Source organism: Coregonus lavaretus (assembly GCF_964263955.1).
Source record: "Coregonus lavaretus genome assembly, chromosome: 12".
Classification (NCBI taxonomy): domain Eukaryota; kingdom Metazoa; phylum Chordata; class Actinopteri; order Salmoniformes; family Salmonidae; genus Coregonus; species Coregonus lavaretus.
In genome coordinates this window covers 59,694,905-59,766,993 of record NC_139999.1, presented here as the reverse complement: position 1 = coordinate 59,766,993, position 72,089 = coordinate 59,694,905, and the positions used below count along the sequence as shown (strand labels likewise).

At 43.2% G+C, this 72,089-nt stretch overlaps 1 protein-coding gene across 3 annotated transcripts; it reads right to left on the bottom strand.

Moving 5' to 3' along the window:
• Positions 1-14,019: 14,019 nt before the first annotated feature.
• On the bottom strand, positions 14,020-58,324 carry LOC311138092 (CMP-N-acetylneuraminate-beta-galactosamide-alpha-2,3-sialyltransferase 2-like). Of its 3 annotated transcripts, none has more exons than XM_084172752.1 (7): positions 58,264-58,324; positions 23,122-24,067; positions 19,937-20,130; positions 18,035-18,214; positions 16,747-16,792; positions 16,543-16,662; positions 14,020-15,737 (listed from the first exon to the last, which is right to left on the bottom strand). In XM_084172752.1, the coding sequence occupies exons 2-7, from the start codon at positions 23,623-23,625 to the stop codon at positions 15,567-15,569; spliced, it is 1,215 nt and encodes a 404-aa protein (XP_084028878.1). In that variant the 5' UTR covers positions 23,626-24,067; positions 58,264-58,324; the 3' UTR covers positions 14,020-15,566. The 3 variants fall into 3 exon arrangements, with proteins under 3 accessions (XP_084028878.1, XP_084028879.1, XP_084028880.1); XM_084172753.1 differs by having other exon boundaries at positions 58,260-58,298; XM_084172754.1 differs by lacking the exon at positions 58,264-58,324 and adding an exon at positions 35,049-35,072.
• Positions 58,325-72,089: the final 13,765 nt, after the last annotated feature.

Here is a 72,089-nt window from a genome sequence, read left to right as displayed (position 1 = left end):
TGAGTACAACAGAACAAATAAGGTTGTGCATCACCTCAAGATCAGCTGTTGATCTGTAAAAAAAAATATTTTAAAAAAGAACACAGAGAAGTCATAATTAATGCGTCATGAAATCAACTAAATTGTAATCCTCCTTTGACTGTGTGCATGTCAAACATCACCCTAATGCTGGGTTTCCCAACCATCTCCTCTGTGACCAATATAAAAATAAAAAAAATGTCTGGTGGTTCCCGAGGACAGTACTGCAGTAATGCATAATGGACCATTATCTGTAACCAATTGCTAAATAGGGGGGAAGGATTCTTGAGAAAATATTTAACCCACCTGAAGTTCAGGTATTTATGAAGATCCTTCAGCCACCTTGTGTTGAGGACGATGTCTGTGAGAGCCTGATGTGCTGGAGAGCCTTTTTTGATCCATTCCTTGGTGTGGTTGTCCCCCAGGCAGTCATGTTCACCATATTATTATTATGTTCACAATGTCCCAGTGTCCATGTGTGTTCATTCACCACATGGTGAATAACACCTCTCCACAGGTCCTGAAACATACAATCGCAATGCATGAATTCTTTCAAAAATCTGTGTCATTATCCACTTTGCCTATTGCAGATGTGATTTCAGCAACTCAGGGACGAGTGCTAGCTCACAGCTAAGCACAGTACATAATCACTCAAACATAACACATACAGTGGGGAAAAAAAGTATTTAGTCAGCCACCAATTGTGCAAGTTCTCCCACTTAAATTTCTTTCCAGAAAATCACATTGTAGGATTTTTAATGAATTTATTTGCAAATTATGGTGGAAAATAAGTATTTGGTCAATAACAAAAGTTTCTCAATACTTTGTTATATACCCTTTGTTGGCAATGACACAGGTCAAACGTTTTCTGTAAGTCTTCACAAGGTTTTCACACACTGTTGCTGGTATTTTGGCCCAGTCCTCCATGCAGATCTCCTCTAGAGCAGTGATGTTTTGGGGCTGTCGCTGGGCAACACGGACTTTCAACTCCCTCCAAAGATTTTCTATGGGGTTGAGATCTGGAGACTCGCTAGGCCACTCCAGGACCTTGAAATGCTTCTTACGAAGCCACTCCTTCGTTGCCCGGGCGGTGTGTTTGGGATCATTGTCATGCTGAAAGACCCAGCCACGATTCATCTTCAATGCCCTTGCTGATGGAAGGAGGTTTTCACTCAAAATCTCACGATACATGGCCCCATTCATTTTTTCCTTTACACGGATCAGTCGTCCTGGTCCCTTTGCAGAAAAACAGCCCCAAAGCATGATGTTTCCACCCTCATGCTTCACAGTAGGTATGGTGTTCTTTGGATGCAACTCAGCATTCTTTGTCCTCCAAACACGACGAGTTGAGTTTTTACCAAAAAGTTATATTTTGGTTTCATCTGACCATATGACAGTCTCCCAATCCTCTTCTGGATCATCCAAATGCACTCTAGCAAACTTCAGACGGGCCTGGACATGTACTGGCTTAAGCAGGGGTATACGTCTGGCACTGCAGGATTTGAGTCCCTGGCGGCGTAGTGTGTTACTGATGGTAGGCTTTGTTACTTTGGTCCCAGCTCTCTGCAGGTCATTCACTAGGTCCCCCCGTGTGGTTCTGGGATTTTTGCTCACCGTTCTTTGATCATTTTGACCCCACGGGGTGAGATCTTGCGTGGAGCCCCAGATCGAGGGAGATTATCAGTGGTCTTGTATGTCTTCCATTTCCTAATAATTGCTCCCACAGTTGATTTCTTCAAACCAAGCTGCTTACCTATTGCAGATTCAGTCTTCCCAGCCTGGTGCAGGTCTACAATTTTGTTTCTGGTGTCCTTTGACAGCTCTTTGGTCTTGGCCATAGTGGAGTTTGGAGTGTGACTGTTTGAGGTTGTGGACAGGTGTCTTTTATACTGATAACAAGTTCAAACAGGTGCCATTAATACAGGTAACGAGTGGAGGACAGAGGAGCCTCTTAAAGAAAAAGTTATAGGTCTGTGAGAGCCAGAAATCTTGCTTGTTTGTAGGTGACCAAATACTTATTTTCCACCATAATTTGCAAATAAATTCATAAAAAATCCTACAATGTGATTTTCTGGAGCAAAAAAATCTCAATTTGTCTGTCATAGTTGACGTGTACCTATGATGAAAATTACAGGCCTCTCTCATCTTTTTAAGTGGGAGAACTTGCACAATTGGTGGCTGACTATATACTTTTTTCCCCCACTGTAAATGAGAGTAATAAATAAGACAAGATAAATATGACTTACAATAAACTCCTCGTATGGCATTCTCAACCAGTTTAACCTGGAATGCTTTTCCAACAGTCTTGACAATAGTCCCACTAAGCGAAAACCAGATGGGATCGCGTATCGCTGCAGAATGCTGTGGTAGCCATGCTGGTTAGGTGTGCCTTGAATTCTAAATAAATCACAGTGTCACCAGCAAAGCACCCCCACAACATCACACCTCCTCCTCCATGCTTCACGGTGGGAACCACACATGCGGAGATCATCCGTTCACCTACTCTGCGTCTCACAAAAACATGGCGGTTGGAACCAAAAATCTCACATTTGGACTCATCAGACCAAAATACATATTTCCACCAGTCTAGTGTCCATTGCACATGTTTCTTGGCCCAAGCAAATCTCTTAGTAGTGATTCATGCAGTCTCCTCTGAACAGTTGATGTTGAGATGTGTCTGTTACTTGAACTCTGTGAAGCATTTATATGGGCTGCAATCTGAGGTGCAGTTAACTCTAATGAACTTATCCTCTGCAGCAGAGGTAACTCTGGGTCATCCTTTCCTGTGGCGGTCCTCATGAGAGCTAGTTTCATCATAGCGCTTGATGGTTTTTGCAACTGCACTTGAAGAAACGTTCAAAGTTCTTTAAACTTTCCGGATTGACTAACCTTCATGTCTTAAAGTAATAATGGACTGTCGTTTCTCTTTGCTTATTTGAGCTGTTCTTGCCATAATATGGACTTGGTCTAAATAGGGCTATCTTCTGGGATACCACCCCCCTATCTTGTCACAACACAACTGATTGGCTCAAACACATTAAGGGGGAAAACAAATTCCACAAACGTACTTTTAAGAAGGCACACCTGTTAATTTAAATGCATTCCAGGTGACTACCTCATGAATCTGGTTGAGAGAATGCCAAGAGTGTGCAAAGCTGTCATCAAGGCAAAGGGTGGCTATTTGAAGAATTTCAAATACAAAATATAATTTTATTTGTTTGACACTTTTTTGGTTACTACATGATTCCATATGTGTTATTTAATAGTTTTGATATCTTCACTATTATTCTACAATGTAGGAAATAGTAAAAATAAAGAAAAACCCTTGAATGAGTGGGTGTGTCTAAACTTTTGACTGGTACTGTGTATTTCTAAAACGATTCAATCTTGCAAAATAAACATTTTAGATGTGCATGGTCATAACCAAACTTACTCAGAGCAGAAATCTGAACATGTGCATCTGTACAGATTTATTTTAGCGGGATCTCCGTAATCAGCTGATCCATGGTCCTAATGAACACCTTCTCCATGATGACAGAGTTTCTCTGGGTCTCCCTCTTGTCAATGTTCACTACGGAGATGTCGTCTCTGGAATCATTTTCCAATGTAGTGTAGGTGCAATACTCTGCACAGTAGCCTGGCGGGTCCATACGCACTACAGAGGGTAGTGCGTACGGCCCAGTACATCACTGGGGCCAAGCTTCCTGCCATCCAGGACCTCTATACCAGGCGGTGTCAGAGGAAGGCCCTCAAAATTGTCAAAGACTCCAGCCACCCTAGTCATAGACTGTTCTCTCTGCTACCGCACGGCAAGCGGTACCGGGGCGCCAAGTCTAGGTCCAAAAGGCTTCTCAACAGCTTCTACCCCCAAGCCATAAGACTCCTGAACAGCTAATCATGGCTACCCAGACTATTTGCACCCCCACCCCATCTTTTGACGCTGCTGCTACTCTGTTAATTATTTATGCATAGTCACTTTAACTCTACCCACATGTAAGAATGCTTGAGCAAATGTAATCTGTGCAGTACAGCCTCTTTCCACCAGGTGTAGCGCTTCTCTCGCAGATTAAAAACAAGAAATGATCAATGGTGAGGGTTAAGTTAATTACTTGAGAGTTCATCAATAGTTAATTCAATAAATTGTTAATTTTTCCCCTAATCACTGCGAGCCCTCATGACTCTCAAAAACCACAGTTTAATTTTAAATTTAGCGCCGCCCTAAAAACCCTATTCAAATTCGGCACAAACCTTAAAATAGGTATGTAATGAGACATTCTATAAAACTCTATAGTGTTTTATTTACATTTTAGAGGTGATAAGTTGGACAAATCGGGTAAAAAAAGCAGATTCCTCACACGACATATCTCCCCCTTTCACTATGACGCAGTAGCTTTCGCTTCCCTACCCGCCATTTTTAAAAAGACCCTGCGGAGCTCCATTGCTTTCTTCAATCTAGCAGAGACGGGCAGCATGAAGGTCTCATCATGGACTGTTGGAAGGGGGAGAAATTGTGCTTTACAATGGTATTCATATTACAGTTGACCTGGAAGTATTACGTTTTTGGGGTCAAATGTACGGAACAGCGCGATGTACAAAAGTGCGTTAACTACCATTAATGTTCTGTAATAACGTTAGTTACTTGGAAGTCTCAGAAAGGCGAGGTAACTATACTGCCGAGCACCATTACAGCTGCTAACGTTACAGCCGAGCACCATTACAGTTCTATCACTCTCAAACAGAGAAATGCACATGAAACGTTAGCTAGCCCCCAAAAATAAAAAACAGCAAGGCAAAATTTTACATTTTAGTCATTTAGCAGACGCTCTTATCCAGAGCGACTTACAGTTAGTGCATACATTATTATTAATATATATATATATATATATATATATATATATATATATATATTTTCATACTGGCCCCCAGTGGGAATCGAACCCACAACCCTGGCGTTGCAAACGCCTTGCTCTACCAACTGAGCTACATCCCTGCCGGCCATTCCCTCCCCTACCCTGGACGACACTGGGCCAATTGTGCGCCGCCCCATGGGTGTAAGTAGGTTCTAAATGATCATGACTCTCAAACACACATACTTTTGTTAGTATCCTGACTGGTTTTAGATTGTAAATACCATGTACACCTTAGTTATTTATCAAGACAGCCATATAATTTAGATAACATAAAGCTAACCTGGGTTCTCCATTCTCCATTCAGCTAGCTACTGCTGGCGCAACGTCTTGTTAACGTTACCTGTCAAGTAGAAAACAGGCCATCTCTGCATCAGACTTCAGCCCTTTTAGGGACATAACTTCTCTCCAGCGATTCAAATTGTTACCTATATTTACTCTGGTTTTTCCCCGAGCCTTCATTTAGTCTCTTGGCTAAACTTCTCATTTTTTGGCACCTGTATCTGCAACCAGTGGGGCTGGATGCTTGCCTAAGAAATCTGCCATTGTTGATTGCGCTCGGAAGAAGATGACGAAGGTGCAGCCCTCCAATTCGAAAATAAGATACTTTTGTTGACCAATAGGAAAACTTGACTACAGCTGGCTTTCATTCTCTCACAGCTACACTGTTCTAGGACTGGGCACTTAAAGTAATTAACTAAACCAATTCACTTGTCATTCATAGCCGGCAGCACCTCCTTGTCAATATATTTTTTTTGCTCCTGAGTCTGTGGACACCAAACTAAGCAGATTTAACTTTGTATTGATAAATAGATTTCCATAGCGTATACAAAAAATGAATAGTGCTCAGTGCAGAAGCGGTGAAGGTTTCAGTCCCAGTTCATGCTATCACCAATTTGATATATAGTATGCAGTGGCTGTGTTTCTATATGATGATTGACGTACTGAAATTCTCCTGTCGGATGTTGTGTACCAGATCAACCAGTCCCAGAGTAACCAGTTCAACATGCACGTGGAGTACGAGTGGTGGCTGCATCAGTATGATCTATAAGAGAGTGACGACGACCTGGACAACAAGGTCAGCAGCATTATGCTACATCTCGCTCGTGTTCATTAGGCTCCAAATGGAAGAAAACAGATTAAACAGGGAGGAACTATTTGGACTTGTCCAATAAGAAACACTTAAAAAAATTAATAATCTGTTGCATGCCCTACTAATCAACACAACCCAGTCATTCACAACTCTATGTTGTCTGCTGCGATCCTGATTTGGAGGTGTTTGTTGATCAGCAATAGATTGTTTGTAACAGTCTATTATGACCGTTTGCTATGACTGCTGAGTATAGAGAGTGTGTTTGTTTGTGACTCTCTTTAGACGGGCCCAGTGAAGAAGGACCAATCCTCTCGGCCCTTCAGTCTGTACCAGCTCCTCCCACCCTGGACCGATGAGGAGATGGACTCTTCAGTGTTGGTCACAGGCTGGCCCTGGTCCGCGATCACAAGCGGGAGGTATACGCCATTCCCAGCTCTCACACATGCAGCCTGGACTCAGAGCCCACCCTTTAGATGCCCTAAAGCCACCATTCCTCCCAACAGAGCCATGCAGATATGTCACATCATAGTAGCAGCTTCCATCTTGTGTAAACAGTATGCCCACTTCTGAATGATAGAAGCAGTTTATTTGCACATGATAATTGGTAAAAAGCCTGCACTCACTGGAAATAGTCTTGAAATATTTTGTTTTAGGCAGCAACATGTCCATTGACCTCAGTTTGTTTTGTATCTCTGGGGCAGGGATCTGTGGGGACCGAACGGTGGTCTCTGACTTAGTGTTGACTGTGACCTGTTAATCGTCTGTGTAGATTATGGGGTACCATCAAATTCAAGAGTCTATGGTGGTCCAGAGTCATCTTTCAGAAGTGTGTGTGAGTATGCCAACTTCATTTAGGTATTTCTTCTATGACAAATTCATTTCGGTATACTTAGTAAGACTGACCTCGTTTGGTTAAAGGATCAACTACCTGAAATTGGTTTTGAAGGGAGTTTCCAATTAATATTATATGAATTATGGGTATTACAATACATGACCCGGCAGTGATGTTTCAATCACTAGATCTGATATGTAGTACTATCACCCGATAAATCAATGTATTCTGTCATAACACTGTGCCAACTCTATATTGGCCTAGATTCAATCCGGATCGATTCAAAAGTTCTGCGCTATAGAGCAATTGAAATTTAAAGGCAATGTTCCCATGTTCGCAGAGACTGCATTCACCGTAAACGCTGCATATGTCAGCTCAATCAGAAATTACCTTTACATTTCAATTGCGCTATAATGTGGATCTTCCACGGTCCGGATTGAATCTAGCCCATTGTCTTGCACCGTCTATTTCAGCTCAGGGTCTCCAAAATACTCTGTCACTGCCCTCAACTCCCTATCTGAACTGCCAGAGAGAGGTAAACTATGCTGTCTATGTTTTACAGATGTAATCTATTTTACTCACAATTGTATCACACGTGAAAGCACACCTCTTTCTTGAAGTGGAAAAACACCTTCTTGAAGTAAAACCACAAATGATCCTCCTCCATAGTATGCAGTCTAGATACTGTAGAATTCAACCACATTTACTTCAGACTTTATAGCTTTTTTTGTTTTGTTTTTTGTTTTGCCTTTATTGCTTTCTCCCCCCTTTGTGTCCCCCAGGATTCCGCGCAGATGGAGCAAGCAACTCGTCCCACTTTGTCTATCAGATGCATCAGCCCAGCAGCAGACACCCTCCCCTAAACTTCCCCACATCTCCTCACACCTTCATCCTGGAGTCCAATAGGGCCTCTTCCCACTATGGCAACCCCCCGCACCCTCTGCCCAGGAGAGCGCTGGTGAGAGTTGGCAGGGGGGCACATTTCCTCAGAATATACCGATTTTCTGTTCACAGTAATTCTTCCCCTCAAAGTAGTGTATTTTCATAATCTATTGTTCGATATGTTTGGTAGTTCAATTTAATAGAGGCCAAGGCATAGCAGGCTATATTTCAGTTTTAGTATTACTGTATATACACTACATGACCAGAAGTCCATTTTGGAACATCTCATTCCAAAATCATGGGCATTAATATGGAATTGGTCCCCCCTTCGCTGCTATAACAGCCTCCACTCTTCTGGGAAGGCTTTCCACTAGATGTTGGAACATTGCTGCGGGGACTTGCTTCCATTCAGCAACAAGAGCATTAGTGAGGTCAGGCACTGATGTTGGGTGATTAGGCCTGGCTCGCAGTCAGCGTTCCAATTCATCCCAAAGGTGTTTGATGGGGTTGAGGTCAGGGCTCTGTGCCAGTCAAGTTCTTCCACACCGATCTCGACAAACCATCCTGTATGGACCTCGCTTTGTGCACGGGGGCATTGTCATGCTGAAACAGGAAAGGGCCTTCCCCAAACTGTTGACACAAAGTTGCAAGCACAGAATTGTCTAGAATGTCATTGTATGCTGTAGTTTAAGATTTCCCTTCACTGGAAATAAGGGGCCTAGCCCAAACCATGAAAAACAGACCCAGACCATTATTCCTCCTTCACCAAACTTTACAGTTGGCACAATGCATTGAGGCAGGTAGCGTTCTCCTGGCGTCCGCCAAACCCAGATTTGTCCGTCGGACTGCCAGATGGTGATGCGTGATTCATCACTCCAGAGAACGCGTTTCCACTGCTCCAGAGTCCAATGGCGGTGAGCTTTACACCACTCCAGCCGACGCTTGGCATTGCGCATGGTGATCTTAGGCTTGTGTGCGGCTGCTCGGCCATGGAAACCCATTTCATGAAGCTCCCGACGAACAGTTATTCTGCCGATGTTGCTTCCACAGGCAGTTCGGAACTCAGTAGTGAGTGTTGCAACCGAGGACAGATGATGTTTATTTGTTGCTACTACAGCTCTAGCAGGGCAGAAATGTGACGAACTGACTTGTTGGAAAGGTGGCATCCTATTGACGGTGCCACGTTGAATGTTACTGAGCTCTTCAGTAAGGCCATTCTACTGCCAATGTTTGTCTATGGAGATTGCATGGCTGTGTGCTCAATTTTATACACCTGTCAGCAACGGGTGTGGCTGAAATAGCCGAATCCACTAATTTGAAGGGGTGTCCACATACTTTTGTATATATAGTGTAGTTGTTTTTACATCCAAAGGCCTGTTTTTTTTGGACAGGCTACCCTTGGATACTTCAAATTGGCAATAGCTCCATCTGCTGGGATAAAAAGGCTCATTTTAGAGGCGGCAAATAGTTGGCAACTCCAAGTCTTAGTCACCACAGCAGGATTAGTTCGCCTTATCCTCAGTTTGAGATCTTTAGTTACTCTGATTGACAGCCAAATATGTATTTTGACATTTTCCCTGGCTCATTACTGTTGGGCATACACCTATTTTTCTTCAATGATATGGGGGTTTTCCCCCTCAGAGCAAATATGTTATTTTGGTTAAGCACTGGTTTGGCTTGGTCACCTTTAGGGATGATGTAATGTTTTTCTTTCCTTACTGGTGCAATGTTTTTCACTCAATAGTGCTGTGGTGTTTCTCTCTCCAGCCCAAGCCAAAAGTGAGGCGGGTCCAAGCCATCTACGACTGTGTGGCTGACCACCATGATGAGCTCACCTTCAACGAGGGCGAGATAATGGTTGTGCTGGAGGAGGACGATGCTGATTGGTGGGAAGGTATATTACATTTTTACATTTTAGTCATTTAGCAGACGCTCTTGTCCAGAGCGACTTACAGATAGTGAGTGCATACATTTTTCATACTGGCCCCCCGTGGGAATCGAACCCACAACCCTGAGGATGCCTGTAAAGTTTAAATGTCCCAGGACAGCTCGTAAAGTTTAAATGTCCCAGGACAGATACAGTAGTGCAGGACTTACATTTACGTCATTTAGCAGACGCTCTTATCCAGAGCGACTTACAGTTAGTGCATACATTATTTTATCGAACCCACAACCCTGGCGTTGCAAACGCCATGCTCTACCAACTGAGCTACATCCCCTGCCGGCCAAATCCCTCCCCTACCCTGGACGACGCTGGGCCAATTGTGCGCGCCGCCCCATGGGTCTCCCGGTCGCGGCCGGCTACGACAGAGCCTGGATATATATATGTATATCTCAGTATATATATGTATATCTCAGTTACAGGTAGAAGTTGTCCTAAGACACAGATCTAGCATCAGATTACACTCCACAAATCCGTTTCGGTGGTGTGCCTTCTTCACTGTGTAGGTTTCAAAGTCTTTGGGCAACGGCTAAATTGATTTAATAGTGAACAAAAGGTGCTACAATTAACTCAGCTGCTTGCAATTGGCACTGACCTTTACCATTGGAGGGGTAAACTATTAGTGATAAATGTTTATGAATGGACTTCTTACTCCCATTCACTCATACATTCTGTGTATAGCCACAGGATTGGGTCTGCTCTTCTGTTTCTGTTGTTTAAATAATCAAATAATAATGTATTGGCCACATGTGGCGAATACAACAGGTGTAGACTTTACAGTGAAATGCAAACTTACGAGCCCATTCCCAACAGTGCAGAGTTAGAAAGTTAGACAAATATTTGCTAAAGGAAATAGTAACACAATAAAAACAATAACAAGGCTATATACAAGGAGTACCAGTACCAAGTAAATGTGCAGGGGTACGAGGTAATTGAGGTAATACATTATGTGGGTAGGGGTAAAAGTGACTAGACAATCAGGATATAGAACAAACAGAGTAGCAGCAGCATATGTGAAGTGTGAAAGTGAATCTGTGTGAGTGTGTGTGAGCCAGTGGAGGCTCCTCAGAGGAGGAAGGGGAGGACCATCCTACTCAGTGAATTAGTGAAACATTTAAAAAAGTTATCCTTTTTAGATAAAACTATACTAAATGTATTCACGTCACCAAATAACTGAGTAAAACACACTGTTTTGCAATGAAGGTCTACAGTAGCCTCAACAGCACTCTCTGGGGTAGCACCATAGTGTAGCCGGAGGACAGCTACAGTATTTTCCGTCCTCCTCTGGGTACATTGACTTCAATACAAACCCGAGGAGGCTCATGGTTCTCACCCCCTTCCATAGACTTGTCTAATTATGACGACTTCCGGAGGACGTCCTCCAACCTATCAGAGCTCTTGCAGCATGAAATGACGTCCACCGAATCAGAGGATCAGAGAATGAATCTAGTACTGAAAGCATAGCTAGCACTACAGTGCATAAAATACTTATTTCCCTCATTAAAATGCAAATCAATTTATAACATTTTTGACATGCGTTTTTCTGGATTTTCCGGGCAGCCCTTTGATTAACTGTTCAGCAGTCTTTTGGCTTGGGGGTAGAAGCTGTTCAGGTGCCTTTTGGTCCCAGACTTGGCACTCCGGTACCGCTTGCCGTGCGGTTAACTAATCCCAGGGTTAACTAGTCAACATGCCCCATTACAGAGCCAGGGGGGTCAATGTTGTTTCTAAAACGACACGCTCTGTCACAGCTGTATCAAAACACTGGGACCTTAAAGACTTACTGTTGTTACATCCAGTATCATATTCTCTTCTGTCTCTCTGTCAAAAGCCAAATGGTCTACAGCTGATGTGATTTACAGTAAATGTGATGGCCCACATCCTCCTTGTGATTTGCGACAGTTCAAAATCACAAGTTCCCCCTTCCTGTTAGCTTGAGTATCTGCGTAATAATTGACCGAATCATTTGATTGAATTAGGAGATGGCCATCCAAAACAGAAACTTGTCAGTTTGCGAAACAAGGCGAATGGTTCATGCAGCAGTCTGGACAGCGGGACAGCTGGAATTGGTTCGGACCAGACCTTGGGCTAGATTCAGTGCTCCATTAAATCCGGATCGCGGAAGTTCAGCATAATAGCGCAATTTAAATTTAAAGGTAATTTCTGATTGAGCCGACAAATGCAGCGTTTACCGTGAATGCGGTCTCTGCTAATGCAGGAACATTGCCTTTAAATGTATATTGCGCTATAACGCTTTACTTCTGCGATACAGACATGGTTTATGAATGTAAAATGCAGTCCCGTTGATTCACTATAGGAAGATAAATAATTTGCGCCGGTAATATGGGTCTTCAGCGCTACAGATTGAGTCGAGCCCCTAATCAGATCGACATCTGCATAGCGGTTGTTTTGCCGGTGTCCGAGGTGAAACTGTGTTAGAGCTGTCAAATCCACAACCGGCTCATTGCATTACCTTATCGCGGACACTACCACTGGATGCAACTAACCCACACCCGACTATAGTCCGACAAATCCCATGCAGCCGCGTTAGAAATAAATGCAGCCGCGTTAGAAGTTCAAACACTCGAATTAGACAGATAGGGAGGGCTCGAAATAAAACAATGTAATTGGTAGCACTGGTGCTCTCAACTCAAAACAGTTAGGAGCGCCCCAGCGATCCACTATAGGAAGATAAGAATGTTGCACCGGTAATAATACGGGTCAGAACTGGTTGGGCTAAAAGCAAGTTTTCGCTGTAGTAATGGTGCAACCATGACTATCGAATCTGCACTCACTTTTTTTCTCTAGGGCACTCGGAAACAACGCTACAGCGAAGCCTTAACATTTCAACAATTATTATCTGGGAGATTTTTTTTCCTAGTAGCATAGTGCTCCCGGAATAAAACTCTTGGTTGCACAGAAACATTTCGGCACACTTTAGAGACCTGCTGATAAGCCATAAATCCCCCATCCAAATTATGGGTTGGATTCAATCCGTATCGCTGAAGTATCGCAGAAGATCCGCGTTAAAATGTAAAAGGTCATTTCCGATTGAGCCGACATATGCAGCATTTACCGTGATTGCAATCTCGTCAAACGTGGGAACATTGCCTTTTATTGTCAATCGCGCTATAAAGCAGGTCTTCAGCGCTACGGATTGAATAGAGCCCCAACATAAAAACATGCATTAGCCTAACAATGGTTTGACTTGTGAGAGTCATTATTTCGAACATCGATAGAGCCTACACTTTCTAGCGCCGCTTTGAACTAATGCTATAGGGATATTATAATAAGGGAGTGGTTTGTGACACACAAGAGCAGCCGCTCACCGATATGTCAGCTCATACCGCAGTTACACCTCTAACACCGCCAAAACATCTGCTATGCGGATGATGGCCAATGCTGGTTAACGCTCGATCAGATTAAATCGAGGCCCTTGTTTCATTCAGTCTCCATATCTGCATCAATGAGTCGTCCACAAGATTCCCAACTAGGCCTTGATAATGCTTTCCAGATGTAGGTTTTTACCGTCGATAATATCCCTCGGCTGGCCCTGGCCAAGAAATACATGTAGAGCAGCAGGGAGAGACAGAGTCCTGCCAGCAAGAGTGAGTGAGAGCCACATGGAAAGAGAAAGAGAGAGGCAGAAGAGTATGAGCACAGTGAAAGGGTGAGTGAGAAAGTTACTTAGGAAAGAAAACAATGAAAAGAAAGATGGACAGACAAGTATTGCGTGCCTAGTCCAACCTAAAGATTCCCTTTTGTACAAGATATAATGTGATATAACTACGCCAGAAACCCAACATAGGGGGGTTATAGCAGAAACCACTTCCTCCTCCTCTGGATTCTCAATTGGCCATCTGGTTTTCCAATGGAATCTCCCTGGAGAGGTAATTGCAGTCACAAAAACAGACCAACTGAACTAACAAACAACATACAAAGTGGGTGTGGATGGGTCTATGGTAGCTTTTTTGTGTAACCCATCGATATTTTGTTATTTTGTCCCCACAGCATGGATACGTTGAGGGCCAGCCAAACAAGAAAGGCCTGTTCCCTTCATCTTTCGTCCATGTGTTGTCTTACTGACACAAGCCAAAAGAGGAGGGACATGTTCTGTAAGGCAACCTGCTTAATGTTTTGCATTAAGAACAATGTCTGTGGTTGTTGCACATACTGTTGCCTGGAACAGCCTTTGTAACAAGTCAAGTTTTGCCCAAAGATATTGCATCAAATTACACTGCCAGTCAAAGGGGTCACTGTATTTACGTACACAAGCATTTCACATGTTATAATAACTTAGGCCAGGATTCAATCCGTTTCAGAATTAAAAAGGGAGGCGGTGTGGTGATTGTTCATTATGCTTTTATTTATTAATTTTTTTAAGACACCACAGCTTGATCATAGTCAATCACACACACGTACTCATACATTTTTTATTTTTTTATTTTACCTTTATTTAACTAGGCAAGTCAGTTAAGAACAAATTCTTATTTACAATGACGGCCTACACCGGCCAAACCCGGACGATGCTGGGCCAATTGTGCGCCGCCCTATGGGACTCCCAATCACGGCCGGTTGTGATACAGCCTGGAATCGAACCAGGGGGTCTGTAGTGACGCCTCAAGCACTGAGATGCAGTGCCTTAGACCGCTGCTCCACTCGGGAGCCCAATAAACCATAAATACAAATGTATGGTTTCTGATGTTTTATTAAAAGTATTGTATTGGGTACCAATTTACTTGTATTTTAATAATCCTAAATGGTTTTGAGATTTTATTTAAAATAGGAGCCGGCTCTGAACAAACATTAACTGTTTAGTTAATGATGATATTAAAGTTGCATAAACTCTGTATTGATTGTTTCTGGTTTTAATTGAAGGTGTTTGTTTTTACTCATCGGGTCACATAACTGTCTATCAGTGGTCATAGATCAAACTCTCTAATAACAGTGGGACTCAGTCTTTGATTGACACTAGCGAAAGGTTCATACATCCATATAAAAAAAGTTAGCAAAACTCAGTTAAACTGGCTCAGAAGGCACATCACTGGAATCTCTCTTATTAAAGCATTAATTATATTTAGAAATGAATCGAAGACGTCTGGCTAGCCCGCCCCGCACACCCTCAAACAAGAATGTGGTATCATGGTGCAACATTAAGCAGACTATTTATGACCACATCCTGTGTTCCCTCCTTACATAGCTCAATATTGTATTCTTGGGAACAACGTGAAATGTCCATAGTCTAAAACACGTTATTAGATCAAGTTTAGCGCAACATAATAACGGGTAACATAATTGGGTGTGAAAGCTATACATTAATATGGTTTAATTGACTACTATGGCAGCTCAAAACTGTCTCTACAGAGACATTAAACCAATCCTTATAGTTCCATTGCAGTAGAAATGCTTGAATTAATTTGACTCAAATCGTGCCGTTTTCCATCCTCACAAAGAAGTAAAATACATGCAGATGTGGTTTTTATACCCTTGCAACACAGGGCTTCTGTCCTTAATGTGGATTCTGTGGTTTACCCCTTCAGTCAAAGGCTCTCAGGTTCTTGAAGGGTTCTTCAGTATAAGGCTAGTTTGGTGCAGCATGCCGACACGTACTTTCTATGTTCATTTCTTGTCATGATCTGTCTAAAACGTGTGGAGGTTTTCCATCCCTGTTTAAAAGGCTGAAAAGCCATTTATTATGCTGTTGACATGCAGTGCATGCTCAAATGACATGATTCAAGTTCTTCAGCTTGTGGTTTTGGTTGTATGTCTATCTCACAGTGCTAGTTTCAGAGACCAGGGCGCATCACAGGTTTTATGTCCCTCTTTGACGGTCTCTGACCACAACACCCAATACTAATGGCTTCGTCCTGTACACACCGCCCCTGCTCATACTCATCTCTTGTGCAGTTTAATTTTGCCCTCCGTGTCCAGCTTTTGGATAACCTCTGTCTCAAAATCGGCATTGTGCACCCCAGTTTTCCTAAACGCGCCGGCGTACTTGTTGTCCTCCCAGTAGTGGTGCCAGTTCCCCTGTTGGTCAGCTCCATAGCCAAACACAGACACCTGGAGAAGGACGGCAATGTTAAGCATTACTAGTGTTATTAGCATTCTGTTTACTTTCAGCCAGGCTTCTGATACTAAAGATAAGTCAATTTCCAATGAGGATTTACCCCCAAAAAATCAGACCGTTTCCACCTCCATGGCCCGGGCTCCAGTGATTCACTGGGCTATGGCCTCAGTGTACCTGTTCTGACTTGGGGCCTAGGAGAGGCCAAATATACTTTTCAGCTTGCATTTACATAACATGTTATTTATTTATTTTACCATTATTTTACCAGGTAAATTGACTGAGAACACATTCTCATTTACAGCAACGACCTGGGGAATAGTTACAGGGGAGAGGAGGGGGGATGAATGAGCCAATTGGAAGCTGGGGATGATTAGGTGACCATGATGGTATGAGGGCCAGATTGGGAATTTAGCCAGGACACCTGGGTTAACACCCCTACTCTTATGATAAGTGCCATGGGATTTTTATGACCACAGAGAGTCAGGACAGCCGTTTAACGTCCCATCCGAAAGACGGCACCTTACACAGGGCAATGTCCCCAATCACTGCCCTGGGGCATTGGGATATATTTTTTTAGACCAGAGGAGCTAATCACCTTCCATGGTTAACACCATCTCATAAAGCAACTGTGTTGATTATGCAGAGGTTGTTGATTCTGCTCTTCACAAGTCCTCAGTGTCAGCCCCAGTTATGGAAACACAGTTCCCCCAAATTACATTAGAGCTAACATTAACATAATCACTGGCGACACACTGATGCTGCTATGGAAAAACCCTATTGATGTCAAAGGATACTCACCTCATCGCAGATGTGAAGGGCAAATATAACGGCCAGCATGCCCGTGGATGGGTATCTGCCATGGCGCTCTGTCCACCGGTCGTGGGTGTACTTAAAGAATGCTGGATTCACCACTATAACCTACAAACGAGAGGGTGATTAGCTTTAACTCACAAAACGCATCAACATTAATTCAATAGTTTCGTCCACCGTGATAGGCCTCACCTTGTCCTTGTCAGCCTGTACTCGACCTTTCACCCTCATGTATGTCCTGAAGAAACATGCAGGGAAAAACAACTATTTTATTTTACCTTTATTAAACCAGGTGGGTCAGTTTAGAACCAGTTCTCATTTATTATGACAGCCAAGAGGCAAAACATTGTCACGATAAAAACAGGAACATTCTAAATATAGAATAAAAGACCATGCTACGGAGCAGCAAGAACTGCCCCTCCCTACATTCAGGCTCTGCTTAAACCCTACACCCCAACCCGTCTCCCGAGTGGCGCAGTGGTCTAAGGCACTGCATCGCAGTGCTAGCTGTGCCACTAGAGATCCTGGTTCGAATCCAGGCTCTGTCGTAGCCGGCCGCGACCGGGAGACCCATGGGGCGGCGCACAATTGGCCCAGTGTCGTCTAGGGTAGGGGAGGGAATGGCAGCAGGGGATGTAGCTCAGTTGGTAGAGCATGGCGTTTGCAACGCCAGGGTTGTGGGTTCGATTCCCACGGGGGGGTATGAAAAAATATATATAATAATAAAAAATAAAAAGTAACAATACTGTATGCACTCACTAACTGTAAGTCGCTCTGGATAAGAGCGTCTGCTAAATGACGTAAAATGTAAATGTAAAATGAGTACTCCGTTCTGCCACCTCTGGTCTCTTGGCCCTCCCACCCCTATGGGAGGGCAGCACCCAGTCCAAGCTCTTCTCCGTCTTGGTACCCCAATGGTTGAACCAGCTTCACCCTGAAGCTAGAATAGCAGAGTCCCTGCCCATCTTCCAAAAACATCCGAAACCCTACCTCTTCAAAGAGTATCTTAAATAATCCCACAGCGATTAATCCCCCACAACACTCGCACTTGACTCTTACTAGCTGACTTTGCTGATAGCTACCTTATTGAGGAAAAATGTACTTAATATGACTGTGATATGTGGTTGTCCCACCTAACTATCTTAAGATGAATGCACTAACTGTAAGCTGCTCTGGATAAGAGCATCTGCTAAATGTAAATGTATAGACAAAGACAACAGTCACATCAAAAACAGGTCAACAATGAATTACACCATCTATTGTAGTCAGTCAGACCCATACCATGCATTAGTCAGCTGAGTGCTTTGACAGGTCTAGTTGTGTTGTTGTGGTCGTTAGTTATGGTCAGTAGATGTGTGGTCAGTAGTGGTGTGTTTGTGGTCAGTAATTATGGTCCGTATTGTGTGGTTGTGGTCAGTAGTTGTACTGTATGTTGGGGAGTGACAGTGAAAAGCTTAGGATTGGTGAAGAGTGGACCTACGTTTTGATCTCTCCCGTCGAAAGGGCGCTGGCCACCCACTGTAGATCGCGGAGTTTAAAGGGCAGCAGGACGAGGTGGACCCCAGGGGCGATGTCCACTGCACTCTCCGGGTACATGAAGTGGTGCGTCGTTCTGTTGCCCACGTCGGCCTCAAACCCTGCTGTGGTGGCTTTATTCATCCTTTACAGCAAAGAGAATACATTGTTTCAGTACACAGGCAGGTCAGACACCGAATTAGATTTAACATGGTAACCCTGCAGCTACTGGGCTCCAGTGTATGTGTGCATTCATTCCAGACAGTCAGTCAACCACCTGATTTAACCAATAGTTAACTAAGTATAGTCTTAATTGAGCTCATTTGGCATGCCTCACTAGTTTCAGGGGATACGGTAATTGGGTCAGGTGGTTCGATGAGTGTCTGGAACTGAAGTCTGGTCACTGGTTCCTCAGGCTCAGCATTGCCTAATCCTGCCAAGGTGAATGGTTGTGGGTTGTTTGGATCATAGCAGTGATGGGGTTGTGTAATGCCTCCTCTCGCTTTTTAGACTATGTTGGTGTTAAGGCCATTTTACAGTGGTAATGGCCATGATGTGATAATCATACTTGTTTGGACTATGTATTTACATAGAAGTAGATAAGGCCATTTAATGGTTGTTTTGACTGTTTGATTGGTTGTGTTGTCTGTGTTGGGTCTAGTGTTGCACAGTATTTCCCGAAACTTCTGTGCTTTTTCGATACTAGAACATGAAAAACAGTTTGGTACTAGAATTTGTGTTACTTTAGGTACCTCTGTCAAATATATCTCACGGATCAAGTCTGTCTACAGCACAGCAGATGTCCCCCTTATACCGCATGCGCACCTAGCCTGCTTCACTTAGCCTGCAATGGGAGTCTGGGCTGTATCATGTTAGCTTCCCACTCATACTGAACAGAAGTTAACACACTTCAATAATGCGACACGGCATGTTAAAACTGTTAACTACTGTTTGCAAAACAATGTCCATAAAGGCTTGAACACTTTACAATGCAAGATACTGGTAACTTTGTAGGCCAACTTTTCTTGCTAGCTTACAGCTGAAGCTACTGTAACATCAATTCACTACCCTAATACTTTGTGTGCAAACCATAACGCAAAATGTTGATTTCAAAGCTGGTTGCTACCAAAACTTTATTCATTCACTTAAATCGGTCTCTAACGTCTCTCCAAAATAGTATCTATTGCCTCAGCCAACTGAAACTGTGTAGGGCTCTGATGGGCAGCCCCCCTATTGCCTCATGAATGATGTCTTTACTGGTTAAAGAGACAGCACACACTTTTACAAAATAAGCTACTTCTATGCAAATGTTGTTGATCAGTACAATAAATTAAGTCCCAAATGGAATGGAAACAGATTGCTTGTCATCTGTACCCCCATGAAATCAGCCAAAATAAGCTCAATAACTCAATGCATGCACACTCCTATTGAATATGCATTCCCCTGTATTGTGAGTAGGCCTAGGCTACATCTTGATTTACCCTGTTTATCAAGAGATTTACCATTCAAATAAATGATTACCATTATGTTGTTATGTAGTTAGATTGGTAAAAACAAAGTCAAATTAATTGTATGATTGAATAAATGATTAATTAATGCATACATACATGGCTGTCTCTGAAAAATGTTGACGTACATCTTTTTGAATGTAATGATATTGAACTCAAAACATGTCCAACGTTTGAACAGAGCAGTAGCAGAGTTTATCTGTCTGGCTCAAGAGCCATTCTGTGACTTTGGCTAATATGCCTTCATTTTTTTGCCGTGGTATCGAGTATTGTGATGGTATCTAGTATCGTGATACTAAACCTGGTATCGGCATAGAAGTCGAAATTCTGGTATCGTGAAAACACTAGTTGGGTCATACCTTATGACACTGTTATGAGAGTCTATCAAGGAGCCGTATTGAGAGCCCAGCAGGTTTCCTGAGTTCCCCACCACTGCACACTTCCTGCACTGAGCTTGTTTGGGTTGGACATCCATGGCAGGGGGAGCGATGACCTGGAACATCTTCTGGATCACCTCATATATCGTCCGCTCATCGGTGGACCGCTGCAAAGCCTGATGGGGATGTTTAAAATTCACTTTAGATGTGGAGTGACAATGATATCTCACAGGACTAATGCCTGCGCTCACCTTTGGCTCCCAACAAACAAAAAACTGAGCAATATATACAAGGGGCCTTTAATATTTCGGTACTCAGGGAATCACCAGCCTCCAGAGGGAGCCTCGTGTTATATTGGAGGCCATGAGTTAAATGTCCCCTTTCACTGTGTTTTGGTAGGGCATTCTTAGCAGACCGACGATGGAAACACAGTGTGTGTATGTCCTGACTACTGATTTCCAGTGCCACGGAAGCCATCACAATGCCAAGTTTATCTTAGTGTTGCTTTCGAAACCTTGAATGCCTCAAATTATCTTTAAATCAAACGTATTCAAACATGCTCAGACTGGAGAATGGCTTAAGGAGGCCGAGTTCTCCTTTCTTTGTTCAGTCCCTTCAGGGAGTTTCTTATGGAAAGTAGTCACCCTGACGATTACAGTGCATGGAATCCACCGCAGTAGGTTTTAATGACATTTGGCCACAGAATGATAATAAAAAGAGAACATTTAGTTTTCGCTGTGCACCACAGAGGCTGTCTTTTCCAGATGTACTCCGTTTGCCACGGAATAAAAATTGGACTTCAAACGTTGATATTTGCAGCATGCTTGAGAGACAAGAGTAGGACTACTAAGTCCCTCCTAGGAATAGTATATCTAGGAATACACACATTTCACATGCATGTCAGCAAATCCTTAATTTTAGCTGGCCATATGCCTTGATTTCTTTTCAAATGACTGATTATTGAATGGTGGTGAACAGGACGTACATTGCAATAAAACAGTATGCCCCCTTTCAGATTCTCTATTTTTGCATATTTTATTTTTTTACACTGAATGTAATCAGATCTACTACCACAGTATGTGTCATAATACCCATAAAACCTAGCAGTCAAACAAGGAAATCAATTTTTTCCACCATTCATTTTTCACTTAGGGGATTTTAGAAACACTTAAAATAAGGGCTGTGTTTCGTGTAGGCTTACCCTGGCGTGATGTTTTGATAGCCGTTTAAATCTATATTTACCCCCCCCCCCCAAAAAAAAAATATAAAAAATGAAATGCTAATTAGCTGCTAATGTGGCTATCATAAAGAACTACCAATGCCATGATGATCTGGACGAGACTGCCGAATCGAGGCAAAGGGAAGAATCTCTGGATTAACTATCTAATGTTAGCTGCATTTTGTAATGAATAAATTGGCTACATTTCTTTAAATTCACAATTCTGTGAACTGTCTTGTGCAAGTTTTAAATTGACACAATACCTGTTAGCAAAGATGACGTGCAGCAGCTTGCAGGGATTTGTAGTCTGATGCTTATTAGAGCCGAATATATTGATAAAAGTCACCTTGTCCGAAACAGTTGAATGGTGGAAAAATGATTGGAACCATTTCCCTGTTTGACCGCTAGGTTTTGTGGGTCTCTATAGCCCCCTCACACTCAATAACTGGTTGTACCACCTTTAGCTGTAATGACTGTAACCAAACGCTTCCTGTAGTTGTTGATCAGTCGCTCACATCGCTGTGGAAGACATTTAGCCCACTGTTCCATGCAGAACTGCTTTAACTCAGCGACATTTGTGGGTTTTCGAGCATGAACAGCTCGTTTCAGATCCTGCCACAACATCTCAATCAAGTTTAGATCTGGACTTTGACTAGTCCATTCCAAAACTTAAGATGTGTTGCTTTTAAGACATTCTGATGTAGACTTGCTTGTGTGTTTTGGATCATTGTCTTGCTGCATGACCCAGCTGCGCTTCAGCTCATGGACTGATTGCCTGACATTCTCCTGTAAAATTATTTGATACGGAGCAGAATTCATGGTTCCTTCAATGATGGCAAGTCGTCCAGGTCCTGAGGCAGCAAGGCATCTCCAAACCATCACACTACCACCACCAATTTCATCCACAGAGATGTGCGAGACTGATCAACAACTACAGGAAGCGTTTGGTTGCAGTCATTGCAGCTAAAGGTGGTACAACCAGTTGAGTGTAATTACATTTTCACACAGGGGCCTTGGGTGTTGCATAACTTTGTTTATTAAATAAATGAAATAAGTATTGTTTTATTTGTTCACTCGGGTTCCCTTTATCTAATATTAGATTTTGGTTGAACATTCAGTGTCAAAAATAGAGAAAATAGAGAAAATCAGAAAAGAGGCAAATGCTTTTTCGTGGCACTGTATTCATGGATTGCACGTTGCGTCACAATTTTGTTTAGAACGTTCGTTTTAGGACTGATGCCAAACTGACCTTTCTACTCAATGCATCCTCATTGGGCGCTGATGAAGATTAGGTCTAAAGTGCATTACTGTGGCTTGAAAACACAATGACATTTCTAAAGAAGGCAAATAATTAGTAGGAAAACCTTTTGTCATCATTTTGACATCGCCAGATTGACTTTAGTTGCAGTATAACGTTAGCTAGCTACCTAAGATTGAGGGGAGAACTCCAGATTTTAGCTAGCTAACATATTTTTGATTAACTTTGCTAGCTAATGACAACATTGCCATCTGTCTAAAGTAAATTTGACAACATGATGATGCTGGTAAAGTTGTTTCCTACTAAATATGTGCATACTTTAGCAATGCCATCGTATTCCTAAGCCCCTATAATGTAATTTAGACGAAAGTCATTAGCCCTGGTTTAAAGTCATTAGCCCCTGTTCTACGTTCTTGCATCAATATGTAGAACGTTGATAACAATGGCAACGACCGAGTGACCCATAAATAGTAATAAAATGTATTACATTGTACTGATGTACTAATATTAATGTACAGACAGACATATTTGGGAAAGTGACAGATTCCTTAGTATTTTTTCTTCTTCTTCATTTGTCGTAGAATCTTTGCTGTATAATACCACACCTTTAACAATAAGCTGACAGTTTTTGGCCACATACAGTATATAGCCACACTATTTGGCCCATCTCATGAATAGTAAACGTCTTACCAGCCACCACTTCAGTGCCAGGGGGTCCATGGTGTTGTCTCTGTCTGTGAGAAAGGGCTGCTGCTGGGGTTCATAGTGCTGAGCGAACCACTCCGAGACCTCCATGTCCGCTATGCAGGACGGACACCCACATATCCTGTCCGGGCTGGGCACCGCGGCACTCGGTAGAGCCCATGTTCGGTTAACAGCGGGCCCTTGCACAGTCATGGAGGTGGCATGGGTCTCCATCAAAGTCATAGACAGGATGTTGTTCTTCTGAATGGTATGGGTGGCGATCATGACAAAGAGAATCCCACCAAACAGAGCAAACAGGCACAACTTCCTTTTGAAGAGCATGACTGGACAGTTTGGGCCAGTGCCCTGGGTAAAAGGCAGTCCAGTGATAGGACAACAGACGTATAGGCACCTGCAGATTAGGCAGTCCAGTGTTGATGTCTTGGCACCACTGCTCCGTGAATATACTTTATCAGTGATTCTGGAGTCGAGGGTAAGAACCAGGCACATTCAGCAAATATAACATCAGGAAGTGGTTATCTCCCTGCTGTTCCAGCCAGAAGAGGGAAGGTACACTTCTTAAAATCACTATACATGTAACACAAACATGCAGAATAAATAGTTGATACCAGAGTTTATAAAGGAAAGAGTGCGTTAGCTGGATTGTGACCCTGGCCTTATGTACCTATTTGGCCATGCTGGTCTGCCACAGGAAGAGGAGAGTGAGTTCGAAAAAATGACTTGAACAAATACTTTTGTCTGCCGCTTATGAAGAGACACTGCCTTGCTCTGCTCAAGGTGATCAGCGAGGAAATTAAAAAGAGGAAGGTTAAAAATAGAGCCTTCGGTTACCAAAAGTCCTGCCCAGACCAAAAAAGGCCTCTCATTGGTTCAACCTCCTCATGTTTCTCTCCAGAGCTCTGGTCTGCATGCGCTGCACAGCTTCCTGCTCCTAGAAGACAAACACACACAGATATCAGCATCAGGGCAACGATTCTGGGAAAAAAAGTCTAACCAAGATGCTTAGGTAAGAAATGAGACGGGGAGAGAAATCAATTACTCCAAGAGCCACATATTGAACAGTCAACCGCAGCTTTTGATAAACTCCCCATCCATAATCTTGAAAACATCAAACTCATACTGTGTGGATGGCCATCTGGTATATACTTGCACTTAATATACACCGGGTATACATATACCGAAATAAATAAATGATCTCACTCCAATAAATTTCAATAGAAAGTTTAAAAAAATAGATAAGATCTTGCTACCATGGGAAGGTAAATACCTGTCAATTTGTGGAAAAATCACCCTGATTAACTCTTTAGTAATATCCCAGTTTACCTATTTGCTTATGGTCTTGCCTACACATTGTGAACATTTCGTTAAAAATATTATGAGAAAAAAATATTCAATTTTATTTGGAACGGCAAGCCAGACAAAATTAAAAGGGCCTATTTATATAATAAATATGAATTCAGAGGGCAGAAATTATTACATATTGAAGCATTAGACCTCACACTAAAGTTTTCAGTCATACAAAAGTTATACTTAAATCCGAACGGGTTCTCTAGCAAATTAGTAAGAATGTCTCACCCTATATTCAAGAATGGCCATTTTCCCTTTATTCAGATTACAACCTCTCACTTTCAGTTATTTGAAAAGGAAATCTCTAAAATATCACTATTTCTAAAACAAAGTTAGTTGCAATTTCAATTTCATCCACCAGAAACAACAGAACAAATAATACAACAAATATTGTAGTTAAACTCAAATATAATAATTGATCAAAAACAGTATTTTTTAAATAATAATACAAAAAAAAGTATAATCTGGGTAAATTATATCATAGGTAGGACTGGTGGAGTTGTCGCACATGCAGCTAACAAAAACATATGGAAATGTCTGCTCTACCCAAAATTACAACCAACTAACTGCAGCATTACCGAAAAATTGGAAGAGGAAAGTGGAAGGGGGAAAAATTAAGGAACTTGTCTGTCGGCCCTGCATTAAAGACCATAACTGGTTAAAGAAAATTGTGATAAATAAAGTATACCAGTTTCATTTAAGGACCAAAATATTGAAAGCCGTGCCATATAGATTTTTTTTGACGTACCGATTCCATGGCACATGGTTTATGAACTGATACGCAAAACGACGCCGGATTCAAAACTTAGAATTTTTCAATTTAAATTATTATACAAAATTCTTGCAACCAATAGAATGTTATTTATATGGGGGATAGAACCATCCCAGCTTTGCAGATTTTGCTGTGAAGAGACAGAATCATTAGATCATTTGTTTTGGTACTGTCCATATGTTGCTTGTTTTTGGTCACAGGTCCAGGAATGGCTGAAGAATTGCAATATTTACCTGGAGCTAACCCTGCAGATAGCACTACTGGGTGATCTGAAAAGTCATAGTGAATCGATCAATAATATAATAATACTTTTAGCAAAAATGTTTATTTTCAAATTACAATCTGTAAAAACAATGAGAATAGAAAGGTTAGAACTTTTGTGAAACATCACAGCACAGTTGAAAAATATATGGTTAGTATTTGATCCCCTGCTGATTTTGTATGTTTGCCCACTGACAAAAACATGATCAGTCTATAATTTTAATGGTAGGTTTATTTGAACAGTGAGAGACAGCATAACAAAAAAATCCAGAAAAACGCATGTCAAAAATGTTATAAATTGGGAAATAAGTATTTGACCCCTCTGCAAAACATGACTTAGTACTTGGTGGCAAAACCCTTGTTAGCAATCACAGAGGTCAGATGTTTCTTGTAGTTGGCCACCAGGTTTGCACACATCTCAGGAGGGATTTTGTCCCACTCCTCTTTGCAGATCTTCTCCAAGTCATTAAGGTTTCGAGCCTGACGTTTGGCAACCAATATTTTCTATGGGATTAAGGTCTGGAGACTGGCTAGGCCACGCCAGGACCTTAATGTGCTCTTCTTGAGCCACTCCTTTGTTGCCTTGGCCGTGTGTTTTGGGTCATTGTCATGCTGGAATACCCATCCACGACCCATTTTCAATGCCAAGGCTGAGGGAAGGAGGTTCTCACCCAAGATTTGACGGTACATGGCCCCGTCCATCATCCCTTTGATGCGGTGAAGTTGTCCTGTCCCCTTAGCAGAAAAACACCCCCAAAGCATCATGTTTCCACCTCCATGTTTGACGGTGGGGATGGTGTTCTTGGGGTCATAGGCAGCATTCCTCCTCCTCCAAACACTGCGAGTTGAGTTGATGCCAAAGAGCTCGATTTTGGTCTCATCTGACCACAACACTTTCACCCAGTTCTCCTCTGAATCATTCAGATGTTCATTGGCAAACTTCAGACGGGCATGTATATGTGCTTTCTTGAGCAGGGGGACCTTGCGGGCGCTGCAGCATTTCAGTGTTTCACGGCGTAGTGTGTTACCAATTGTTTTCTTGGTGACTATGGTCCCAGCTGCCTTGAGATCATTGACAAGATCCTCCCGTGTAGTTCTGGGTTGATTCCTCACTGTTCTCATGATCATTGCAACTCCACGAGGTGAGATCTTGCATGGAGCCCCAGGCCGAGGGAGATTGACAGTTATTTTGTGTTTCTTCCATTTGCGAATAATTGCACCAACTGCTGTCACCTTCTCACCAAGCTGCTTGGCAATGGTCTTGTAGCCCATTCCAGCCTTGTGTAGGTCTACAATCTTGTCCCTGACATCCTAGGAGAACTCTTTGGTCTTGGCCATGGTGGAGAGTTTGGAATCTGATTGATTGCTTCTGTGGACAGGTGTCTTTTATACAGGTAACAAGCTGAGATTAGGAGCACTCCCTTTAAGAGTGTGCTCCTAACCTCAGCTCGTTACCTGTATAAAAGACACCTGGGAGCCAGAAATCTTTCTGATTGAGAGGGGGTCAAATACTTATTTCCCTCATTAAAATGCAAATCAATTTATAACATTTTTAACATGCGTTTTTCTGGATTTTTTGTTGTTATTCTGTCTCTCACTGTTCAAATAAACGTACCATTAAAATTATAGACTGATCATGTCTTTGTCAGTGGGCAAACTTACAAAATCAGCAGGGGATCAAAATTAAATCATTAATTAAATTTCTCAATTTGTCTGTCATAGTTGACGTGTACCTATGATGAAAATTACGGGCCTCTCTCATCTTTTTAAGTGGGAGAACTTGCACAATTGGTGGCTGACTAAATACTTTTTTCCCCCACTGTATATATATATATATATACACACATATACATACATACATACATACATACATACATACATACATACACACACACACACACACACACACACACACACACACTACCAGAAGTTTGGACACACCTACTCATTCAAGGGTTTCTCTTTATATTTACATTGTAGAATAATAGTGAAGACATCAAAACTATGAAATAACACATATGGAATAATGTAGTAACTAAAAAAAGTGTTCAACAAATCAAAATATATTTTATAATGAGAGATTCTTCAAATAGCCACCCTTTGTCTTGATGACAGACTTGCACACTCTTGGAATTCTCTCAACCAGCTTCACCTGGAATGCTTTTCCAACAGTCTTGAAGGAGTTCCCACATATGCTGAGCACTTGTTGGCTGTTTTTCCTTCACTCTGCCGTCCTACTCATCCCAAACCATCTCAATTGGGTTGAGGTCGGGGGATTGTGGAGACCAGGTCATCTGATGCAGCACTCCATCACTCTCCTTATTGGTACAATAGCCCTTACACAGCCTGGAGGTGTGTTGGGTCATTGCCTGTTGAAAAACAAATGACAGTCCCACTGTGGTAGCCATGCTGGTTAAGTGTGCCTTGAAATCTAAATAAATCAAAGACAGTGTCACCAGTAAAGCACCCCCACACCATAACACCTCCTCCTCCATGCTTTAATGGTGGGAACTACACATGCGGAGATCATCCGTTCACCCACACCGCATATCACAAATACACGTCGGTTGAAACCAAAAATCTCAAAATTGGACTCCAGACCAAAGGACAAATTTCCACCGGTCTAATGTCCATTTCTCGTGTTTCTTGGCCCAAGCAGGTCTCTTCTTCTTATTGGTGTCCTTTAGTAGCGGTTTCTTTTCAGCAATTCGACCATGAAGGCCTGATTCACACAGTCCCCTCTGAACAGTTGATATTGAGATGTGTCTGTTACTTGAACTCTGTGAAGCATTTATTTGGGCTGCAATTTCTGAAGCTGGTAACTCTATTGAACTTATCCTCTGCAGCAAAGGTAACTCTGGGTCTTCCATTCCTGTGGCAGTCCTCATGAGACCCAGTTTCATCATAGCGCTTCATGGTTTTTGCGACTGCACTTGAAGAAACTTTCAAAGTTCTTGAAATGTTCAGAATTGACTGACCTTCATGTCTTAAAGTAATGATGGACTGTAGTTTCTCTTTGCTTATTTGAGCTGTTCTTGCTATAATATGGACTTCGTCTTTTACCAAATAGGGCTATCTTCTGTATACCACCCCTACCTTGTCACATCACAACTGATTAGCTCAAACGCATTAAGAAGGAAATAAATTCCACAAATTAACTTTAAATAATGCACACCTGTTAATTGAAATGCATTCCAGGTGACTACCTCATGAAGCTGGTTGAGAGAATGCCAAGAGTGTGCAAAGCTGTCATCAAGGCATAGGCATACAGAGGCCCATTATCGGCAACCATCAGTCCTGTGTTCCAATGGCACGTTGGGTTTGCTAATCCAAGTTTATCATTTTAAAAAGGCTAATTGATCATTAGAAAACCCTTTTGCAATTATGTTAGCACAGCTGAAAACTGTTGTGCTGATTAAAGAAGCAATAAAACTGGCCTTCTTGAGACTAGTTGAGTATCTGGAGCATCAGCAATTGTGGGTTCGATTACAGCCTCAAAATGGCCAGAAATGTCAGTCTATTCTTGTTCTGAGAAATGAAGGCTATTCTATGCGAGAAATTGCCAAGAAACTGAAGATCTCGTACAACGCTGTGTACTACTCCCTTCATAGAACAGCGCACACTGGCTCTAACCAGAATAGAAAGAGGAGTGGGAGGCCCCAGTGCACAACTGAGCAAGAGGACAAATACATTAGAGTGTCTAGTTTGAGAAACTGACGCCTCACAGGTCCTCAACTGGCAGCTTCGTTAAATAGTACCCACAAAACACCAGTCTCAACGTCAACAGTGAGGAGGCGACTCCGGGATACTGACCTTCTAGGTAGAGTTGCAAAGAAAAAGCCATATCTCAGACTGCCCATCTTAATCTTTTATTTTTATTGTACAGTCTGAGATATGCATTTTTCTTTGCAACTCTGCCTAGAAGGTCAGCATCCCGGAGTCGCCTCTTGACGTTGAGACTGGGGTTTTGTGGGTACTATTTAATGAAGCTCCCAGTTGAGGACCTGTGAGGCGTCAGTTTCTCAAACTAGACACACTAATGTATTTGTCCTCTTGCTCAGTTGTGCACCCGGGTCTCCCACTCCTCTTTCTATTCTGCCAAAAGCGTTAGCAGCCTTCTCCAATACTCAGACATCTAGGTTGTTTCACAAGTTTGAAAATCACATTACGGCACAGTTTAGTACAGTAGAGCACAGTATGGAACGGTACAGGACAGTAGTTTTATTCAGTAGAGTACAGTAGAGTACAGTGGAGTTGAATTCAGTAGAGTACAGTACATTAGAGTAAAGTAGGGTACAATACAGTACACTATACTTTACTGTACTCTACTATATTGTACTCTACATTTCTTTACTCTGCTGTGCTCTACTGTACTGTGCAAATCTAAACCAATTATAGACATCTATGCTTGGGCCAAATCAAGATCCAAATCGGACCAAATCTGAACCAATTATAGATGTCCATGTTTGGGCCAAATATAGGCCGATCTGGACCGGATGTCTGTGGACGTTGAAAATCAAGGCTGGTGTGGACTGTACCAAAAAAAGATGGCGGGTCCGGACCCAAAAAATAAGTTGCCGTCGGTAAATGCTTAGTGGGTTAGGCATATCGAATTTCAAAAACAGGCCATCATCAATCATGAATGATAATTCTTTACGTTTTACCAGTGAAATGTCCAAAGTGCATGTCAATCATTTGATCTCAATCAGTTTCATGGGAATATGCATTTACAGTGGGGAGACCTACAGGAAACTTATGGTCAAGACCTACAGGAAACTTATGATCTCTGTAATTGCAAACAAAGGTTTCTGTACCAAATATTAAGTTCTGCTTTTCTGATGTATCAAATACTTATGTCATGCAATAAAATGCAAATTAATTACTTAAAAATCATACAATGTGATTTTCTGGATTTTTGTTTTAGATTCCGTCTCTCACAGTTGAAGTGTACCTATGATAAAAATTACAGACCTCTACATGCTTTGTAAGTAGGAAAACCTGCAAAATCGGCAGTGTATCAAATACTTGTTCTCCCCACTGTAGATGTTGAATTACTGTTTCGTGAGCAAATTAAAGCAGATGCTGTTAAACTATAAGCCTTTCTTGTAGGCCTATTTTGTTTCAATCAAAGCATATATCCTGCCTATTGGTGTGTACTGTTCAGTTTTGGCCGCATGAGAAAAACATTGACAGCTTCAGATAAGAAATGACTGAGGTGTTTTTGGTATAACATATTATAGGTATACTATGCTACAGTATATGCTATTATATTCGGTTCTGTTATGTAAAATACTAATGAATCATTGTGATCTTGCGAGACATTGATTCAGCTTTAATCTAACTTTACTAAACAAGCACCATTGTGAGAAGTGATAATCTTCCACTTGTAATAATAATAATAATAATAATAATAATAATAATAATAATAATAATAATAAGTGATGAGTAGGACTATTAGGTGCAGGCAACAGATCTTGATGATGAGGGTTATTTTAAGCGATTTGAGCGCCCTTCGAAATCGTGGTGCTGAACGGACAGCACCGTAACCTAGTGATCACATATCGTTCTGGGTTCCACTGCGCAAGAGGGGGTCCGTGGAGTTTTATGAACATCAAGGCAGACATTGTGAATTTGTATCCTAGATCTTGTAGGTGTGATAAGGTTCATGCGGTGGATCAGTTTGTCTGCATACGCAATAGAGGTGGTACGTTTCTGTAAGCTAAGCACTCGGACAGTAGGGCGAGTTCAAGTGCGTCGTACATGAGCCCCAAGTCCATAATAAACTGTTTTGAGGACAACCGTTTTAGCAGCCCCTGGAGTTCCGTCTGTGGCAGTTCTTGCTACGTCGGATTTGGCCCGCTCAAAGTCGACGGGCCTCTGCACACACCTACTGTTATTCATCATTCGCGCCACCCCCAGAGACAGCGAAGACAAGTAAAAGGTGGTTTATTCCCTACCTATAGGCTGCTATACCCTACATATTATTTAGTTTCTCATTCTATCGTTTTCATGAATTTTTTTTGATAAATAAATATAATTTAAGATTTATAAGAATCAATTTTCCAGAAATATTTTTAGCAGCTCTGTGTATTCTCAAATTGAAAAGTGAGCGCCACTTCCCCGCGCTACGGAAGCACTACATCCCTGCTCCCCACCTAGCCTCTGGTTGCCAGGCTAAAGCAGGGTTGCAGGGATAATTCCCAGGGATCAGCTGATCCTCAGCTGATGCAGTGGAAGAGTTCTATTAGATGAGATCATATCGGTGTATCCCTGCCTGCTTGTCTGTCCTCTCTGGTCCTGCTGCAGACCAAACGTCCCTGCCTCTTATCCTCAGAAGAGCACAGCAAAAGTAACCCAGTCAGCAAACCGGCAGGCCCACACACTTCACATCACAGGAGGTTGGTGGCACCTTAATTGGGGAGAACGGGCTAGTGGTAATGACTGGAGCGGAATACGTGGAACGGTAACAAACCATGTGTTTGATGCCATTCCATTTGCGCCGTTCCGGACATTATTATGAGCCATTCTTCAGCAGCCTCCTGTGCTTCACATTCATTATTCAATCAAATGAAACCCTGAATTACAGGGCAAGAAAGAACACCCACATGGGGATACACAGGGCAGTACAGCAGTCTGCTATTTATGTGCCCAGGCATATACACTTAAAAGGAGTAGCTACTACTAGATTATAGGATATATAAAGAATACTGTATACAGTTCTGATTATGGATAATCTGCAAGGGCGTGCTAACCTTGGAGTGGGACCTTTCATACAAATTGTGTTTTGTAATTTGATCTGAACCACAGAAAAGCAGATATGGGAAACATTTTCTCTCAGTCTAACGAGGCTTGTGATAACTAAGCACTAAGTTCCCAGTGTAGGGTAACATGTGTATGGTACGTAGTTATCAACAGTACAGATCTGCTAAACTTAATCTAGGCTTCTTGTTACCAGGGCAGGATTAAGAAATCATAGGCCCAGGTGCTTTTTTTTCCTTTAGGCCCTCCCTTCACGGCACACCATCATTTTCTGTAAACAAATCTGTGCACCAAGATGCAATTCAAAGGGTGGTAAATTTACTGTTGAAGAGAAAGGCCCTTTATAATAAAGCCATGATAACATTTGCGATGTGGCATAGGCTACCGTTGAGCAGAGGCGATTTTATGATTTCCACACATGGGGAACATTTGTTAGCAGGGTCCGATAAATTGTTTTGCCTTTTAGAAACGCATTACATGCAATTCTACATCATTTACATGAGAGAAGACATTACCTGAATCTTTTCTAATACCACACAAATGACCGAAAATTTGCCACTGACAAACAATAGCCCAGGCCAATGAAGCACATTCTTGTGGGAAGCTGCTATAGACAACCAAGTGCTAACAGTCAGTATCTGGATTACATGTGTTCAATGCCTAATAATGTATGTGATATCAACAGAGACATATATTTTCTGGGTGATTCAAATATTGACTGGCTTTCATAAAGCTACCCACTCAAGAAAAATATTTGAATTGTAACCAGTGCCTGCAACCTGATTCAGGTTATCAGTCAACCTACCAGGGTAGTTACAAACTGCACAGGAAGGAAATCATCAACATGTATTGATCACATCTTTACTAATGCTGCAGAAATGTGCTTTAAAGCAGTATCCAAATCCATCGGATGTAGTGATCACAATATAGTAGCCATATCAAGGAAAACCAAAGTTCCAAAGGCTGGGCCTAATATAGTGTATAAGAGGTCATACAATACGTTTTCTAGTGATTCCTATGTTGTTGGTGTAAAGAATATTTGTTGGTCTGTGGTGTGTAATGAGGAGCAACCAGATGCTGCACTTGACACATTTATGAAATTACTTATTCCAGTTAGTTACTAATAAGCATGCACCCATTCAGAAAATGACTGTAAAAATGTTAAATCCCCATGGAATGACGAGGAATGGAAAAACTGTGTGGTTGAAAGGGATGAGGCAAAAGGAATGGCAAATAAGTCTGTCTGCACAACGATTGGCAAATGTACTGCAAATTGAGAAATCATGTGACAAAACTGAATAAAAAGAAGAAGAAACCATACTATGAAACAAAGAGAAATGACGTAAAGAATTATAGTAAATAGATTTGGAGCACATTAAATGACATTTTGGGCAAAAAGGCAAACTCAGCTCCAGCATTAATTGAATCAGATGGCTCATTCATCACAAAACCCACTGATATTGCCAACTACTTTAATAATTTTTTTCATTGGCAAGATTAGCCAATTTAGGCATGACATGCCAGCAACAAACGCTGACACTACACATCCAAATATAACCGATCAAATTATGAAAGACAAGCATCATCATTTTGAATTCTGTAAAGTGAGTGTGGAAGAGGTGAATTTTTTTTTGTTGTCTAGCAACAATGACAAGTCACCAGGGTCTGACAACTTGGATGGAAAATTACTGAGGATAATAGTGGACGATATTGGCACTCCTATTTGCCATATCTTCAATCTAAGCCTACTAGAAAGTGTGCGCCCTCAGGCCTGGAGGGAAGCAGAAGTAATTCCGCTACCCAAGAATAGTAAAGCACACTTTACTGGCTCAAAAAGCTGACAAATCAACCTTGTTACAACCCTTAAACTGTTTCACCAGATACAATGCTATTTTATTGTAAACAAATTGACAACAGACTTTCAGCATGCTTAAAAGGCAGGGACATTCAACAAGCACGGCACTTACACAAATGACACCAAATATGTTGGAGCTGTTTTGTTAGAGTTCAGTGCGGCTTTTGACATTATCGACCATAGTCTGCTGATGTAAAAACGTATCTGTTATGGCTTTACACCCCCTGCTATATTGTTGATAAAGAGTAACCTGTCTAACATAACACAGAGGGTGTTCTTTAATGGAACCCTCTCCAAGATAATCCAGGTAGAATCAGGAATTCCCCAGGGCAGCTGTCTAGGCTCCTTACTTTTTTCAATCTTTACTAATGAGATGCCACTGGCTTTGAGTGAAGCCAGTATGTCTATGTATGCGGATGACTCAACACTATACATGTCAGCTACTACAGCGAGTGAAATCACTGTAACACGTAAAGACATGCAGTTAGTTTCAAAATGGGTGGCAAGGAATAAGTTAGTCCTAAATATTTCAGAAACTAAAAGCATTGTATTTGGGACAAATCATTCACTAAACCCTAAAACATCAATTAAATCTTGTAATAAATAATGTGGAAATTGAGCAAGTTGAGGTGACTAAACTGCTTGGAGTAACCTTGGATTGTAAACGGTCATGTCATAACATGTTGATTCAACAGTAGCTAAGATGGGGAGAAGTCTGTCCATAATAAAGTACTGCTCTGCCTTTTTAACAACACTATCAAGGCAGGTCCTACAGGCCCTAGTTTTGTCGCACCTGGACTACTAAAATTGTAAAACTGCCTTAATTTTGTTGGACCCCATACCTCTGAAAATTAAAATAGGCTCAGAACAGTGTTGTGAAAAGTTATGAAATGTAATGTCATATTTTAAATTGTATACCGTATAACTGCCTTAATGTTGCTGGACCCCAGGAAGAGTAGCTGCTGCCTTGGGGATGCTTAATAAATACAAATACAAGCAACACACAGACAATATTAGGTAGTAATAAATATACGGTGCATTCGGAAAGAATTCAGACCCCTTCACTTTTTCCACATTTTGTTACGTTACAGCCTCATTCTAAAATTGATTACATTATAATTTTTCCTCAATCTACACACAATACCCCATAATGACGAAGCGAAAACAGGTTTTTAGAAATGTTTGCTAATTTATTAAAAATAAAAAACAGATATACCTTATTTACATAAGTATTCAGACCCTTTGCTATGAGAGACTCTAAATTGAGCTCAGGTGCATTCTGTTTCCATTGATCATCCTTGATGTTTCTACAACTTGATTGGAGTCCACCTGTGGTCAATTCAATTGATTGGACATGATTTGGAAAGGCACACACCTGTCTATATAAGGTCCCACAGTTGACAGTGTATGTCAGAGCAAAAACCAAGCCATGAGGTCAAAGAAATTGTCCGTAGAGCTCCGAGACAGGAATGTGTCGAGGCACATATCTGGGGAAGGGTACCAACAAATGTCTGCAGCATTGAAGGTCCCCAAGAACACAGTGTCCTCCATCATTCTTAAATAGAAGAAGTTTGGAACCACCAAGACTCTTCCTAGAGCTGGCTGCCCGGCCAAACGGGGGAGAAGGGCCTTGGTCAGGGAGTTGACCAAGAACCCGATGGTCACTCTGACAGAGCTCCAGAGTTCCTCTGTGGAGATGGGAAAACAACCATCTCTGCAACACTCCACCAATCAGGCCATTATGGTAGAGTGGTCAGATGGAAGCCACTCCTCAGTAAAAGGCAAATACAGGTGTGCCAAGCTTGTAGCGTCATACCCAAGAAGACTTGAGGTGGTAATCGCTGCCAAAGGTGCTTCAACAAAGTACTGAGTAAAGGGTCTGAATACTTATGTAAATGTGACATGTTTTTGCTTCGTCATTATAGGGTATTGTGTGTAGATTGATGAGGGAAAAAAACAATTTAATCAATGTTATAATAAGGCTGTGACATAACAAAATGTGGAAAAAGTGAAGGGGTCTGAATACTTTCCGAATGCACTTTATATGTATTATTTTTTATTATTACAAATAGAAGATTATCACTTTTCACAATGTTGCTTGTTTAGTAAAGTTAGATTAAAGATGAATCAATATCTCGCAAGATCACAATGATTCATTAGTATTTTACATAACAGAACTGAATATAATAGCATATACTGTAGCATAGTATACCTATAATATGTTATACCAAAAACACCTCCTCAGTCATTTCCTATCTGAAGCTGTCAATGTTTCCTCATTCGGCCAAAACTGAACTGCGCGCGTCAATAGGCAGGATATATGCTTTGATTGAAGAAAGAAAATAGGCATACAATAAACTGATATTATAGGCTACAGTAGGCTACTAAATACAATTTCCACTGACTCACCTAATGATGAAGATGAAGCCATAAGCTACTCACGGTGATGGCCGATGCGCTCCACTTGGCAATAGCCTATCTCAAGATGAGCTACTTTGACAAACAGTGCTGCTGTTAGAAAAAAATTGGGAGTTGAGCAACAAAAAAAAAGATTGGTTCTACAGACATTAGTCTTCCCTTTTCAGCGGTAGGCATTTGCTTTCCAAACTGTAAGTTCTCCCCGCGATTGTATTTAGAAATTTGAAAAAGGCAAACAGACAGCCACAACCAACCATAGAAATATAATCTATAGATGGCAGTTCCCATTCAAGTGCTAGTGTACCCATTAGTTTAACACTCAAATTGCCAAAATCTTTCTATAGATTATATGTCTATGGCCATGCTGCCCAAATTGCGGCCTCCCCGACTGTAGGCAACCGGTAACTGCCAAAATAAAGTAAACGCTTGAGTAAATGAGGGATACAAAGTTTGTTATGTTATGTGGGGTGCATTTTCCTGCCATACCATAACCTCACCGCCACCATGGGCCACTCTGTTCACAACGTTGACATCAAACCCCTCGCCCACACAACGCCATACACACCGTCTGCCATCTGCCCGGCACAGTTGAAACCTGGATTAATCCGTGAAGAGCACACTTCTCCAGCATGCCAGTGGCCATCGAAGTTCGTTACGATGCCGAACTGCAATCAGGTCAAGACCCTGGTGAGGACGACAAGCATGCAGATGAGCTTCCCTGAGACGGTTTCTGACAATTTGTGCAGAAATTATTCGGTTGTGCAAACCCACGGTTTCATCAGCTGTCCGGGTGGCTGGTCTCAGACGATCCCGCAGGTAAAGAAGCCGGGTGTGGAGGTCCTGGGCTGGCATGGTTACACGTGGGCTGCGGTTGTGAGGCCGGTTCGACGTAATGCAAAATTCTCTAAAACGACATTGGAGGCAGTTTAAAAGTTCTGTTTAAAAGTTCTGGTGGACATTCCTGCAGTCAGCATGCCAATTGCACGCTCCCTCAAAACTTGAGACATCTGTGGCATTGTGGTTCTGTGACAAAACTGCACATTTTCGAGTGGCCTTTTATTGTCCCCAGCACAAGGTGCACCTGTGTAATGATCATGCTGTTTAATCAGCTTCTTGATATGCCACACCTGTCAGGTGGATGGATTATCTTGGCAAAGGAGTAATGCTCACTAACAGGGATGTAAACAAATTTGTGCACAAAATTTGAGAGAAATACGCTTTTTGTGCATATGGAACATTTCTGAGATTTTATTTTGGCTTATGAAACATGGGACCAACACTTTACATGTTGCATTTATATTTTTGTTCAGTATACTATTAAGGCGATCTTGCCCTACTCTTATCCACGTTGGTCTGCGAACCCACAACCTTCTGGCCCGCAGCCCTGAGTGCTATACAAATTCCTGCATTGCCATGTAATGCTTACAGGAGGAAGAACAGTTTCTAAAACAGCATATCTAAGGCCAAGAAGTGAGGGTAAACGGTAGACATGTTTTCTGCTATCCACTTTGTTTTAATTATTATTTTGGGTATAGGAGAGGGTCACTTGTTGTTTTTCAAGTGTTCAGGGAGGGTTTAGGTAAAACATATTTAGCTGAAGGGAGGGCCAACCATTTTAATTTCAGAAAGGTCCGATATTCTCCATGTAACCCTTATTATAAATAACGTTCACTCCCTTATAATTTCCAACATTTTGGTAGGTTATTAGTTAGTCAATTTGTCTATAATTAGACACATGCAGCTTCTCTTCTTCCATTATACACTGAGTGTACAAAACATTAAGGACACCTGCTCTTTCCATGACAGACTGACCAGTTGAATCCAGGTGAAAGCTATGATCCCTATTGATGTCACCTGTTAAATCCACTTCAAATCAGTGTAGATGAAGGGGAGAAGACAGGTTAAAGAAGGATTTTTAAGCATTGAGACATGGATTGTGTATGTGTGCCATTCAGAGGATAAATGGGCAAGACAACAGATTTAAGTGCCTTTGAACGGGGTATGGTAGTTAAGTGCCAGGTGCACCGATTTGTGACAAGAACTGCAACGCTGCTGGGTTTCTCACGCTCAACAGTTTCCTGTGTGTATCAAGAATGGTCCACCACCCAAATGACATCTAGCCAACTTGACACAACTGTGGGAAGCATTGGAGTCAACATGGGCCAGCATCCCATACACTCAGTGCATGTTGTCCTAGAAGACTTAATAAACCCTTGCTCACCAGAATGTCATACATTTATAGAATGACTGCTTCAATCTAGTTAACATTTGTAAAGTTCTGTCATCTCTGCTTCTTTTATGGAGCAAAGACGTTATGGACCGGGGAGAAAATACAATTAAAACATTTTTTTTTTTTTTAAGGAAAGATTTTCTGTGCATGACAATTTGACCGGTTGTAAGGAAATTGAAAGCTGTGAAAACGACCCAAGATCTGATAAGATTTCAGTTCGGCTTGGATGTATATTTAGTCAGTGTCCAGAATTCAGTTTCCATTTAACCCATCTGAAGGCTACAGTTCCCTTGACGTGCCATAGGCCTATTTGAAGTCCACATCTTTTGACTGTCGAATTTGTATAGCGCCTCACAATCATCACATAACTTTTTGACATCATGAAAAATATGTCTTATTTTGGTTGATATCTGGTTTTTGGTTGAAATCTGATTGAACTACTGACCAGTTATCTAAAAGCTACTCAATTAATAGACACCAATCTATATAAACATGTGCATAGTGTTTGTGGGCCCTACACCCATTGCATAGAAGACACTAGAACCATTACAATTATTACAATTGGAGTAATGTTATTTTTCAGCAGGGGCTGCATGATTCAGCTTAGCACACTTGGCAAACAACAGCTGGCAGACCACAACAAAGCGGGTTAGGGTCTCGTGGCATATTGTACCCAGTCAACACTCTGGGCTCGGGTCTATTCAGTTTGAGACTCGGGGGACTCTGACTTGGGGGGCTTCTTGCGGGCCAAGCTTTTCCCAGAGTCAGGCAGAATAATATTACTCTGGGCTCCGGCTAATGGTACTCAGGCCGAGTTCACTTCAGCTTATCCGGCCGATTAACTTTTTCAGGAGTAGGGTCATTTTACGTTTTTATTCGGCAGGTGATGAAATACCCAAGTCATCGACAACGCGTGCAGTAATTTTATTTTACTTTCAGTAGCTAAATAAGGAGGTAGGCTAACAAAAACATATGGATATGTCTGCTCTACCCAAAATTACAACCAAATAATTGCAGCCTTACTGCAAAAATGGAAGAGGAAAGTGGAAGGGGGAGAAAGTAAGGAACTTGTCTGTCGGCCTTGCATTAAAGAACATAATTAGTTAAAGAAAACTGTGATAAATAAAAAAGTATACCAGTTTCATTTTTTTTCATTTAAGGACCAAAGGATTGACAGCCGTCCCATATAGATTGCAAAATAGTTGGGAAGAGATTTCTGACGTACCGATCCCATGGCATAGTGTTTATGAACTGATGCAAAACGACACCGGATTCAAAACTTAGAATCTTTCAATTTAAATTATTATATAAAATTCTTGCTACCAATAGAATGTTATTTATATGGGGGATACAATCTTCCCAGCTCTGCAGATTTTGCTGCGAAGAGACAGAATCATTAGATCATTTGTTTTGGTACAGTCCATTGGTAGCTTGTTTTTGGACACAGGTCCAGGAATGGCTAAAGGATTGCAATATTTACCTGGAGCTAACCTTGCAGATAGCATTACTGGGTGATCTGAAAAGTCATAGTCAAATCGATCAATAATATAATAATACTTTTAGCAAAAATGTTTATTTTCAATTTACAATCTGTAGAAACAATGAGAATAGAAAGGTTCAGAACTTTTGTAAAACATCACAGTACAGTTGAAAAATATATGGCAAATAGAAATCCTATATGGATGGTGTTAAGAGATAGATGGGAGGGGTTAAATGGAGTTGAAGGATGGGACTAATAACAACTAACAACAACTAATAACAAGATAACTAATAATGTAAGCATACTGTGTCCATAATAAGTATATAGGTTGTAGGTTGGGAGCTTTTGTGAAAGATCACAGTTAGAAAGATATGGCATATAGAAGCAAACCGGATGGACATCATGAAAATGATCGGAGAAGTAGAGGAAGTTCAGGAGTAAAAACAAACAAAATAGAATTATTGTCAAATTGACTGTGTCCATAAAATGTATATAGTAAGTATAAGCTGGAAGTAGAGGCCTAAGCATTGTTGTTCACTAGTTTACTCCTATTAGGGAAAGGGTGGTGGTGTTGGAAAGTAATAAAGGGGAATATATTTTTAAAAAAAAGGATATGTATGTGTTTGTATGTATGTATGTATGTATGTATGTATGTATGTATGTATGTATGTGTGTGTGTATGTATATATATATATAAAAATAAAACATGGGGTACAAAATAAAAAGGAGGTAGCTAAAACTTGGATTGGAATCTGTGCCTCCCACAGCAATAGTTCTTTGCTTGCAGGCAGCCTGCTTGCATCAACATTCCATACGGCACGTTGGGACAAAGCACCCAGTAAACTACACAACACCTCTGGGAAACAACATAGTTTCTTGAAATTTACGGATTATATTTTTTAAAGATTTGACTACTAAATGGTAGTCCCTGTTTTCCTGCATTCTTGTTTTACTTTTGTAAGTAAAGTGCCAGTTTGTTGGGGAGAAGAGCGTCAAGGAACGTTTTGCTAGCTGGCTAATTTTAGCTAGCTAACGTTAGCTCTCTGGCAAATCCTCCATGGACTTAGTAAGTTTTCATTTTTACCTGTTGTAGCTAGCTAGCTAACGTTTTTACATTTTGATCTGTTTAGTTAATGACAGTAAATGTGTGTTCTCTCTCTCTGTGTGTGTGTGTGTGAGAGCGACAGAGAGGGAGAGAGAGATGATCACAACTTATAAAAGATTGTGATCATGTCAACATTGTGTCATGCTAGCTACTGTGTGTGTGTGTGAGAGAGCGAGAGAGATGGTTGATGAATACACATAGGAAACATTGATTGTGTGTGTGTGTGTGTGTGTGTGTGTGTGTGTGTGTGTGTGTGTGTCAGTGAGAGAGACATTTTAAGCTAGCCTAATTCTTGAAATGTACCCCTCAATATGGAGGTGAAGTTTTTCTTGATTCATCAGGGATCCTTGTATATTTTGTATCTGACAATACATTTTGCCTATCCCTGCTCCCCCTCAACACTCATTCTAACGTTACAACACTCAACTGCCTTTTTCAATTCTTGATTCTCTGTTTTTGCAGGAATCTTCTAGAAGGATGGAGGAAGGAACAAAGGGAAGGAGTACAGTAGTTATCCAGCCGGCTGATTAAGAAATGTAAATAGCCTATGTTTTGCTGTCTATCTCTCCATATGTCTGACTGACTGTCAGATTGCTGATGGGCAACATAGACAATGTACTTGCTAGGCTAAGTTTAATTTAGTGAAGACCTTAGGTAATGGTTAATCATGATTTGGCTCGGTCTTTTCAGTTCCTGAAACATGTCAATGACCTGATGCATGGAATCTACAGCAGTGCTTGGCCACCCACTCAGTTACCAGTGACCTATTCTGACACATCTGTGGAGGCTGCTGAGGGGAGGACGGCTCATTATAATGGCCGGAATGGAGTGAATGGAATGGTATCAAACATGGTTTTCATGCGTTTGATACCTTTCCATTCACTCCATGCCAGCCATTATTATGAGCCGTCCTCTCCTCAGCAGCCTCCACTGCGCCACATACCAGGTAAAGGAGAGAGCAGCACCACCACTCCTTAAATCCATAGTAAAGTTGTGTGCAAAATGTGTTTTTTTCTGTTTGATACTCTGATCTTCATTGTGTATTGATTCCTACTAGCCAGCCAGCTTTGTAAGAGCTAGGTTTGTACTAGATATGATGATGAGCGTAAAAAAAAAAATCTCTACATCAGGTCTCAATGAGACTGGATTCCCCAAGAGACATGCTATTCAGCTGCCCATGATTGCCTGATGTTACGCTCTTAGAAAAACAGGTGTCATCTACACTGAACAAAAATATGAACGCAAGAGGTAAAGTGTTGGTCCCATGTTTCATGAGCTGAAATCAAAGATCCCAGAAATGTTCCATACACACAAAGTGTATTTCTCTAAAATGTTTTGCACGAATTTGTTTACATCCCGTTAGTGAGCATCTCTCATTTGCCAAGATAATCCATCCACCTGACAGGTGTGGCATATCAAGACGCTGATTAAACAGAAAGATCATTACACAGGTGCACCTTGTGCTGGGGACAATAAAAAGGCCAGTCTAAAATGTACAGTTTTGTCACAACGCTACAGATGTCTCAAGTTGAGGAAGCATGCAACTGGCATACTGACTGCAGGAATATCCACCAGAGCTGTTGCCAGAGAATTTAATGTTCATTTCTATACTAAAAGCCTCCAGAATTTGGCAGTATGTCCAACTGGCCTCACAACCGCAGACCACGTGTAACCACGCCAGCCCAGGACCTCCACATCCGGCTTCTTTACCTGCGGGATCGTCTGAGACCAGCCATCCGGACAGCTGATGAAACTGTGGGTTTGCACAACCGAAGTATTTCTGAATTTGAAACTCTCGACCCGCTCCACTACAGCCCTGTCGATGTGAATGGGGACATGTTCGGCCCTCCTTCTCCTGTAGTCCACGATCAGCTCCTTTGTCTTGCTCACATTGAGGGAGAGGTTGTTGTCCTGGCACCACACTGCCAGGTCTCTGACCTCTTTCCTTTAGGCTGTCTCATCGTTGTCGGTGATCAGGCCTACCACTATTGTGTTGTCAGCAAACTTGATGATGGTGTTGGAGTCGTGCTTGGCCACGCAGTCGTGGGTGAACGGGGAGTACAGGAGGGGACTAAGCACACACCCCTGAGGGGCCCCCGTGTTGAGGATCAGCATGGCAGATGTGTTGTTGCCTACCCTTACCACCTGGGGGCGGCCCGTCAGGAAGTCCAGGATCCAGTTGCAGAGGGAGGTGTTTAGTCCCAGGGTCCTTAGCTTAGTGATGAGCTTTGTGGGGCACTATGGTGTTGAACGCTGAGCTGCAGACAATGAACAGCATTCTCACAAGGTGTTCCTTCTGTCCAGGTGGGAAAGGGCAGTGTGGAGTGCGATTGAGATTGCGTCATCTGTGGATCTGTTGGGGCGGTATGCGAATTGGAGTGGATCTAGGGTTTCCGGGATGATGGTGTTGATGTGAGTCATTATCCGCCTTTCAAAGCACTTCATGGCTACTGACTTGAGTGCTATGGGCCGGTAGTCATTTAGGCAGGTTACCTTCGTTTTCTTGGGCACAGGGACCATGGTTGCCTGCTTGAATCCGTCTGGCCCCGCGGCCTGTGAATGTTGAACTGTTTAAAGGTCTTGCTCACATCGGCTACGGAGAGTGTGATCACACAGTCGTCCGGAACAGCTGGTGCTCTCATGCATGCTTCAATGTTGCTTGCCTTGAAGCGAGCATAAAAGGCATTTAGCTCGTCTGGTAGGCTCGCATCTCTTTGTCCCAGTCTTTCTATGCATGTAATGTCAGGGGGTGAATTATGAAACAATTACTGTATGCAGATGTTTTATGCCAATAGTTTACTATTTAAAATGTAAGAATATTTTGTAGATTTAAACTTTAAATTGGTCACTACGGGTACAAATAGAAATGTAATAAACAATGTTTTCAATAGGGTTGCACGATATTGGAAATAACTGACATTGCGATATTTTGTTTTTCTGCGAAAAAATACAGGATTACTTCACCAGAGGACTTGAAAAGCTCTATTTGAGAATAATTAATTATTCTAGAATGATTGGGGTGATTTGCACTCACTAACTGTAAGTTGCTCTGGATAAGAGCGTCTGCTAAATTACTCAAATTTAAATGTAAATTTTGTAGGGAACTGCATCTTCATGGAAAATTCAAATAAAAAAATGAAACTGAAAATGACTTTTTACCTTTTGACGTATTTTGGGTAGTTTAATTTATTATATTATTTAATACACTGTTTAATTCACCATGGTTCTATTGTATTCATGTAATACTCTTCTCATCCCTGTTGCGATGTTCTCACTTGTATGATCCGCTGGGGAAAATGCAGTTGTGACAGCTCTGTTTCAACTTGTGCCTTGCATTTCTCATACAACTCTGGGATGGCAACTTCAGAAAAATAGTTGCGTGATGGCATTACATACCGCTTGTCAAGCGACCGGATCATGTTTTTAAAACCCTCTTTGGTAACCGTGTTAATTGGTACCATGTCTTTGGTGACGTGAAATGTTATTGAATCTGTGATTTCTCTCTGCCATTTGGAACCTTTCTCGTATGGTGTAATACTGGCAAAGGCATCCGAAATAGATTTTTGCTTTGGAGGGCATTGAGATGCTTTGCACTAGTCATACGAAGATTTGTGGTGCCGCCTTAAATGATCGAACAAATTGGTCGTGTTGCGGCAACAATTGCAAGGCTCTCTCGACAAAGTACCTGTTTTTGGTCAACATCATCCTGTCTGTAGCCAAAATATTTCCATATAATTGACGGTGCATTTCTTTTTGCAACCAAATTCTCAATTTCGGTCTTTTTTGCCTGTTCCTCGCTCAACATTTCGTCACGCGCAAGCAGAGCCTGCATGGCAACCACGTGCAGCAACCAACTCTGTGTTTAAAATAATAATAAACTATGTGTCCAATAAACCATCAATCTGAGTAAATTACGTTATATCAGACAGATATAATGCTAGTTTAACATTTACAAAAAATATATATTGTAGACTGATATATGTTTACCTTACTAAATCGCACGTTCTGCGATGTGACTATTGCGGATGCATACATCGCAATGTCGATGCTGAAATGATATATCGTGCAGCCTTTGTTTTCAATGTCCAACTTTTTCCTCTGCAATACTTTTTACAGTAGGTAAAGATGGCGCCGACAGATATGGCAGCTCTGCTTCTAGCTCCTAAGCAACTTTGCAGTATTTAGTTTTTTTGTGAGTTATGTCTTACATTATTAGCCCAGAATTGTTTTGGGTTTTACATACAGCCTAAAAAAAACTTTGGGATATCAGATCGGCGGTAACTCACCAGCATTACGACCAGGAATACAACTTTCCCAAATTGAATCCTTTGTTCGTACCTACCAGGGCAATTGAACTGATTCTAGAGGCTGATCCAAAACGCCGTTGCGGAGAAGAGGTATTCTGAGTGGACTTCTAGTCCGACTCAGGAGGCGTGCACACCATCCACCGCTTCTGAGTATATTACTTGCTAATGTTCAGTCTCTGGATAATAAAGTTGACGAGCTCAGGGCGAGGATCTCCTTCCAGAGAGACATCAGGGATTGTAACATACTCTGTTTCATGGAAACATGGCTCTCTTTGGATATACTGTCTTCGTCCATTCAGTCAGCTGGGTTCTCAGTACATCACGCAGACAGGAATAAAGAACTCTCCGGGAAGAAGAAAGGCGGGGGTGTATGTTTCATGATTAACTACTCATGGTGTGATAACATATAGAAACTCGAGTCCTTTTGTTCACCTGACCTAGAATACCTCACAATCAAATGCCGACCGTATTACCTCCCAAGATAATTATCTTCGGTTATAGTCACAGCCATGTATATTCCCTCTCAAGCCGATACCATGACGGCCCTCAAAGAACTACACTGGACTTTATGCAAACTACATATCTTGAGGCCGCATTTATTGTAGCTGGGGATTTTAACAAAGCAAATTTTAGGAAAACACTACCGAAGTTCTACCAACACATTGACTGTAGTACTCGCTCTGAGAAAATATTGGACCATTGCTATTCAACTTTTTGAAATGCCTACAAGGCCCTCCCCCGCCCTCCCTTCAGCAAATCTGATCACGACTCCATTTTGTTCCTCCCTTCCTATAGGCAGAAATTCAAACAGGAAGTACCTGTGCTAAGGTCTATTCAACGCTGGTCTGTCCATTTGGAATACATGCTTCAAGATTGTTTTGATCATGCGGACTGAGATATGTTCCGGGTAGCCTCCGAGAATAACATTGATGAATACGGTGACAGAGTTCATCAAGAAGTGTATAGGAGATGTTGTATCCACCGTGACTATTAAAACCTACCCAAACCAGAAACCGTGGATAGATGGCAGCATTCGCGCAAAACTGAAAGCACGAACCACTGCATTTAACCATGGCAAGGTGACTGGGAATATGGCAGAATACAAACAGTGTAGTTATTCCCTCCGTAAGGCAATCAAACAGGCAAAACGTCAGTACAGAGACAAAGTGGCGTCGCAATTCAACGGCTCAGACACGAGATGTATATGGCAGGGTCTACAGACAATCACGGACTACAAAGGGAAAACCAGCCACGTCGCGGACACCGACGTCTTGCTTCCGGACAAGCTAAACACCTTCTTCTCCCGCTTTGAGGATAACACAGTGCCACCGACACAGCCCGCTCCCAAGGACTGTGGGCTCTCCTTCTCACTAGCCGATGTGAGTAAGACATTTAAGCGTGTTAACCCTCGCAAGTCCGCCGGCCCAGACGGCATCCTTAGCCGCGTCCTCAGAGCATGCGCAGACCAGCTGGCTGGAGTGTTTACGGACATATTCAATCTCTCCCTATCCCAGTCTGCTGTCCCCACTTGCTTCAAGATGTCCACCATTGTTCCTGTACCCAAGAAAGCAAAGGTAACTGAACTAAATGACTATCGCCCCGTAGCACTCACTTCTGTCATCATGAAGTGCTTTGAGAGGCTAGTTAAGGATCATATCACCTCTACCTTACCTGACACCCTAGACCCCCTTCAATTTGCTTACCGCCCAAATAGATCCATAGATGATGAATACCTATGTAAGAATGCTGTTCATCGACTATAGCTCAGCATTCAACACCATAGTACCCTCTAAGCTCATCATTAAGCTCAGGGTCCTGGGTCTGAACCCCGCCCTGTGCAACTGGGTCCTGGACTTCCTGACGGACCGCCCCCCAGGTGGTGAAGGTAGGAAACAACACCTCCACTTTGCTGATCCTCAACACAGGGGCCCGACAACAGTGCATGCTCAGCCCCCTCCTGTACTCCCTGTTCACCCACGACTGAGTGGCCACGCACGCCTCCAACTCAATCATCAAGTTTGACGACACAACGGTAGTAGGCCTGATTACCAACAATGACGAGACAGCCTACAGGGAGGAGGTGAGGGCCCTGGGAGAGTGGTGCCAGGAAAATAACCTCTCACTCAACGTCAACAAAACAATGGAGCTGATCATAGACTTCAGGAAACAGCCGAGACAGCAGTGGAGAGCACGCCCCTATCCACATTGACGGGACCGCAGGGGAGAAGGTGGAAAGCTTCAAGTTCCTCTGCGTACACATCACTGACGATCTGAAATGGTCCACCCACACAGACAGTGTGGTGAAGAAGGCGCAACAGTGCCTCTTCAACCTAAGGAGGCTGGAGAAATGTACAGATGCACAATTGAGAGCATCCTGTCGGGCTGTATCATCGCCTGGTACGGCAACTGCACCGCCCGCAAATGCAGGGCTCTCCAGAGGGTGGTGCGGTCTGCCCAACGCATCACCGGGTGCAAACTACCTGCCCTCCAGGACACCTACAGTACCCGATGTCACAGGAAGGCCAAAAAGATCATCAAGGACATCAACCACCCAATCCACGGCCTGTTCACCCCGCTATCATCCAGATGGCGAGGTCAGTACAGGTGATAAATGTTTACATATTTTTGTATATACTGTATTCTATTCTACTGTATTTTAGTCTATGCCACTCCGACATTGCTTGTCCTAATATTTATATATTTCTTAATTCCATTCTTCTACTTTTAGATTTGTGTGTATTGTTGTGAATTGTTAGATACTACTGCACTGTTGGAGCACAAGCATTTCGCTACACCCGCAATAACATCTGCTAAATATGTGTATGTGACCAATAAAATGTGATTTGATAATAAGCTGTAGTCAGGTGGTCATTACCAGGTTATGATGAGGTCTTAACTATGACCAGTAGGCTACATTATATAGCACATAAGACAGTGGCCAGAATTATGACCAGTTGGTCGTATGGTGGTCAGAAAAATAGCGTTTCATTTCTGTTGTCATCTGATGAAAATGAAGCTATTTTCTGGCGAATGTTTCCGATAATGTATTTTCTGTGAAGGAAAACCATAGTTGCACGTCCCTGATCACTCTTGAAGCAAAAAAAACACTGTTAGCTTTCAATATAGAATGTGACCCTTTCAATACACAGCTGGTCTTACCTGCTCCCACTTTCTCCCATTGTGCTATTTACAAACACTGTTCAACTGTTCTGGGCAACTACGGTAAGCTTCATAATGTTAAATAATGTGACGGGTGAAATGAAGAACGCGGTCTGCTTTATCTCCTAACGTATTGCGAAGTTTACCGCAGGTATTTACTTAAGTAGCTACAAATATGAACATTTATTGAATAACGTAATAGTTTCAACACTATTGAAAAACCATCCCGTGGTTATTTCCAAATACCCCGGTATACTGTACACCGCCCAAGCCTAATCACAACACATAGGTTGTAATATGGCTTTTTTCCTGGGATTGGCTTCCCCAGTGATTTTTACCCATGCATCACTACTGGACAAAGCCTGGAGCCAATGGAAAAAGTTTCTGACTCTCACATTACTGAAACCAGAAACCCACAACTGTGCTCTACCGACAATATTAAGTTGCATTGGTTCACAGGGGTCTTAGCCAAGCAACTTCCGAATTCATAGCATAGCAGTGCGGTCGTGTATTATGTTGTGTCTTTGTGTAAATAGCCTGTTTTTTTGTTTTTTTCGTATATATTTCTCTATCTCACTTTCCATCCTTAACTAAATATACTTTCCTGCAACCCGCCTCACCCAATGTGGAACGGATTCTATTATTTCTTCATACCTTTTATCAAGAACCGACGGCTGAAACTAGCCAGCTAACTAGCTACTTGCTATTATCTATTGCTATTAGCCACCATTAGCGTTCTTCACCACTGTCGTGGCTTGCACTACCTACCAGCCAGCTCTAGCCTGGACAATTATCGGCCAGTCTGCACAGCGTGCTATCGACCCAGAGCATTTCGGATTTTCTGCCGGAATCACTGAATCACTGGACCTTAACACCGGATCATCACAACTAGCTAGCTGCAACCGAATGGATGTTGTTGTTGGCTAATCACCACTTGTCCCGAAGCTAGCACCAGTTAGCCTTGAGCCAGGCCCATCTCCCGGCTATCCACCTTTCTGTCAACCGGACGGGACCTCCTAGTGTCGACACGGAGCCCCGCCGATCCATCACGACTGGTCTGCCGACGTAATCGTCTGATGTGGTTTCTACAGGCTTCCCATTGCGACGACCACGAAGATCCATCTGCTAGCACCGTCCCACTAGCACGCGCAATCAACAGCCGTGCCTCCTTCTCGCCTGTGCTGTAGCAGCCTAAGAACTGCTCCCGGACTTACCTATTGCTGTTCACTGGACCTTATGATCACTCAGCTACACATCTGATGCCCGCTGGACTGTTCCTTTACACAGTCCCCCATCCTGTTTATCTGTTTAGCCTCAGCCCAAACTTTCATCACCATTACCAGTTGTTGTCTTAGCCCTCTCGAATAACACCTGTGATTGCGTTATGCCTCTCTCCCATGTCAATATGCCTTGCCTATTGCTGTTTGGGTTAGTTGTTATTGTACTATTTCACTGTAGAGCCCCCAGTCCCGCTCAACCTGCCTCAGATAGCTTCTTTGTCCCACCCCCCCATACACGCGGAGAGCGGCTAGATCGGTACCTCCAGTGATGCTATCTCTTTCATCGTTACCCAATGCTTAGGTGTACCTCCACTGTACTCATATCCTTCCATATCCTTGTCTGTACATAATGCCCTGAATCTATTCTACAACGCCCGGAAATCTGCCCCGTTTATTCTCTGTACCCAACGCACTAGCAGACCAGTTCTTAAAGCCTTTAGCCGTATACTTATTATATTCCTCCTCTGTTCCTCTGGTGATGTAGAGGTTAACCCAGGCCCTGTAGCCCCCAGTATCACTCCTACTCCCCAGGCGCTATCATTTGTTGACTTCTGTAACCGTAAAAGCCTTGGATTCTTGCATGTTAACATCAGAAGCCCCCTCCCCAAGTTTGAGTTATTCACTGCGTTAGCACACTCTGCCAACCCTGATGTTCTAGCAGTGTCTGAATCCTGGCTTAGGAAGGCCACCAAAAATTCAGAAATGTCTATCCCAAACTACAACATTTTCTGTCTTGATATAACTGCCAAAGGGGGCGGAGTTGCAATCTACTGTAGAGATAGCCTGCAGAGCTCTATCATACTATCCAGGTCTGTGCCCAAACAGTTTGAGCTTCTACTTCTAAAAATCCACCTTTCCAGAAATAAGTCTCTCACTGTTGCCGCTTGCTACAGACCCCCCTAAGCCCCCAGTTGTGCCCTAGACACCATATGTGAATTGCTTGCCCCCCATCTATCCTCAGAGTTCGTACTACTTGTGACCTAACCTGGGATATGCTTAACACCCCGGCCGTCCTACAATCTAAACTAGATGCCCTCAATCTCACACAAATTATCAAGGAACCTACCAGGTACAACCCTAAATCCGTAAACATGGGCACCCTTATAGATATCATCCTGACTAATTTACCCTCTAAATACACCTCCGCTGTCTTCAACCAGGATCTCAGCGATCACTGCCTCATTGCCTGCGTCCGTAATGGGTCCGCGGTCTCATCACTGTCAAACGCTCCCTAAAACACTCCAGCGAGCAGGCCTTTCTAATTGACCTGGCCCGGGTATCCTGGATGGATATTGACCTCATTCCATCAGTAGAGGATGCCTGGATGTTCTTCAAAAGTGCTTTATTCTCCATCTTAAATAAGCATGCCCCATTCAAAAAATTCTGAACTAAGAACAGATATAGCCCTTGGTTCACCCCTGACTTGACCAGCACAAAAACATCCTGCGGCGTACTGCATTAGCATCGAACAGCCCCCACGATATGCAACTTTTCAGGGAAGTAAGGAACCAATATACACAATCAGTTAGGAAAGCAAAGGCTAGCTTTTTCAAACAGAAATGTGCATCCTGTAGCACTAGCTCCAAAAAGTTTTGGGACACTAAAGTCCATGGAGAATAAAAGCACCTCCTCCCAGCTACCCACTGCACTGAGGCTAGGAAACACTGTCACCGCCGGTAAATCTACGATAATTGAGGTAGGGGTAGCCATGCTTTCCACCTGGCTACCCCTACCCCGGCCACCAGCTCTGCACCATCCGCTGCAACTTCGTCTGAGATTGGAGAGCTGCCACGGTCATCCCCCTCTTCAAAGGTGGTGACACTCTAGATCCAAACTGTTACAGACCTATATCCATCCTACCCTGCCTTTCGAAAGTATTTGAAAGCCAAGTTAACAAACAGATAACCAACCACTTCGAATCCCACCGTAACTTCTCCGCTATGCAATCTGGTTTCCGAGCTGGTCATGGGTGCACCTCAGCCACGCTCAAGGTCCTAAACGATATAACAACCGCGATTGATAAAAGACAGTACTGTGCAGCCGTCTTCATCGACCTGGCCAAGGCTTTTGACTCTGTCAATCACCGCATTCTTATTGGCAGACTAAATAGCCTTGGTTTCTCAACTGACTGCCTCGCCTGGTTCACCAACTACCTTTCAGATAGAGTTCAATGTGTCAAATCAGAGGGCCTGTTGTCTGGACCTCTGGCAGTCTCTATGGGGGTGCCACAGGGTTCAATTCTCGGGCTGACTCTATTCTCTGTATATATCAATGATGTCGCTCTTGCTGCTGGTGACTCTCAGATCCACCTCTACGCAGACGACACCATTTTGTATACATCTGGCCCTTCATTTGACAATGCATTAACAAACCTCCAAACAAGCTTCAATGCCATACAACACTCCTTTCGTGGCCTCCAACTGCTCTTAAACGCTAGTAAAACTAAAAGCATGCTCTTCAATCGAACGCTGCTTGCACCCGCCTGACTAGAATCACTACTCTCGGCGGCTCAGACTTAGAATATGTGGACAACTACAAATACCTAGGTGTCTGGTTAGACTGTAAACTCTCCTTCCAGACTCACATTAAGCATCTCCAATCCAAAGTTAAATCTAGAATCGGCTTCCTGTTTCACAACAAAGCCTCCTTCACTCATGCTGCTAAACATGCCCTCGTAAAACTGACTATCCTACCGATCCTTGATTTCGACGATGTCAACTCAGCAAATTAGATATAGTCTATCACAGTGCCATCCGTTTTGTCACCAAAGCCCCATATACTACCCACCATTGTGACCTGTACGCTCTCGTTGGCTGGCCCTCACTACATATTCGTCACCAAACCCACTGGCTCCAGGTCATCTATAAATCACTTCTAGGCAAATCCCTGCCTTATCTTAGCTCATTGGTCACCATAGCAACACCCACCCGTAGTATGCGCTCCAGCAGGTACAGTGGGGGAAAAAAGTATTTAGTCAGCCACCAATTGTGCAAGTTCTCCTACTTAAAAAGATGAGAGAGGCCTGTAATTTTCATCATAGGTACACGTCAACTATGACAGACAAATTGAGAAAAAATAATCCAGAAAATCACATTGTAGAATTTTTAATGAATTTATTTGCAAATTATGGTGGAAAATAAGTATTTGGTCACCTACAAACAAGCAAGATTTCTGGCTCTCACAGACCTGTAACTTCTTCTTTAAGAGGCTCCTCTGTCCTCCACTCGTTACCTGTATTAATGGCACCTGTTTGAACTTGTTATCAGTATAAAAGACACCTGTCCACAACCTCAAACAGTCACACTCCAAACTCCACTATGGCCAAGACCAAAGAGCTGTCAAAGGACACCAGAAACAAAATTGTAGACCTGCACCAGGCTGGGAAGACTGAATCTGCAATAGGTAAGCAGCTTGGTTTGAAGAAATCAACTGTGGGAGCAATTATTAGGAAATGGAAGACATACAAGACCACTGATAATCTCCCTCAATCTGGGGCTCCACACAAGATCTCACCCCGTGGGGTCAAAATGATCACAAGAACGGTGAGCAAAAATCCCAGAACCACACGGGGGACCTAGTGAATGACCTGCAGAGAGCTGGGACCAAAGTAACAAAGCCTACCATCAGTAACACACTACGCCGCCAGGGACTCAAATCCTGCAGTGCCAGACGTGTCCCCCTGCTTAAGCCAGTACATGTCCAGGCCCGTCTGAAGTTTGCTAGAGTGCATTTGGATGATCCAGAAGAGGATTGGGAGAATGTCATATGGTCAGATGAAACCAAAATAGAACTTTTGGGTAAAAACTCAACTCGTCGTGTTTGGAGGACAAAGAATGCTGAGTTGCATCCAAAGAACACCATACCTACTGTGAAGCATGGGGGTGGAAACATCATGCTTTGGGGCTGTTTTTCTGCAAAGGGACCAGGACAACTGATCCGTGTAAAGGAAAGAATGAATGGGGCCATGTATCGTGAAATTTTGAGTGAAAACCTCCTTCCATCAGCAAGGGCATTGAATATGAAACGTGGCTGGGTCTTTCAGCATGACAATGATCCCAAACACACCGCCCGGGCAACAAAGGAGTGGCTTCGTAAGAAGCATTTCAAGGTCCTGGAGTGGCCTAGCCAGTCTCCAGATCTCAACCCCATAGAAAATCTTTGGAGGGAGTTGAAAGTCCGTGTTGCCCAGCGACAGCCCCAAAACATCACTGCTCTAGAGGAGATCTGCATGGAGGAATGGGCCAAAATACCAGCAACAGTGTATGAAAACCTTGTGAAGACTTACAGAAAACGTTTGACCTGTGTCATTGCCAACAAAGGGCATATAACAAAGTATTGAGAAACTTTTGTTTTTGACCAAATACTTATTTTCCACCATAATTTGCAAATAAATTCATTAAAAATCCTACAATGTGATTTTCTGGATAATTTTTTCTCATTTTGTCTGTCATAGTTGACGTGTACCTATGATGAAAATTACAGGCCTCTCATCTTTTTAAGTGGGAGAACTTGCACAATTGGTGGCTGACTAAATACTTTTTTCCCCCATTGTATATCTCACTGGTCATCCCCAAAGCCAACACCTCCTTTGGCCGCCATTCCTTCCAGTTCTCTGCTGCAAATGACTGGAACGAAATACAAACATTTCTGAAGCTGGAGACACTTATCTCCCTCATTAAGTTTAAGCATCAGTTGTCAGAGCAGCTTACCGATCACTGTACCTGTACACAGCCCATCTGTAATTAGCCCACCCAACTACCTCATCCCCATATTGTTATTTACATTGTTATTTATTTTGCACATTTGCACCCCAGTATCTCTATTTGCACATCATCTTCTGCACATCTATCACTACAGTGTTAATACTAAATTGTAATTATTTTGCACTATGGCCATTTTATTGCCTTACCTCCATAACTTACTACATTTGCACACACTGTATATAGATTTTCTATTTTCTATTGTGTTATTGACTGTACGTTTTTGTTTATTCCATATGTAACTCTGTGTTGTTGTTGTTGTTTTTAATCGCACTGCTTTGCTTTATCTTGGCCAGGTCGCAGTTGTAAATGAGAACTTGTTCTCAACTAGCTTACCTGGTTAAATAAAGGTGGGGGGGAAAAAATAAAATAAATAAAATAAAAAATTCAGTGGGGGGGAACCTTTGTGTCTGACTTTGCATTACAAAATGTAGTTAAGTGAGCTCTGTGAGTTCTGTAAAAGGAGTCTCTTAACTTCACTCAAGTCAAACTGGCAACTTAGGGGGAAATATAAGGGTAGGTCCAACATTTTCAAAGAATTAAAGTAAACAATCAAAAATGAGAGCTGAGGAAGGGGATAAACAAGAACAACAAATCCCCTCTTAGAAGATTTAGACTAGAAGCCGAGCTGAGTAAATGCAAGTGCCTGGTTTTTCCTGTGGCATGCTACAGCCAATCAGGGGTGGTGTCTGTCGGCATTTAGGGGAGAGCTTCAAGAGGGTGACGGAGACGGTTGTTATCTTTTAGGCGGGTGGGGCAGGGGCAACATACAGTTGAAGTTGGAGGTTTACATACACTTAGGTTGGAGACATTCAAACTCGTTTTTCAACCACTCCACAAATTTCTTGTTAAAAAACTATAGTTTTGGCAAGTCGGTTAGGACATCTACTTTGTGCATGACACAAGTAATTTTTCCAACAATTGTTTATTTCACTTATAATTCACTGTATCACAATTCCAGTGGGTCAGAAGTTTACATACACTAAGTTCACTGTGCCTTTAAACAGAAAATTATGTCATGGCTTTAGAAGCTTCTGATAGGCTAATTGACATAATTTAAGTCAATTGGAGGTGTACCTGTGGATGTATTTCAAGGCCTACATTCAAACTCAGTGCTTCTTTGCTTGACATCATGGGAAAATCAAAAGAAATCAGCCAAGACCTTAGAAAAAAATATATAGACCTCCACAAGTCTGGTTCATCCTTGGGAGAAATTTCCAAACGCCTGAAGGTACCACGTTCATCTGTACAAACAATAGTACGCAAGTATAAACACCATGGGACCACACAGCCGTCATACCGCTCAGGAAGGAGACGAGTTCAATTCCAGAACAATAGCAAAGGACCTTGTGAAGATGCTGGAGGAAACAGGTACAAAAGTATCTATATCCACAGTAAAACAAGTCCTATATCGACATAACCTGAAAGGCCGCTCAGCAAGGAAGAAGCCACTGCTCCAAAACCGCCATAAAAAAGGCAGACTACGGTTTGCAACTGTACATGGGGACAAAGATCGTACTTTTTGGAGAAATGTACTCTGGTCTGATGAAACAAAAATAGAACTGTTTGGCCATAATGACCATAAGTTGTGGCAAAATGGCTTAAGGACAACAAAGTCAAGGTATTGGAGTGGCCATCACAAAGCCCTGACCTCAATCCTATAGAAAATGTGTGGGCAGAACTGAAAAAGCGTGTGCGAGCAAGGAGGCCTACAAACCTGACACAGTTACACCAGCTCTGTCAGGAGGAATGGGCCAAAATTCACCCAACTAATTGTGGGAAGCTTGTGGAATGCTACCCGAAACGTTTGACCCAAGTTAAACAATTTAAAGGCAATGCTACCAAATACTAATTGAGTGTATGTAAACTTCTGACCCACTGGGAATGTGATGAAATAAATAAAAGCTGAAATAAATCACTCTCTACTATTATTCTGACATTTCACATTCTTAAAATAAAGTGGTGATCCTAACTGACCTAAGACATGGAATATTTACTAGGATTAAATGTCAGGAATTGTGAAAAACTGAGTTTAAATGTATTTGGCTAAGGTGTATGTAAACTTCCAACTTCAACTGTAGGTCTTGGTTTCCTGCAGATGTGTCTGTATAGACTACACTCAAAAGACAGAGCGGGGACTTCCTCTTCCAAATACAGGAAAGCACGAGCAGTCCACTCAAATTGGAAATATTACTTGCAACCAACCATCCCCTCCAGCAGCAGCCCAACATCCCATGACTAGAGGAATGTAACAGCTGCTACTTTGTGATGTGCTTAGTCCATAGTAAAAGGACCCTCTGGTTGTACATATATAACAATAGGCACAATACCATTCACCAGCCACCTCCTCTCATTTTTGTTATGACAAGTCACTATATGTTACATGAGCACAGAACATATGGGTCTTCCACAATGGGCCATAGTTGGTGTGGATAGATTAAATACTATGGCTTTCCTTGCTAAAAGCAGCTACCTTGCATGCATTGCTGATGAGTAGTGAATGGACTTGAGAACCATGACTTGGGTAGATTCAAGCCAAGGGTCTGTTCCTTTTTATAGTGCAGCGCTCTTCTTTTGTGTAGGAAGAAGAGCTAGAAGAGCACTTCCTTTAACTCTTCTTGCAGTTGTTTTGATTGTGCACTTCTTTTAAGAATCAGCCTGAATGATGTAAACAATTCACCAACATACAGTATCACTAGTGTTTACATTAATATAAATTCTGCAGTGACTCCAGTGCTGAGTATGGGGGAAAAAACTGTGTGTGTAAACAGCGCGTCTCTCTGACAAAAAAAAAAAAACAGGATGGTGACGCCTCTGACACTACGTAATAAACTCATAATAAATAACGGCTCTATTTAACACAGATTATTCCATTGTAGTCATTTGTTCATGGGCCATGTGCTAATCTCATTTCACTTCCTTCGAGATACCTCGGTGGATCTGTTCGTTTTTTGTGTACCACTAAACAGCGGGGGGATTACACAAAATATTGTTTCCGCAACTACAGCACGATGTCGTATAACTTTGTTACAATTTTCACAACGTTATTTTCAAGATCCTCGAAGACAACTTTTACGAACACTTCATTCACATAGCGGGTTTCCCCTAACTTCTATGCAGTTGACTATCTCCCATAGCGTTTCTAGGGCGGATACTTTTTGAAAAATCTAATGAAACTATACCTATAGTTTATAGGCGATATACGATTTCGAAAAAATGTATTATAGTAAGTAGGCTACGTGCAACTCAAAGTTGATACATTGTAACTTTGTATGCAAACGTTCTACCCTTTTCTTGGTAGGATGGCTACATAACACAGTCGATACCACGTCTTTCCCGTTTTTGAGTCATTTCTACAAAGGCAAATAATCACATGAAAAGAAGACATACTTACATAGTGCGGGACGACAGCTCAGCAGCGTGAGTAGCCTAACTGTTTTTGGTAACGCATGATCAGAAGGTACATGGGGTCGGGGTGCTTATTTGCCCTGCCTCCAATTTCGTGTGCGAGCGCTCGCGCGTGCGTGGATGTTTTGGATATAGCCATTGAAAAACGCAAAATGTTTATTATGGAATTACGACTGACTCCTTTTCCCTTGGTAGCCTAACGTCGGAGTTACATTATTTGAGTTACTTTTCCATGAGTCTCACAAAAACATTCTACTAGCCTAGTGATGGGCGGGCTGTTTTACAATGCTATTTAAAGACCCTTGTAGTGGGTTAGTATCCCATGTAGTCTAATATTATACATTGTGATACATGGGCAATTGGAATGGCTTTTGGTCAACCGTGATTAGCCTTTCTGCTTCTTCTTCTTCTTCTTCTTCTTCTTCTTCTATGGTATATTGGCGATCACACAATGTAATGTGCATCCCGCCACCTGCTATGCGGGATGGAAACATGATTCCACCAAAAACTGAACAAACTACCAAAAACTACCAGAAAATAAATAAAATAAATCAAAAACGTTTCTGTTAAAAATAAAACTGATCTGATCCCTACACAGGCTCAAGGGGAACCTGGGAGGGCGGGTCTTCCGGTGCCAGTACCCCTTGCAAGTCTTCAGATGTAAAATCCTTAAGTCCCAAAAACGTTTCTGCTGCAGCCACAATAATGTCCAGTTTCTTAGACTTCTTTGAGACTTGTGCTGTACAGGTTATAATTGTGGCAATGAACGCAACAAAATCCACCTTTTTAACACACAGGGTATCTTTTGTCTGGCGGCAAACATTTACTACAGGCTGTGGTGTATCCACTACCATATCTTCACTAGCATCACTTGTTTTCTCAATTATTTTAATCGCTTCCGCATAGGAGATTCGATTGACCGCTCTAACTTTTGCCACCTCAATCTCCTTCACCCTTACAGGGCACTCCAGGAACTCAGGATTATGATCCCCACCACAATTGCAACGCTGTCGTCCTTCTACACACCGTTCTTCAGTATACTCTGTTCGTCTGCACACACTTAAAACATGGCCAAATCCTTTACAATTCTTACATTGCAGTGGTTTGGGGACGAAAGCTCTTACAGTGTACCTTACATAACCAAGCTTCACATGCATAGGTATTTGCTCTTTATCAAAAAACAACAGGACCAACAGCCTTCTTTTTCTCCATTCACCCAGCAGGTCAGACGCCGGGCACCAACCACACCAGGAATTCTCTTCAGGTATTCAACCTGAACATCCGTCGTCACCCCTGAGATGACTCCTTTGACAGGTGCTCTACTCCAAAGTTCAAAACACAAAACGTATTATTTTGAGGCCCACTGCAATCTTCCTCTGCTCTTCAGAAATACAATTAATCAAAATAAGACCACTCCTGGTCACTCGGACAGACTCCACTTTTCCAAGCGTATACTTCACCATTTTCAACACCTCAAACGGGTTTCCCACATATGCATCCTTACTCAACAAACGCATCCCAACAAGAAGCGATTCATTATCATTCACACACGTATCCTCCACTCCAATTTTAGACAATTTCCTTTTTGTCCCAGTACTACAGTTGTCCATACAGAACATTAGTTTTCCCCAAATGAGCTCGACGCGCTGCTTGATTCGAACTCAGCATCCACTTCCACCATCTTCCTACCAAGCCTCCCTTTCATACACAGCCCTTGATAGCTAGCCTGTCTCTTATTCCACTCTTCCTCCCATCCTCCATGCTCCTCTCTCACTCCCCTTGACAAAGTGCATGCGCCCTTCTTCTTCTTCTTTAGGATTTGGTTGGCGGATCGCATCCAACCTTTAGGTTCATACACCGCCACCTACTGTACTGGTGTGTGAGGCCATTCACGGCCTACCTACATTAAATACTTATAATTAATACTTGATACGGTAATACAAAATTGGGAAAAAGGATAATTGCCCTTCCAACTATTAACCCTCTCTAAAAAAAAACACTACCGCATTCCACTATTTAACCCTATCTAAATCCTACTCCAGACCAACGGTAAATCCTCGCAATCCCAAGTACTTCTCTATGAATACTAAAAAGCCTACCTTAATGAAGCACATAATCTTCCCATCACTCTCTCTTGGTCTCTGCCTATTCTCAGGAATCCTCTCAGTATCCCTCACCCTGTACCCATCTTCCTCTACCACTCTCTTCACTGCTTTGGCATACAACACTTTCTGTACTACTCTAACCCTTGCAACCTCAACCTGACTTTCTCTCACCGGACACCTCCGATCTCCAGCCCCATGGGCACCCCCACATCTATCACACACAACTTTCTCCACCGATACTACACATTCCTTTGTCTCATGCCCTCCTGCACACTTCTCACATCTAGGAATCTCCCTCCTACACACTGCTGCAACATGCCCATAAATTTGACACCTAAAACACTCATGGAATAACTTACACTTCCTTACTTGACCTTGTCCAGCAAAGACTCTACATCAAAACTCAGCAGGACAGACAATGTCTTCTCCGTTTCCCCACCCTCTCCACCGGATCTGTGTCGCACCAAACGGCAGGCATCACAGACACCAGGAATCTTCCATTTCTACTGATCCTCCTCAACACTTAATGCCACCCCCGCCCTGCTCTGGAGAGCAAAGCAAGTCACATTTCTTGTCCCTAATCATGTGATCCAGAGTGCCAGCTCCCTCTGGACTGAAGAAACACAATAAATCATCACCAATCCACTCCGAGTTACTCTCACCAACTCAACAGTCCCCAACCTCTTCTCCACCCAACCTGACACCACATATGGATCAGCCAAAATGCAAGGATCCATTCTCTTCACAAACCTCACTCCCACTGGGCCATAATCATCCTTTTCATCCTCAGGGCGAGGCCCGAACTCAGCGGTCCTCACTGCAGGTACTACATCCATACTCTCATCAGGTTCCATCTCTGAGCTACTAGAACACGTATCCCTCTTTTTGCACTTGACGCCAACCCTCCTCCCTCTACACTCAGCTCCTTCTCGGCAGGGATCACTGCACCTGCCACCACAATTAATTCAACCTCACTCTCGTCACATTCACTTTACTTCTCTAGCTCTTCCAAAAGTTATGTGCGATCCTCCATTCCATATTTCATCAAAACATATTCCACTTTTCTCCTTTTTTCCTTATCCACCATCTTCTCCTTCACCAGATCTTCCAGAAGGCTTCTGCAATCCCTCACTCCATAATTATTCATAATTTGTTCCACTTTCTCTCTTTTTTCCTTATCCACCATCTTCTCCTTCACCAGATCTTCCAGAAGGCTTCTGCAATCCCTCACTCCATAATTATTCATAATTTGTTCCACTTTCTTTCTTTTTTCCTTATCTACCATCTTCTCCTTCACCAGATCTTCCAGAAGGCTTCTGCAATCCCTCACTCCATAATTATTCATAATTTGTTCCACTTTCTTTATTTTTTCCATGTCCCCCATCTTCTCTCCTCAGCTCCTTCCAAATCTCAACTTGTTGAGCGATCTCCTGAAACTCCTTTCAGGCTCCTGATAACTTCATTAATTCAGTGCAGCTGTACTGCTTGATTACCATGCCTGTCACTCGAGTCCCCAGACTAACTAAGGGAGGGATAGCCTAACGCTGAACTATGTCACTCATTTTATAGCACACACCCTGATTGAAAGACATACAGGCAGCTGTGCCAATTAGCCACGCCCATACCAAGCGATGCAATTGAATGTTTACAGAAAAGCGTCTAAATTTGATTCTGCTCGTTTTGCACACCGGGGAACACTTTTTAAGCTGAGTTTACCATAGCTGAAGTTAGCGGTAGCCAAGTATCTCAACTTCACGATGATTTCATCCACAGAGTTGAGTGGAGACTAGAGTTTTTGGAGAGAACCTCTGACTCGCTGTGTAGTTGATACTTAAAAACATTTAAATTGTTAAACCCTTACCATGTGCCTGACTGTTTCTCATTCAATTGACACATGCACATTCGCGCTGAGTTGCCATCTTAAAGAGCGACTGCCTTTCAAAAGCAACAAATCCCTTTGTGGCATCCATATGAATCAGAAACAGTTATTCTAGTGTCAAAATTGACTACAAAGTGTAAATAGGATAATTTTGTTCATAAAGTCAGTCTCGTCTAAAATGGAGTTTGTAACCTCAATGCATCACAACGAGTAAATGAAGGTTGGGTTTGGATTACAATTATGTCAACAAATCATGGCCCCTTTTGCTAAGCTCCATGTGCAAATCACCCCCTTCGCTTCACTTCATTGAATGGGGCTTCATCACCCCCAATGCGTTCAAAAGATCACTGGCCCTATACAGATTGACCATGCCTCCACAGCCAAAGATCCTGTCGAAGGACCCTAGAGCTAGTGTGTGGTGGGAATAGGTGCTTGGAGTTCGTCGGTCCCCAAGTCTGCACCAGTAACGTTAGCTTGGTGTGCAATGACCGGTGGTGGTGAGTATAACCAGAGATACTGGAATATAATTACCTCTCTGGTATAATTTAGCTAGCAATGTTAGATATCGTTATTGCTGGTAATGTAGGTAGCTATCTTTTGATAAAGCAAGGCAGGCTAGCTAACATTAGCTAGAGAGGCAGAGTAGCTAATGTTAGCTAGTGAGGCAGCCTCGCTAACGTTTTAGCTAATGTTAGCATAGCTAGCTAGCTAGCTAGATAACTAAACTCAGCAAAAAAAGAAACGTCATCTCACTGTCAACTGCGTTTATTTTCAGCAAACTTAACATGTGTAAATATTTGAATGAACATAACAAGATTCAACAACTGAGACAAACTGAACAAGTTCCACAGACAGAAGTTGAATAATGTGTCCCTGAACAAAGGGGCCGATCAATATCAAAAGTAACAGTCAATATCTGGTGTGCCCACCAGCTGCATTAAGTACTGCAGGGCATCTCCTCCTCATGGACTACACCAGATTTTCCAGTTCTTGCTGTGAGATGTTACCCCACTCTTCCACCAAGGCACCTGCAAGTTCCCGGACATTTCTGGGGGTATGGCCCTAGCCCTCACCCTCCGATCCAACAGGTCCCAGACGTGCTCAATGGGATTGAGATTCGGGCTCTTTGCTGGCCATGGCAGAACACTGACATTCCTGTCTTCCAGGAAATCACGCACAGAATGAGCAGTATGGCTGGTGGCATTGTCATGCTGGAGGGCATGTCAGGATGAGCCTGCAGGAAGGGTACCACATGAGGGAGGAGGATGTCTTCCCTGTAACGCACAGCGTTGAGATTGCCTGCAATGACAACAAGCTCAGTCCGATGATGCTGTGACACACCGCCCCAGACCATGACGGACCCTCCACCTCCAAATCAATCCTGCTCCAGAGTACAGGCCTCGGTGTAACGCTCATTCCTTCGATGATAAATGCGAATCCGACCATCACCCCTGGTGAGACAAAACCGCGACTCGTCAGTGAAGAGCACTTTTTGCCAGTCCTGTCTGGTCCAGCGACGGTGGGTTTGTGGACCATCTGAGCACTGATGGAGGGATTGTGCGTTCCTGGTGTAACTCAGGCAGTTGTTGTTGCCATCATGTACCTGTCCCTCAGGTGTGATGTTCGGATGTACCGATCCTGTGCAGGTGTTGTTACACGTGGTCTGCCACTGCGAGGACGATCAGCTGTCCGTCCTGTCTCCCTGTAGCACTGTCTTAGGCGTCTCACAGTACGGACATTGCAATTTATTGCCCTGGCCACATCTGCAGTCCTCATGCCTCCTTGCAGCATGCCTAAGGCACATTCACGCAGATGAGCACGGACCCTGGGCATCTTTCTTTCGGTGTTTTTCAGAGTCAGTAGAAAGGCCACTTTAGTGTCCTAAGTTTTCGTAACTGTGACCTTAATTGCCTACCGTCTGTAAGCTGTTAGTGTCTTAACGACCGTTCCACAGGTGCATATTCATTAATTGTTTGTGGTTCATTGAACAAGCATGGGAAACAGTGGTTAAACCCTTTACAATGAAGATCTATGAAGTTATTTGGATTTTTACGAATTATCTTTGAAAGACAGGGTCCTGAAAAAGGGACGTTTCTTTTTTGCTGAGTTTAGCAAGCTACCTCATTACAACTTAGTTAGATCGTACAAGTATATTGTGTATTGTCTAGATACTGCTGGTTATGTAAAATTATCATTTGATAATGCTAGCAAGGCAGCTAACGTTCGCCTACAAGTCAGATTTGCAAGTTAGTTCGTAGCTCATACCAGTATATTCGGTATTGTCTAGGGCAAAAATAAATCATTGATGCAGCGGTAGCTAACTCATGTTTGAGTCTGACTAATACAGTGAACTAGGAGCAACAAACCCTAAAGGTGTCACCAGTCAGAATATAATCCAAACTGGAGCTACAGTCAGTTGTAGCAGATGGCGTAGCAGTGCGGTCGTGTTCTCTTGTGTGTCCATGTAAATAGCCTGTTTTTTTGTATTTTTTTGTATTTTATGTATATATTTCCCTATCACACTTTTCATCCTTCTACTAAATATACTTTCCTGCAACCCGCCTCACTCAATGTGGAACAGATTCTATTATTTACTCACCTTTATCTAGAATCTCCAGTTGAAACTAGCCAGCCAGCTAACTAGCTAACTAGCTACTTGCTATTAGCCACCGTTAGCTGTTTTCACCCAGAACATCTGATTTTCTGCCGGAATAACTGAATCACTGGACCTTAACACCGGATCGCAACTAGCTAGCCGCAACCGAATGGATGCCGAATGGATGTTGCTGTAGGCTAATCACCACTGCCCCTGAAGCAAGCACCAGTTAGCCTTGAGCTAGCCTCGAGCAGGCCCATATCCCTGCTATCTACCTCTCTGTCTACCGGACGGGAGTAGCCAGCTAACCAGCTAACTAGCTACTTGCTATTACCCACCGTTAGCGGTTTTTCACCATTGTCCGTGGCTTGCACTACCTACCAGCCAGCTCTAGCCTGGACTATTATCGTCCAGTCTGCACTGTCTGCACAGCGCGTTATCGACCCAGAACCTATTGGATTTTCTGCCGGATTCACTGAGTCACTGGACCTTTAACACTGGAAAATTGCAACTATCTAGCTGCAACCAAATAAACGTTGTTGTTGGCTAATCAGCCTTGAGCTAGCCTTGAGTCAGGCACATCTCCCGGCTATCTACCTCTCTGTCAACCGGACGGGACCTCCTAGAGTCGACACGGAGCCCCGCCGATCCATCACGACTGGTCTGCCGACGTAATCGTCTGCTAGCCCCGGCCCGCTAGCACACGCAAACAACAGCAGTACTTCCTGCTTGCTGTGCTGTAGCACCAATTCAAACTGCTCTCGGACTCACATATTGCTGTTCACTGGACCTTATGATCACTCAGCTGCACAGCTGATGCCTGCTGGACTGTTCTTTACATGATACCCTGTCCTGTTTATCTGTTTAGCCTCAGCCCAAACTTTATCGCCATTACCAGTTGTTGTCTTAGCTCTCTCTAATAACACCTGTGATTGCTTTATGCCTCTCTCCCATGTCAATATGCCTTGCCTATTGCTGTTCCAGTTAGTTCTTATTATACAATTTCACTGTAGAACCCCAAGTCCCTCTCAAACTGCCTCAAATAGTTCCTTTGTTCCACCCCCCATACACACCGAGACCGGCTCAATCGGTGCCTCCAGTGATGCTATCTCTTTCATTGTTACCCAACGCTTAGGTTTACCTCCACTGTACTCATATCCTTTCATATCCTTGACTGTACATAATGCCCTGAATCTATTCTACAACGCTTGGAAATCTGCCCTGTTTATTCTCTGTACCCAACGCACTAGAAGACCAGTTCTTAAAGCCTTTAGCCGTATCCTTATTCTAGTCCTCCTCTGTTCCTCTGGTGATGTAGAGGCTATCCCAGGCCCTGCAGCCCCCAGTATCACTCCTACTCCCCAGGAGCCATCATTTGTTGACTTCTGTAACCGTAACAGCCTTGGTTTTCTGCACGTTAACATCAGAAGCCTCCTTCCTAAGTTTGAGTTATTCACTGCATTAGCACACTCCGCCAACCCTGATGTTCTAGCAGTTTCTGAATCCTGGCTTAGGAAGGCCACCAAAAATTCAGAAATGTCCATCCCCAACTACAACATTTTCCATCTAGATAGAACTGCCAAAGGGGGTGGAGTTGCAATCTACTGTAGAGATAGTCTGCAGAGCTCTATCATACTATCCAGGTCTGTGCCCAAACAGTTTGAGCTTCTACTTCTAAAAATCCACCTTTCAAGAAATAAGTCTCCCACTGTTGCTGCTTGCTACAGACCCTCTTCAGCCCCCAGCTGTGTCCTGGACACCATATGGGAATTGATTGCCCCCCATTTATCCTCAGAGTTCGTACTGCTTGGTGACCTAAATTGGGATATGCTTAACACCCCGGCCATCCTACAATCCAAACTAGATGCCCTCAATCTCACACAAATTATCAACAAACCTACCAGGTACAACCCTAAATCCGTAAACATGGGCACCCTCATAGATATCATCCTGAATAACTTACCCTCTAAATACATCTCCGCTGAATTCAACCAGGATCTCAGCGATCACAGCCTTATTGCCTGCGTCCGTAACGGGTCCGCGGTCAAACGACCACCCCTCATCACTGTCAAACGCTCCCGAAAACACTTTAGCGAGCAGGCCTTCCTAATTGACCTGGCCCAGGTATCCTGGATGGAAGTCGATCTCATTCCTTCAGTAGAGGATGCCTGGTTGTTCTTTAAAAGTAATTTCCTCTCAATCTTAAATAAACATGCCCCATTAAAAAAATACAGAACTAAGAACAGATATAGCCCCTGGTTCTCCTCAGACTTGACTGCCCTTGACCAGCACAAAAACATCCTGTGGCGTACTGCATTAGCATCGAATAGCCCCCGCGATATGCAACTTTTCAGGGAAGTTAGGAACCAATATACACAAGCAGTTAGGAAAGCAAAGGCTAGCTTTTTCAAACAGAGATTTGCATCCTGTAGCACTAACTCCAAAAAGTTTTGGGAATAAGAATAAGAGCACCTCCTCCCAGCTGCCCACTGCACTGAGGCTAGGAAACACTATCACCACTGATAAATTTACAATAATCAAGAATTTCAACAAGCATTTTGCTACAGCTGGCCATGCTTTCCACCTGGCTACCACTACCCCGGCCACCAGCTCTGCACCCTCCACTGCAACTTGCCCATGCCTCCCCCGCTTCTCCTTCACACAAATTCAGACAGCTGATGTTCTGAAAGAGCTGCAAAATCTGGACCCTTACAAATCATCTGGGCTAGACAATCTGGACCCTTTCTTTCTAAAACTAGCCGCCGAAATTGTCGCAACCCCTATTACTAGCCTGTTCAACCTCTCTTTCGTAACGTCTGAGATCCCCAGAGATTGGAAAGCTGCCACAGTCATCCCCCTCTTCAAAGGGGGTGACACTCTAGATCCAAACTGTTACAGACCTATATACATCCTGCCCTGCCTTTCGAAGGTTTTTGAAAGCCAAGTTAACAAACAGATCACCGACCATTTCGAATCCCACCGTACCTTCTCCGCTATGCAATCCGGTTTCCGAGCTGGTCATGGGTGCACCTCAGCCACGCTCAAGGTCCTAAACGATATTATAACCGCAATCGATAATAGACAATACTGTGCAGCCGTCTTCATCGACCTGGCCTAGGCTTTCGACTGTCAACCACCGCATTCTTATTGGCAGACTAAATAGCCTTGGTTTCTCAAATGACTGTGTCAAATCGGAGGGCCTGTTGTCTGGACCTATGGCAGTCTCTATGGGTGTGCCACAGGGTTCAATTCTTGGGCCGACTCTTTTCTCTGTGTATATCAATGATGTCGCTCTTGCTGCTGGTGACTCTCAGATCCACCTCTACGCAGACGACACCATTTTGTATACATCTGGCCCTTCATTGGACACTGTGTTAACAAACCTCCAAACGAGCTTCAATGCCATACAACACTCCTGCAGTAGCCTCCAACTGCTCTTAAACACTAGTAAAACTAAATGCATGCTCTTTAATCGAACGCTGCTGGCACCCGCCCACCCGACTAGAATCACTACTCTCGACGGGTCTGACCTAGAGTATGTGGACAACTACAAATACCTAGGTGTCTGGTTAGACTGTAAACTCTCCTTCCAGACTCACATTAAGCATCTCCAATCCAAAGTTAAATCTAGAATCGGCTTCCTATTTCGCAACAAAGCCTCCTTCACTCATGCTGCCAAACATGCCCTCGTAAAACGGACTATCCTACCGATCCTTGACTTCGGCGATGTCATTTACAAAATAGCCTCCAACACTCTACTCAGCAAATTGGATGTAGTATATCACAGTGCCATCCGTTTTGTCACCAAAGCCCCATATACTACCCACCACTGTGACCTGTAAGCTCTTGTTGGCTGGTCCTCACAACATATTCGTCGCCAAACCCACTGGCTCCAGGCCATCTATAAATCACTGCTAGGCAAATCCCTGCCTTATCTTAGCTCATTGGTCACTATAGCAACACCCACCCGTAGTATGCGCTCCAGCAGGTATATCTCACTAGTCATCCCCAAAGCCAACACCTCCTTTGGCCGCCATTCCTTCCAGTTCTCTGCTGCCAATGACTGGAACAAACTGCAAAAATCTCTGAAGCTGGAGACTCTTATCTCCCTCACTAACTTTAAGCATCAGTTGTCAGAACACCTTACCGATCACTGCACCTGTACACAGCCCATCTGAAATTACCCCACCCAAATACCTCATCCCCATATTGTTATTTATTTTGCTCATTTGCACCCCAGTATCTCTATTTGCACATCATCTCTTGCACATCTATCATTCCAGTGTTAATACTAATTGTAATTATTTTGCACCATGGCCTATTTATTGCCTTACCTCCATAACTTACTACATTTGCACACACTGTATATATATTTTCTGTAGTATTTTTGACTTTATGTTTTGTTTTACCCCATATGTAACTCTGTGTTGTTGTTTTTATCGCACTGTTTTGCTTTATCTTGGCCAGGTCGCAGTTGTAAATGAGAACTTGTTCTCAACTGGCTTACCTGGTGAAATAAAGGTGAAATAAAAATAAATAAATAAACATATTTAAAGCATAGAATTAGGGGGTTCCACTAGTTACCACAGCCACAAAGTCAAAATTGTAAAAAATATTATAAGAATTCATGTAAACAAAAATTTGCCTTTTGATCTTAATTTAAGGTTAGGGTTATGCTTAAGGTTGGGGTTAGGTTTAAAATCATATTTTAAGAAAATAAATGACAGAAATAGGCAATCTTTATAACCTTGTGGCTGTGGTAACTAGTGACAACCTACAATTAACTTGACCCAAGTTACTGCCCTTGTCACGCCCTGGCTTGGGGGACTCTTAAATGTTGAGCCAGGGTGTGGAGTTTCTGTTACATTTTCTATGTTTTTCGTTCTAGATCGTTTATATCTATGTTGGCCAGGGTGGTTCCCAATCAGAGACAGCTGTAGCTCGTTGTCTCTGATTGGGGCCCATACTTAGGCAGCCTTTTGGCATGTTAGTTTTGTGGGATCTTGTTCCGTAGGGTTTTGTGTATAACCTAGGACTTCACTTATCGTTTGGTTTATTGTTTTGGTTCGTGTGTGTACACAAATAAAGAATGTACGCTTATCACGCTGCGCCTTGGTCCGCCTCATCTGTCGACGATCATGATAGAAGATCCCACCAAGAGAGGACCAAGCAGCGTGCCCAGGAGGAGAAGTTGGCGATGTCCCAGGTGGGCGAATGGTGGTCTTGGGAGGACATATTCGCGGGCAGAGGGCCATGGGCAAAAGTAAATGCCCAGGCAGGAGAGGAGAAACGGCGCCAACCGTGCCGACGACGGACACGCGAGAGGCAACCCCAAGTAATTTTTTTGGGGGGCACACGCCGTGGACGACGGGGCTGCTGGAGGCAGCTACAGGACGAATCGGCGGACTAGGAGAGGAGGCCACCAGGTTTGGGGGGCTGGAAGGGTGGTTGGCGGAGCCTAGAGGTAGAGCAGAGCCAACTCCCCGTACTCAGGCTAGGCAGCGTGAGACTGGGCAGGTTCCGTGTTATGCGGAGCCACGTACTGTGCCGCGAGTGTTCCGGCACAGTCCTGTACGTCCTGTGCTAGCACCACACACGTGTCGTGCTAAGGTGGGCATGCAGCCAGGACGGAGTGTGCCGGCTCAACGCTCGTGGCCTCCAGTACCCCTCCTCGGTCCCGGATATCCTGCGCCAGTGCCACGTGCTGTAGTGCCAGTACGAGTGCACAGCCCTGTACGTCCTGTGCTGATGCCTCACACAGATTGTGTGGAAATAGGCATTCAGCCAGGACGGGTTGTGTCAGCTCTCTGCTCCAGACCTCCAGTCCGTCTCCACAGTCCAGCCCGGCCTGTTCCTGTCCCTCGCACCAAGCCTGTGGTGCGCGTTGTCAGCCCGGTCCGGCCTGTTCCTGTCCCTCGCACCAAGCCTGTGGTGCGCGTCGCCAGCCCGGTCCGGCCTGTTCCTGCTCCTCGCACCAAGCCAGTGGTGCGCGTCACCAGCCCGGTCCGGCCTGTTCCTGTCCCCCGCACCAAGCCAGTGGTGCGCGTCGCCAGCCCAGTCCGGCCTGTTCCTGCTCTCCGCACCAAGCCAGTGGTGCGCGTCATCAGCCCGGTCCGGCCCGTTCCTGCTCCCCGCACCAAGCCAGTGGTGCGCGTCGTCAGCCCGGTCCGGCCCGTACCTGCTCCCCGCACCAAGCCAGTGGTGCGCGTCGCCAGCCCGGTCCGGCCTGTTCCTGCTCCCCGCACCAAGCCAGTGGTGCGCGTCGTCAGTCCGGCACGGTCCGTGCCTGTTCCACCGGTGCCTGGTCCGGCACCGGTCAGCTGCTCCACACCGGAGCCAGAGCAATCCGCTCCACCGGTGTCCAGTCCAGCTCCGGCCTGCGGGGCCAGACCAGACCAGGGGCGCTACGGGGGGGTAGAGAGAGAGTGGTGGTCACGCCCGGAGCCGGACCCGCCTCCGAGGCGGAATGCCCACCCGGCCCCTACCCCGTTGTGTTGGTGTGGGGGGGGGGGGTACTGTCACGCCCTGGCTCGGGGGACTCTTAAATGTTGAGCCAGGGTGTGGAGTTTCTGTTACATTTTCTATGTTTTTCGTTCTAGATCGTTTATATCTATGTTGGCCAGGGTGGTTCCCAATCAGAGACAGCTGTAGCTCGTTGTCTCTGATTGGGGACCATACTTAGGCAGCCTTTTGGCATGTTAGTTTTGTGGGATCTTGTTCCGTAGGGTTTTGTGTATAACCTAGGACTTCACGTATCGCTTGGTTTATTGTTTTGGTTCGTGTGTGTACACAAATAAAGAATGTACGCTTATCACGCTGCGCCTTGGTCCGCCTCATCTGTCGACGATCGTGACAGCCCTAATGACACAGACGGCTTCATCAACAATAGTAATGTGTGTTATGTGAAAAGTTGAATAGAAAAATACCCGGTTTGATAAACTAGTAGGTTATTTACCCAGCCAAGCAGATACACCAAGCAGATGGTTGTGAAGTGCATTATCAAAAAGCTTTGTCATTTCTTTATAACAAAATGCAATTTGTCACTTGGCTGTCTATTGTATCACCCAGTCACAGGCCCTCCCAGTCAACACCACCTCATAAGATGAGGAAGTACATTGCCTATGAGAATTGCCTTCCGCAGTTGTTCGAGAGATGTCCAGTTTGCAGCGGAACATTCAACATAGAGAAGACCTGCAACGGGACCCTCAGCATTTTAGTTCTTCAGTTTGTGT

What these genes read in the sequence shown, in the direction of transcription:
- LOC311138092 (XM_084172752.1), bottom strand. Translation starts at nt 23,625, where the DNA reads ATGTGCCTGGTTCTTACCCTCGACTCCAGAATCACTGATAAAGTATAT. An exon ending in TCGACGGGAGAGATCAAAAC is followed by an intron (nt 16,793 to 18,034) that starts GTAGGTCCACTC and finishes ATGTTTCTTCAG; the next exon opens with GACATACATGAGGGTGAAAG. An exon ending in CCCTTCACATCTGCGATGAG is followed by an intron (nt 15,738 to 16,542) that starts GTGAGTATCCTT and finishes GTCCTTCTCCAG; the next exon opens with GTGTCTGTGTTTGGCTATGG.